This window comes from Perissodus microlepis, chromosome 10 (assembly GCF_051167445.1).
Source record: "Perissodus microlepis isolate ML-2025 ecotype Zambia chromosome 10, ASM5116744v1, whole genome shotgun sequence".
NCBI classification, from domain to species: Eukaryota; Metazoa; Chordata; class Actinopteri; order Cichliformes; family Cichlidae; genus Perissodus; species Perissodus microlepis.
The window spans coordinates 6712639-6784727 of record NC_140470.1 but is presented as its reverse complement, the minus strand read 5'-3'; the positions used below and the strand labels follow the sequence as shown (position 1 = coordinate 6784727).

Below are 72089 nucleotides of genomic sequence, written 5' to 3'. Positions count from 1 at the left end.
TTCTGACTATTACATGCATTTGAATGGAGTTCTCGCACGAAACAAAGTATAGGTTTTCATCTTGTGAATAACTCGAAAATCTTAGCTCAAACAGCTTTAAAACCTGTTATTTCGCCAAGACAGTGCTTTTCTGACTGTTACATGCATTTGAATGGAGTTCTCGCCAGAAAACAAAGTATAGGTTTTCATCTTGTGAATAACTCGAAAATCTTAGCTCAAACAGCTTTAAAACCTGTTTGCTCAACACGGGGATATAGAATTCTATAAGATAAAGCCATAAATACGTATATCTGAACCTTCTATCAAAAGTTACATGTAACTTCATGAAGTTGTACAAAAACACTTTATTTCGCCGAGACAGTGCGTTTCTGACTATTACATGCATTTGAATGGAGTTCTCGCACGAAACAAAGTATAGGTTTTCATCTTGTGAATAACTCGAAAATCTTAGCTCAAACAGCTTTAAAACCTGTTTGCTCAACACGGGGATATAGAATTCTATAAGATAAAGCCATAAATACGTATATGTGAGCCTTCTATCAAAAGTTACTTGTAACTTCATGAAGTTGTACAAAAACACTTTATTTCGCCGAGACAATGCGTTTCTGACTATTACATGCATTTGAATGGAGTTCTCGCACGAAACAAAGTATAGGTTTTCATCTTGTGAATAACTCGAAAATCTTAGCTCAAACAGCTTTAAAACCTGTTATTTCGCCAAGACAGTGCTTTTCTGACTGTTACATGCATTTGAATGGAGTTCTCGCCAGAAAACAAAGTATAGGTTTTCATCTTGTGAATAACTCGAAAATCTTAGCTCAAACAGCTTTAAAACCTGTTTGCTCAACACGGGGATATAGAATTCTATAAGATAAAGCCATAAATACGTATATCTGAACCTTCTATCAAAAGTTACATGTAACTTCATGAAGTTGTACAAAAACACTTTATTTCGCCGAGACAGTGCGTTTCTGACTATTACATGCATTTGAATGGAGTTCTCGCACGAAACAAAGTATAGGTTTTCATTTTGTGAATAACTCGAAAATCTTAGCTCAAACAGCTTTAAAACCTGTTTGCTCAACACGGGGATATAGAATTCTATAAGATAAAGCCATAAATACGTATATCTGAGGCTTCTATCAAAAGTTACAGCTAACTTCATGAAGTTGTACAAAAACACTTTATTTTGCCGAGACAGTGCGTTTCTGACTATTACATGCATTTGAATGGAGTTCTCGCACGAAACAAAGTATAGGTTTTCATCTTGTGAATAACTCGAAAATCTTAGCTCAAACAGCTTTAAAACCTGTTTGCTCAACACGGGGATATAGAATTCTATAAGATAAAGCCATAAATACGTATATCTGAGCCTTCTATCAAAAGTTACAGCTAACTTCATGAAGTTGTACAAAAAGGCTTTATTTCGCCGAGACAGTGCGTTTCTGACTATTACATGCATTTGAATGGAGTTCTCGCACGAAACAAAGTATAGGTTTTCATCTTGTGAATAACTCGAAAATCTTAGCTCAAACAGTTTTAAAACCTTTTTGCTCAACACGGGGATATAGAATTCTATAAGATAAAGCCATAAATACCTATATCTGAGCCTTCTATCAAAAGTTACATGTAACTTCATGAAGTTGTACAAAAACACTTTAATTCGCCGAGACAGTGCGTTTCTGACTATTACATGCATTTGAATGGAGTTCTCGAACGAAACAAAGTATAGGTTTTCATTTTGTGAATAACTCGAAAATCTTAGATCAAAGAGCTTTAAAACCTTTTTGCTCAACACGGGGATATAGAATTCTATAAGATAAAGCCATAAATACGTATATCTGAGCCTTCTATCAAAAGTTACATGTAACTTCATGAAGTTGTACAAAAAGGCTTTATTTCGCCGAGACAGTGCGTTTCTGACTATTACATGCATTTGAATGGAGTTCTCGCACGAAACAAAGTATAGGTTTTCATCTTGTGAATAACTCGAAAATCTTAGCTCAAACAGCTTTAAAACCTGTTTGCTCAACACGGGGATATAGAATTCTATAAGATAAAGCCATAAATACCTATATCTGAGCCTTCTATCAAAAGTTACATGTAACTTCATGAAGTTGTACAAAAACACTTTATTTCGCCGAGACAGTGCTTTTCTGACTATTACATGCATTTGAATGGAGTTCTCGCACGAAACAAAGTATAGGTTTTCATCTTGTGAATAAGTCGAAAATCTTAGCTCAAACAGCTTTAAAACCTGTTTGCTCAACACGGGGATATAGAATTCTATAAGATAAAGCCATAAATATGTATATCTGAGCCTTCTATCAAAAGTTACAGCTAACTTCATGAAGTTGTACAAAAAGGCTTTATTTCGCCGAGACAGTGCGTTTCTGACTATTACATGCATTTGAATGGAGTTCTCGCACGAAACAAAGTATAGGTTTTCATCTTGTGAATAACTCGAAAATCTTAGCTCAAACAGCTTTAAAACCTGTTTGCTCAACACGGGGATATAGAATTCTATAAGATAAAGCCATAAATACGTATATGTGAGCCTTCTATCAAAAGTTACATGTAACTTCATGAAGTTGTACAAAAACACTTTATTTCGCCGAGACAGTGCGTTTCTGACTATTACATGCATTTGAATGGAGTTCTCGCACGAAACAAAGTATAGGTTTTCATCTTGTGAATAACTCGAAAATCTTAGCTCAAACAGCTTTAAAACCTGTTTGCTCAACACGGGGATATAGAATTCTATAAGATAAAGCCATAAATACGTATATCTGAGCCTTCTATCAAAAGTTACATGTAACTTCATGAAGTTGTACAAAAAGGCTTTATTTCGCCGAGACAGTGCGTTTCTGACTATTACATGCATTTGAATGGAGTTCTCGCACGAAACAAAGTATAGGTTTTCATCTTGTGAATAACTCGAAAATCTTAGCTCAAACAGCTTTAAAACCTGTTTGCTCAACACGGGGATATAGAATTCTATAAGATAAAGCCATAAATACGTATATCTAAGCCTTCTATCAAAAGTTACAGCTAACTTCATGAAGTTGTACAAAAGCACTTTATTTCGCCAAGACAGTGCTTTTCTGACTGTTACATGCATTTGAATGGAGTTCTCGCACGAAACAAAGTATAGGTTTTCATTATGTGAATAACTTGAAAGTCTTAGCTCAAACAGCTTTAACACCGGTTTGCGCAACACGGGGATATGAAATTCTATAAGATAAAGCCATAAATATGTATATCTGAGCCTTCTATCAAAAGTTACATGTAACTTCATGAAGTTGTACAAAAAGGCTTTATTTCGCCGAGACAGTGTGTTTCTGACTATTACATGCATTTGAATGGAGTTCTCGCACGAAACAAAGTATAGGTTTTCATCTTGTGAATAACTCGAAAATCTTAGCTCAAACAGCTTTAAAACCTGTTTGCTCAACACGGGGATATAGACTTCTATAAGATAAAGCCATAAATACGTATATCTGAGGCTTCTATCAAAAGTTAAAGCTAACTTCATGAAGCTGTACAAAAACACTTTATTTCGCCGAGACAGTGCGTTTCTGACTATTACATGCATTTGAATGGAGTTCTCGCACGAAACAAAGTATAGGTTTTCATCTTGTGAATAACTTGAAAATCTTAGCTCAAAAAGCTTTAAAACCTGTTTGCGCAACACGGGGATATAGAATTCTATAAGATAAAGCCATAAATACGTATATCTGAGCCTTCTATCAAAAGTTACATGTAACTTCATGAAGTTGTACAAAAAGGCTTTATTTCGCCGAGACAGTGCGTTTCTGACTATTACATGCATTTGAATGGAGTTCTCGCACGAAACAAAGTATAGGTTTTCATTTTGTTAATAACTCGAAAATCTTAGCTCAAACAGCTTTAAAACCTGTTTGCTCAACACGGGGATATAGAATTCTATAAGATAAAGCCATAAATACGTATATCTGAGCCTTCTATCAAAAGTTACAGCTAACTTCATGAAGTTGTACAGAAAGGCTTTATTTCGCCGAGACAGTGCGTTTCTGACTATTACATGCACTTGAATGGAGTTCTCGCCAGAAAACAAAGTATAGGTTTTCATCTTGTTAATAACTCGAAAATCTTAGCTCAAACAGCTTTAAAACCTGTTTGCTCAACATGGGGATATAGAATTCTATAAGATAAAGCCATAAATACGTATATCTGAGCCTTCTATCAAAAGTTACATGTAACTTCATGAAGTTGTACAAAAAGGCTTTATTTCGCCAAGACAGTGCGTTTCTGACTATTACATGCATTTGAATGGAGTTCTCGCCAGAAAACAAAGTATAGGTTTTCATTATGTGAATAACTTGAAAATCTTAGCTCAAACAGCTTTGACACCTGTTTGCGCAACACGGGGATATAGAATTCTATAATATAAAGCCATAAATACATATATCTGAGCCTTCTATCAAAAGCTACATGTAACTTCATGAAGTTGTACAGAAAGGCTTTATTTCGCCGAGACAGTGCGTTTCTGACTATTACATGCATTTGAATGGAGTTCTCGCCAGAAAACAAAGTATAGGTTTTCATTATGTGAATAACTTGAAAATCTTAGCTCAAACAGCTTTAACACCTGTTTGCTCAACACGGGGATATAGAATTCAATAAGATAAAGCCATAAATACGCATATCTGAGCCTTCTATCAAAAGTTACATGTAACTTCATGAAGTTGTACAAAAACACTTTACTTCGCCGAGACAGTGCGTTTCTGACTATTACATGCATTTGAATGGAGTTCTCGCCAGAAAACAAAGTATAGGTTTTCATTATGTGAATAACTTGAAAATCTTAGCTCAAACAGCTTTAACACCTGTTTGCTCAACACGGGGATATAGAATTCTATAAGATAAAGCCATAAATACGTATATCTGAGCATTCTATCAAAAGTTAAAGCTAACTTCATGAAGTTGTACAGAAAGGCTTTATTTCGCCAAGACAGTGTGTTTCTGACTATTACATGCATTTGAATGGAGTTCTCGCCAGAAAACAAAGTATAGGTTTTCATTATGTGAATAACTCGAAAATCTTAGATCAAAGAGCTTTAAAACCTTTTTGCTCAACACGGGGATATAGAATTCTATAAGATAAAGCCATAAATACATATATCTGAGCCTTCTATCAAAAGTTACAGCTAACTTCATGAAGTTGTACAAAAACACTTTATTTCGCCGAGACAGTGCGTTTCTGACTATTACATGATTTGAATGGAGTTCTCGCACGAAACAAAGTATAGGTTTTCATCTTGTGAATAACTTGAAAATCTTAGCTCAAACAGCTTTAAAACCTGTTTGCTCAACACGGGGATATAGAATTCTATAAGATAAAGCCATAAATACGTATATGTGAGCCTTCTATCAAAAGTTACATGTAACTTCATGAAGTTGTACAAAAACACTTTATTTCGCCAAGACAGTGCTTTTCTGACTATTACATGCATTTGAATGGAGTTCTCGCACGAAACAAATTATAGGTTTTCATCTTGTGAATAACTCGAAAATCTTAGCTCAAACAGCTTTAAAACCTGTTTGCTCAACACGGGGATATAGAATTCTATAAGATAAAGCCATAAATACGTATATCTAAGCCTTCTATCAAAAGTTACAGCTAACTTCATGAAGTTGTACAAAAACACTTTATTTCGCCAAGACAGTGCTTTTCTGACTATTACATGCATTTGAATGGAGTTCTCGCACGAAACAAAGTATAGGTTTTCATCTTGTGAATAACTCGAAAATCTTAGCTCAAACAGCTTTAAAACCTGTTTGCTCAACACGGGGATATAGAATTCTATAAGATAAAGCCATAAATACGTATATGTGAGCCTTCTATCAAAAGTTACATGTAACTTCATGAAGTTGTACAAAAACACTTTATTTCGCCAAGACAGTGCTTTTCTGACTATTACATGCATTTGAATGGAGTTCTCGCACGAAACAAATTATAGGTTTTCATCTTGTGAATAACTCGAAAATCTTAGCTCAAACAGCTTTAAAACCTGTTTGCTCAACACGGGGATATAGAATTCTATAAGATAAAGCCATAAATACGTATATCTAAGCCTTCTATCAAAAGTTACAGCTAACTTCATGAAGTTGTACAAAAGCACTTTATTTCGCAAAGACAGTGCTTTTCTGACTGTTACATGCATTTGAATGGAGTTCTCGCACGAAACAAAGTATAGGTTTTCATCTTGTGAATAACTTGAAAGTCTTAGCTCAAACAGCTTTAACACCGATTTGCGCAACACGGGGATATAGAATTCTATAAGATAAAGCCATAAATATGTATATCTGAGCCTTCTATCAAAAGTTACATGTAACTTCATGAAGTTGTTCAAAAAGGCTTTATTTCGCCGAGACAGTGCGTTTCTGACTATTACATGCATTTGAATGGAGTTCTCGCACGAAACAAAGTATAGGTTTTCATCTTGTGAATAACTCGAAAATCTTAGCTCAAACAGCTTTAACACCGGTTTGCGCAACACGGGGATATAGAATTCTATAAGATAAAGCCATAAATATGTATATCTGAGCCTTCTATCAAAAGTTACATGTAACTTCATGAAGTTGTTCAAAAAGGCTTTATTTCGCCGAGACAGTGCGTTTCTGACTATTACATGCATTTGAATGGAGTTCTCGCACGAAACAAAGTATAGGTTTTCATCTTGTGAATAACTCGAAAATCTTAGCTCAAACAGCTTTAACACCGGTTTGCGCAACACGGGGATATAGAATTCTATAAGATAAAGCCATAAATATGTATATCTGAGCCTTCTATCAAAAGTTACATGTAACTTCATGAAGTTGTTCAAAAAGGCTTTATTTCGCCGAGACAGTGCGTTTCTGACTATTACATGCATTTGAATGGAGTTCTCGCACGAAACAAAGTATAGGTTTTCATCTTGTGAATAACTCGAAAATCTTAGCTCAAACAGCTTTAAAACCTGTTTGCTCAACACGGGGATATAGAATTCTATAAGATAAAGCCATAAATACGTATATGTGAGCCTTCTATCAAAAGTTACATGTAACTTCATGAAGTTGTACAAAAACACTTTATTTCGCCGAGACAGTGCGTTTCTGACTATTACATGCATTTGAATGGAGTTCTCGCACGAAACAAAGTATAGGTTTTCATCTTGTGAATAACTCGAAAATCTTAGCTCAAACAGCTTTAAAACCTGTTTGCTCAACACGGGGATATAGAATTCTATAAGATAAAGCCATAAATACGTATATGTGAGCCTTCTATCAAAAGTTACATGTAACTTCATGAAGTTGTACAAAAACACTTTATTTCGCCGAGACAGTGCGTTTCTGACTATTACATGCACTTGAATGGAGTTCTCGCCAGAAAACAAAGTATAGGTTTTCATCTTGTTAATAACTCGAAAATCTTAGCTCAAACAGCTTTACAACCTGTTTGCTCAACACGGGGATATTGAATTCTATAAGATAAAACCATAAATACGTATATGTGAGCCTTCTATCAAAAGTTACATGTAACTTCATGAAGTTGTACAAAAAGGCTTTATTTCGCCGAGACAGTGCGTTTCTGACTATTACATGCATTTGAATGGAGTTCTCGCACGAAACAAAGTATAGGTTTTCATCTTGTGAATAACTCAAAAATCTTAGCTCACAAAGCTTTAAAACCTGTTTGCTCAACACGGGGATATAGAATTCTATAAGATAAAGCCATAAATACGTATATCTGAGCCTTCTATCAAAAGTTACAGCTAACTTCATGAAGTTGTACAAAAACACTTTATTTCGTCGAGACAGTGCGTTTCTGACTATTACATGCATTTGAATGGAGTTCTCGCACGAAACAAAGTATAGGTTTTCATCTTGTGAATAACTCGAAAATCTTAGCTCAAACAGCTTTAAAACCTGTTTGCTCAACACGGGGATATAGAATTCTATAAGATAAAGCCATAAATACGTATATCTGAGCCTTCTATCAAAAGTTACATGTAACTTCATGAAGTTGTACAAAAACACTTTATTTCGCCGAGACAGTGCGTTTCTGACTATTACATGCATTTGAATGGAGTTCTCGCCAGAAAACAAAGTATAGGTTTTCATTATGTGAATAACTCGAAAATCTTAGTTCAAACAGCTTTAAAACCTGTTTGCTCAACACGGGGATATAGAATTCTATAAGATAAATCCATAAATACCTATATCTGAGCCTTCTATCAAAAGTTACATGTAACTTCATGAAGTTGTACAAAAAGGCTTTATTTCGCCGAGACAGTGCGTTTCTGACTGTTACATGCATTTGAATGGAGTTCTCGCACGAAACAAAGTATAGGTTTTCATCTTGTGAATAACTCGAAAATCTTAGCTCAAACAGCTTTAAAACCTGTTTGCTCAACACGGGGATATAGAATTCTATAAGATAAAGCCATAAATACGTATATCTGAGCCTTCTATCAAAAGTTACATGTAACTTCATGAAGTTGTACAAAAAGGCTTTATTTCGCCGAGACAGTGCGTTTCTGACTGTTACATGCATTTGAATGGAGTTCTCGCACGAAACAAAGTATAGGTTTTCATCTTGTGAATAACTCGAAAATCTTAGCTCAAACAGCTTTAAAACCTTTTTTGCTCAACACGGGGATATAGAATTCTATAAGATAAAGCCATAAATACGTATATCTGAGCCTTCTATCAAAAGTTACATGTAACTTCATGAAGTTGTACAAAAACACTTTATTTCGCCGAGACAGTGCGTTTCTGACTATTACATGCATTTGAATGGAGTTCTCGCCAGAAAACAAAGTATAGGTTTTCATCTTGTGAATAACTCGAAAATCTTAGCTCAAACAGCTTTACAACCTTTTTTGCTCAACACGGGGATATAGAATTCTATAAGATAAAGCCATAAATACGTATATCTGAGCCTTCTATCAAAAGTTACAGCTAACTTCATGAAGTTGTACAAAAACACTTTATTTCGCCAAGACAGTGCGTTTCTGACTATTACATGCATTTGAATGGAGTTCTCGCCAGAAAACAAAGTATAGGTTTTCATCTTGTGAATAACTCGAAAATCTTAGCTCAAACAGCTTTAAAACCTTTTTTGCTCAACACGGGGATATAGAATTCTATAAGATAAAGCCATAAATACGTATATCTGAGCCTTCTATCAAAAGTTACATGTAACTTCATGAAGTTGTACAAAAACACTTTATTTCGCCGAGACAGTGCGTTTCTGACTATTACATGCATTTGAATGGAGTTCTCGCCAGAAAACAAAGTATAGGTTTTCATCTTGTTAATAACTCGAAAATCTTAGCTCAAACAGCTTTACAACCTGTTTGGTCAACACGGGGATATTGAATTCTATAAGATAAAACCATAAATACGTATATGTGAGCCTTCTATCAAAAGTTACAGCTAACTTCATGAAGTTGTACAGAAAGGCTTTATTTCGCCGAGACAGTGCGTTTCTGACTATTACATGCATTTGAATGGAGTTCTCGCCAGAAAACAAAGTATAGGTTTTCATCTTGTTAATAACTCGAAAATCTTAGCTCAAACAGCTTTACAACGTGTTTGCTCAACACGGGGATATAGAATTCTATAAGATAAAGCCATAAATACGTATATCTGAGCATTCTATCAAAAGTTACATGTAACTTCATGAAGTTGTACAAAAAGGCTTTATTTCGCCGAGACAGTGCGTTTCTGACTATTACATGCATTTGAATGGAGTTCTCGCACGACACAAAGTATAGGTTTTCATCTTGTGAATAACTTGAAAATCTTAGCTCAAACAGCTTTAACACCTGTTTGCGCAACACGGGGATATAGAATTCTATAATATAAAGCCATAAATACATATATCTGAGCCTTCTATCAAAAGCTACATGTAACTTCATGAAGTTGTACAGAAAGGCTTTATTTCGCCGAGACAGTGCGTTTCTGACTATTACATGCACTTGAATGGAGTTCTCGCCAGAAAACAAAGTATAGGTTTTCATCTTGTTAATAACTCGAAAATCTTAGCTCAAACAGCTTTAAAACCTGTTTGCTCAACACGGGGATATAGAATTCTATAAGATAAAGCCATAAATACGTATATGTGAGCCTTCTATCAAAAGTTACATGTAACTTCATGAAGTTGTACAAAAACACTTTATTTCGCCGAGACAGTGCGTTTCTGACTATTACATGCACTTGAATGGAGTTCTCGCCAGAAAACAAAGTATAGGTTTTCATCTTGTTAATAACTCGAAAATCTTAGCTCAAACAGCTTTACAACCTGTTTGCTCAACACGGGGATATTGAATTCTATAAGATAAAACCATAAATACGTATATGTGAGCCTTCTATCAAAAGTTACATGTAACTTCATGAAGTTGTACAAAAAGGCTTTATTTCGCCGAGACAGTGCGTTTCTGACTATTACATGCATTTGAATGGAGTTCTCGCACGAAACAAAGTATAGGTTTTCATCTTGTGAATAACTCAAAAATCTTAGCTCACAAAGCTTTAAAACCTGTTTGCTCAACACGGGGATATAGAATTCTATAAGATAAAGCCATAAATACGTATATCTGAGGCTTCTATCAAAAGTTACAGCTAACTTCATGAAGTTGTACAAAAACACTTTATTTCGCCGAGACAGTGCGTTTCTGACTATTACATGCATTTGAATGGAGTTCTCGCACGAAACAAAGTATAGGTTTTCATCTTGTGAATAACTCGAAAATCTTAGCTCACAAAGCTTTAAAACCTGTTTGCTCAACACGGGGATATAGAATTCTATAAGATAAAGCCATAAATACGTATATCTGAGGCTTCTATCAAAAGTTACAGCTAACTTCATGAAGTTGTACAAAAACACTTTATTTCGCCGAGACAGTGCGTTTCTGACTATTACATGCATTTGAATGGAGTTCTCGCCAGAAAACAAAGTATAGGTTTTCATCTTGTGAATAACTCGAAAATCTTAGCTCAAACAGCTTTAAAACCTTTTTTGCTCAACACGGGGATATAGAATTCTATAAGATAAAGCCATAAATACGTATATCTGAGCCTTCTATCAAAAGTTACAGCTAACTTCATGAAGTTGTACAAAAACACTTTATTTCGTCGAGACAGTGCGTTTCTGACTATTACATGCATTTGAATGGAGTTCTCGCACGAAACAAAGTATAGGTTTTCATCTTGTGAATAACTCGAAAATCTTAGCTCAAACAGCTTTAAAACCTGTTTGCTCAACACGGGGATATAGAATTCTATAAGATAAAGCCATAAATACGTATATCTGAGCCTTCTATCAAAAGTTACATGTAACTTCATGAAGTTGTACAAAAACACTTTATTTCGCCGAGACAGTGCGTTTCTGACTATTACATGCATTTGAATGGAGTTCTCGCCAGAAAACAAAGTATAGGTTTTCATTATGTGAATAACTCGAAAATCTTAGTTCAAACAGCTTTAAAACCTGTTTGCTCAACACGGGGATATAGAATTCTATAAGATAAATCCATAAATACCTATATCTGAGCCTTCTATCAAAAGTTACATGTAACTTCATGAAGTTGTACAAAAAGGCTTTATTTCGCCGAGACAGTGCGTTTCTGACTGTTACATGCATTTGAATGGAGTTCTCGCACGAAACAAAGTATAGGTTTTCATCTTGTGAATAACTCGAAAATCTTAGCTCAAACAGCTTTAAAACCTGTTTGCTCAACACGGGGATATAGAATTCTATAAGATAAAGCCATAAATACGTATATCTGAGCCTTCTATCAAAAGTTACATGTAACTTCATGAAGTTGTACAAAAAGGCTTTATTTCGCCGAGACAGTGCGTTTCTGACTGTTACATGCATTTGAATGGAGTTCTCGCACGAAACAAAGTATAGGTTTTCATCTTGTGAATAACTCGAAAATCTTAGCTCAAACAGCTTTAAAACCTTTTTTGCTCAACACGGGGATATAGAATTCTATAAGATAAAGCCATAAATACGTATATCTGAGCCTTCTATCAAAAGTTACATGTAACTTCATGAAGTTGTACAAAAACACTTTATTTCGCCGAGACAGTGCGTTTCTGACTATTACATGCATTTGAATGGAGTTCTCGCCAGAAAACAAAGTATAGGTTTTCATCTTGTGAATAACTCGAAAATCTTAGCTCAAACAGCTTTACAACCTTTTTTGCTCAACACGGGGATATAGAATTCTATAAGATAAAGCCATAAATACGTATATCTGAGCCTTCTATCAAAAGTTACAGCTAACTTCATGAAGTTGTACAAAAACACTTTATTTCGCCAAGACAGTGCGTTTCTGACTATTACATGCATTTGAATGGAGTTCTCGCCAGAAAACAAAGTATAGGTTTTCATCTTGTGAATAACTCGAAAATCTTAGCTCAAACAGCTTTAAAACCTTTTTTGCTCAACACGGGGATATAGAATTCTATAAGATAAAGCCATAAATACGTATATCTGAGCCTTCTATCAAAAGTTACATGTAACTTCATGAAGTTGTACAAAAACACTTTATTTCGCCGAGACAGTGCGTTTCTGACTATTACATGCATTTGAATGGAGTTCTCGCCAGAAAACAAAGTATAGGTTTTCATCTTGTTAATAACTCGAAAATCTTAGCTCAAACAGCTTTACAACCTGTTTGGTCAACACGGGGATATTGAATTCTATAAGATAAAACCATAAATACGTATATGTGAGCCTTCTATCAAAAGTTACAGCTAACTTCATGAAGTTGTACAGAAAGGCTTTATTTCGCCGAGACAGTGCGTTTCTGACTATTACATGCATTTGAATGGAGTTCTCGCCAGAAAACAAAGTATAGGTTTTCATCTTGTTAATAACTCGAAAATCTTAGCTCAAACAGCTTTACAACGTGTTTGCTCAACACGGGGATATAGAATTCTATAAGATAAAGCCATAAATACGTATATCTGAGCATTCTATCAAAAGTTACATGTAACTTCATGAAGTTGTACAAAAAGGCTTTATTTCGCCGAGACAGTGCGTTTCTGACTATTACATGCATTTGAATGGAGTTCTCGCACGACACAAAGTATAGGTTTTCATCTTGTGAATAACTTGAAAATCTTAGCTCAAACAGCTTTAACACCTGTTTGCGCAACACGGGGATATAGAATTCTATAATATAAAGCCATAAATACATATATCTGAGCCTTCTATCAAAAGCTACATGTAACTTCATGAAGTTGTACAGAAAGGCTTTATTTCGCCGAGACAGTGCGTTTCTGACTATTACATGCACTTGAATGGAGTTCTCGCCAGAAAACAAAGTATAGGTTTTCATCTTGTTAATAACTCGAAAATCTTAGCTCAAACAGCTTTAAAACCTGTTTGCTCAACACGGGGATATAGAATTCTATAAGATAAAGCCATAAATACGTATATGTGAGCCTTCTATCAAAAGTTACATGTAACTTCATGAAGTTGTACAAAAACACTTTATTTCGCCGAGACAGTGCGTTTCTGACTATTACATGCACTTGAATGGAGTTCTCGCCAGAAAACAAAGTATAGGTTTTCATCTTGTTAATAACTCGAAAATCTTAGCTCAAACAGCTTTACAACCTGTTTGCTCAACACGGGGATATTGAATTCTATAAGATAAAACCATAAATACGTATATGTGAGCCTTCTATCAAAAGTTACATGTAACTTCATGAAGTTGTACAAAAAGGCTTTATTTCGCCGAGACAGTGCGTTTCTGACTATTACATGCATTTGAATGGAGTTCTCGCACGAAACAAAGTATAGGTTTTCATCTTGTGAATAACTCAAAAATCTTAGCTCACAAAGCTTTAAAACCTGTTTGCTCAACACGGGGATATAGAATTCTATAAGATAAAGCCATAAATACGTATATCTGAGGCTTCTATCAAAAGTTACAGCTAACTTCATGAAGTTGTACAAAAACACTTTATTTCGCCGAGACAGTGCGTTTCTGACTATTACATGCATTTGAATGGAGTTCTCGCACGAAACAAAGTATAGGTTTTCATCTTGTGAATAACTCGAAAATCTTAGCTCACAAAGCTTTAAAACCTGTTTGCTCAACACGGGGATATAGAATTCTATAAGATAAAGCCATAAATACGTATATCTGAGGCTTCTATCAAAAGTTACAGCTAACTTCATGAAGTTGTACAAAAACACTTTATTTCGCCGAGACAGTGCGTTTCTGACTATTACATGCATTTGAATGGAGTTCTCGCCAGAAAACAAAGTATAGGTTTTCATCTTGTGAATAACTCGAAAATCTTAGCTCAAACAGCTTTAAAACCTTTTTTGCTCAACACGGGGATATAGAATTCTATAAGATAAAGCCATAAATACGTATATCTGAGCCTTCTATCAAAAGTTACAGCTAACTTCATGAAGTTGTACAAAAACACTTTATTTCGCCAAGACAGTGCGTTTCTGACTATTACATGCATTTGAATGGAGTTCTCGCCAGAAAACAAAGTATAGGTTTTCATCTTGTGAATAACTCGAAAATCTTAGCTCAAACAGCTTTAAAACCTGTTTGCTCAACACGGGGATATAGAATTCTATAAGATAAAGCCATAAATACGTATATCTGAGCCTTCTATCAAAAGTTACATGTAACTTCATGAAGTTGTACAAAAACACTTTATTTCGCCGAGACAGTGCGTTTCTGACTATTACATGCATTTGAATGGAGTTCTCGCCAGAAAACAAAGTATAGGTTTTCATCTTGTTAATAACTCGAAAATCTTAGCTCAAACAGCTTTACAACCTGTTTGGTCAACACGGGGATATTGAATTCTATAAGATAAAACCATAAATACGTATATGTGAGCCTTCTATCAAAAGTTACAGCTAACTTCATGAAGTTGTACAGAAAGGCTTTATTTCGCCGAGACAGTGCGTTTCTGACTATTACATGCATTTGAATGGAGTTCTCGCCAGAAAACAAAGTATAGGTTTTCATCTTGTTAATAACTCGAAAATCTTAGCTCAAACAGCTTTACAACGTGTTTGCTCAACACGGGGATATAGAATTCTATAAGATAAAGCCATAAATACGTATATCTGAGCATTCTATCAAAAGTTACATGTAACTTCATGAAGTTGTACAAAAAGGCTTTATTTCGCCGAGACAGTGCGTTTCTGACTATTACATGCATTTGAATGGAGTTCTCGCACGACACAAAGTATAGGTTTTCATCTTGTGAATAACTTGAAAATCTTAGCTCAAACAGCTTTAACACCTGTTTGCGCAACACGGGGATATAGAATTCTATAATATAAAGCCATAAATACATATATCTGAGCCTTCTATCAAAAGCTACATGTAACTTCATGAAGTTGTACAGAAAGGCTTTATTTCGCCGAGACAGTGCGTTTCTGACTATTACATGCACTTGAATGGAGTTCTCGCCAGAAAACAAAGTATAGGTTTTCATCTTGTTAATAACTCGAAAATCTTAGCTCAAACAGCTTTAAAACCTGTTTGCTCAACACGGGGATATAGAATTCTATAAGATAAAGCCATAAATACGTATATCTGAGCCTTCTATCAAAAGTTACATGTAACTTCATGAAGTTGTACAAAAAGGCTTTATTTCGCCGAGACAGTGCGTTTCTGACTATTACATGCATTTGAATGGAGTTCTCGCCAGAAAACAAAGTATAGGTTTTCATTATGTGAATAACTTGAAAATCTTAGCTCAAACAGCTTTAACACCTGTTTGCTCAACACGGGGATATAGAATTCTATAAGATAAAGCCATAAATACGTATATCTTAGCATTCTATCAAAAGTTACAGCTAACTTCATGAAGTTGTACAGAAAGGCTTTATTTCGCCAAGACAGTGTGTTTCTGACTATTACATGCATTTGAATGGAGTTCTCGCACGAAACAAAGTATAGGTTTTCATCTTGTTAATAACTCGAAAATCTTAGCTCAAACAGCTTTACAACCTGTTTGCTCAACACGGGGATATTGAATTCTATAAGATAAAGCCATAAATACGTATATCTGAGCCTTCTATCAAAAGTTACAGCTAACTTCATGAAGTTGTACAAAAACACTTTATTTCGCCGAGACAGTGCGTTTCTGACTATTACATGCACTTGAATGGAGTTCTCGCCAGAAAACAAAGTATAGGTTTTCATCTTGTTAATAACTCGAAAATCTTAGCTCAAACAGCTTTAAAACCTGTTTGCTCAACACGGGGATATAGAATTCTATAAGATAAAGCCATAAATATGTATATCTGAGCCTTCTATCAAAAGTTACAGCTAACTTCATGAAGTTGTACAGAAAGGCTTTATTTCGCCGAGACAGTGTGTTTCTGACTATTACATGCATTTGAATGGAGTTCTCGCCAGAAAACAAAGTATAGGTTTTCATTATGTGAATAACTTGAAAATCTTAGCTCAAACAGCTTTAACACCTGTTTGCTCAAATCGGGGATATAGAATTCTATAAGATAAAGCCATAAATACGTATATCTGAGCCTTCTATCAAAAGTTACAGCTAACTTCATGAAGTTGTACAGAAAGGCTTTATTTCGCCGAGACAGTGTGTTTCTGACTATTACATGCATTTGAATGGAGTTCTCGCCAGAAAACAAAGTATAGGTTTTCATTTTGTGAATAACTCGAAAATCTTAGATCAAAGAGCTTTAAAACCTTTTTGCTCAACACGGGGATATAGAATTCTATAAGATAAAGCCATAAATACGTATATCTGAACCTTCTATCAAAAGTTACATGTAACTTCATGAAGTTGTACAAAAACACTTTATTTCGCCGAGACAGTGCGTTTCTGACTATTACATGCATTTGAATGGAGTTCTCGCACGACACAAAGTATAGGTTTTCATCTTGTGAATAACTTGAAAATCTTAGCTCAAACAGCTTTAACACCTGTTTGCGCAACACGGGGATATAGAATTCTATAGGATAAAGCCATAAATACGTATATCTGAGCCTTCTATCAAAAGTTACATGTAACTTCATGAAGTTGTACAAAAAGGCTTTATTTCGCCGAGACAGTGCGTTTCTGACTATTACATGCATTTGAATGGAGTTCTCGCTAGAAAACAAAGTTTAGGTTTTCATTATGTGAATAACTTGAAAATCTTAGCTCAAACAGCTTTAACACCTGTTTGCGCAACACGGGGATATAGAATTCTATAAGATAAAGCCATAAATACGTATATCTGAGCCTTCTATCAAAAGTTACAGCTAACTTCATGAAGTTGTACAGAAAGGCTTTATTTCGCCAAGACAGTGTGTTTCTGACTGTTACATGCATTTGAATGGAGTTCTCGCCAGAAAACAAAGTATAGGTTTTCATTTTGTGAATAACTCGAAAATCTTAGATCAAACAGCTTTAAAACCTTTTTGCTCAACACGGGGATATAGAATTCAATAAAATAAAGCCATAAATACGTATATCTGAGCCTTCTATCAAAAGTTACATGTAACTTCATGAAGTTGTACAAAAACACTTTATTTCGCCGAGACAGTGCGTTTCTGACTATTACATGCATTTGAATGGAGTTCTCGCCAGAAAACAAAGTATAGGTTTTCATCTTGTGAATAACTCGAAAATCTTAGCTCAAACAGCTTTAACACCTGTTTGCGCAACACGGGGATATTGAATTCTATAAGATAAAGTCATAAATACGTATATCTGAGCCTTCTATCAAAAGTTACAGCTAACTTCATGAAGTTGTACAGAAAGGCTTTATTTCGCCGAGACAGTGCGTTTCTGACTATTACATGCATTTGAATGGAGTTCTCGCCAGAAAACAAAGTATAGGTTTTCATTATGTGAATAACTTGAAAATCTTAGCTCAAACAGCTTTACAACCTGTTTGGTCAACACGGGGATATTGAATTCTATAAGATAAAACCATAAATACGTATATCTGAGCCTTCTATCAAAAGTTACAGCTAACTTCATGAAGTTGTACAGAAAGGCTTTATTTCGCCGAGACAGTGCGTTTCTGACTATTACATGCATTTGAATGGAGTTCTCGCCAGAAAACAAATTATAGGTTTTCATCTTGTTAATAACTCGAAAATCTTAGCTCAAACAGCTTTACAACCTGTTTGCTCAACACGGGGATATAGAATTCTATAAGATAAAGCCATAAATACGTATATCTGAGCCTTCTATCAAAAGTTACATGTAACTTCATGAAGTTGTACAAAAAGGCTTTATTTCGCCAAGACAGTGCGTTCCTGACTATTACATGCATTTGAATGGAGTTCTCGCCAGAAAACAAAGTATAGGTTTTCATTTTGTGAATAACTCGAAAATCTTAGATCAAAGAGCTTTAAAACCTTTTTGCTCAACACGGGGATATAGAATTCTATAAGATAAAGCCATAAATATGTATATCTGAGCCTTCTATCAAAAGTTACATGTAACTTCATGAAGTTGTACAAAAACACTTTATTTCGCCGAGACAGTGCGTTTCTGACTATTACATGCATTTGAATGGAGTTCTCGCACGACACAAAGTATAGGTTTTCATCTTGTGAGTAACTCGAAAATCTTAGCTCAAACAGCATTAACACCTGTTTGCTCAACACGGGGATATAGAATTCTATAAGATAAAGCCATAAATACGTATATCTGAGCCTTCTATCAAAAGTTACAGCTAACTTCATGAAGTTGTACAGAAAGGCTTTATTTCGCCAAGACAGTGTGTTTCTGACTATTACATGCATTTGAATGGAGTTCTCGCCAGAAAACAAAGTATAGGTTTTCATTTTGTGAATAACTCGAAAATCTTAGATCAAACAGCTTTAAAACCATTTTGCTCAACACGGGGATATAGAATTCAATAAAATAAAGCCATAAATACGTATATCTGAGCCTTCTATCAAAAGTTACATGTAACTTCATGAAGTTGTACAAAAACACTTTATTTCGCCGAGACAGTGCGTTTCTGACTATTACATGCATTTGAATGGAGTTCTCGCCAGAAAACAAAGTATAGGTTTTCATCTTGTGAATAACTCGAAAATCTTAGCTCAAACAGCTTTAACACCTGTTTGCGCAACACGGGGATATTGAATTCTATAAGATAAAGTCATAAATACGTATATCTGAGCCTTCTATCAAAAGTTACAGCTAACTTCATGAAGTTGTACAGAAAGGCTTTATTTCGCCGAGACAGTGCGTTTCTGACTATTACATGCATTTGAATGGAGTTCTCGCCAGAAAACAAAGTATAGGTTTTCATTATGTGAATAACTTGAAAATCTTAGCTCAAACAGCTTTACAACCTGTTTGGTCAACACGGGGATATTGAATTCTATAAGATAAAACCATAAATACGTATATCTGAGCCTTCTATCAAAAGTTACAGCTAACTTCATGAAGTTGTACAGAAAGGCTTTATTTCGCCGAGACAGTGCGTTTCTGACTATTACATGCATTTGAATGGAGTTCTCGCCAGAAAACAAATTATAGGTTTTCATCTTGTTAATAACTCGAAAATCTTAGCTCAAACAGCTTTACAACCTGTTTGCTCAACACGGGGATATAGAATTCTATAAGATAAAGCCATAAATACGTATATCTGAGCCTTCTATCAAAAGTTACATGTAACTTCATGAAGTTGTACAAAAAGGCTTTATTTCGCCAAGACAGTGCGTTCCTGACTATTACATGCATTTGAATGGAGTTCTCGCCAGAAAACAAAGTATAGGTTTTCATTTTGTGAATAACTCGAAAATCTTAGATCAAAGAGCTTTAAAACCTTTTTGCTCAACACGGGGATATTGAATTCTATAAGATAAAGCCATAAATACGTATATCTGAGCCTTCTATCAAAAGTTACATGTAACTTCATGAAGTTGTACAAAAACACTTTATTTCGCCGAGACAGTGCGTTTCTGACTATTACATGCATTTGAATGGAGTTCTCGCACGACACAAAGTATAGGTTTTCATCTTGTGAGTAACTCGAAAATCTTAGCTCAAACAGCATTAACACCTGTTTGCTCAACACGGGGATATAGAATTCTATAAGATAAAGCCATAAATACGTATATCTGAGCCTTCTATCAAAAGTTACAGCTAACTTCATGAAGTTGTACAGAAAGGCTTTATTTCGCCAAGACAGTGTGTTTCTGACTATTACATGCATTTGAATGGAGTTCTCGCCAGAAAACAAAGTATAGGTTTTCATTATGTGAATAACTCGAAAATCTTAGCTCAAACAGCTTTACAACCTGTTTGCTCAACACGGGGATATAGAATTCTATAAGATAAAGCCATAAATACGTATATCTGAGCCTTCTATCAAAAGTTACATGTAACTTCATGAAGTTGTACAAAAAGGCTTTATTTCGCCGAGACAGTGCGTTTCTGACTATTACATGCATTTGAATGGAGTTCTCGCACGAAACAAAGTATAGGTTTTCATCTTGGGAATAACTTGAAAATCTTAGCTCAAACAGCTTTAACACCTGTTTGCGCAACACGGGGATATAGAATTCTATAAGATAAAGCCATAAATACGTATATCTGAGCCTTCTATCAAAAGTTACATGTAACTTCATGAAGTTGTACAAAAACACTTTATTTCGCCGAGACAGTGCGTTTCTGACTATTACATGCATTTGAATGGAGTTCTCGCACGAAACAAAGTATAGGTTTTCATCTTGTGAATAACTCGAAAATCTTAGCTCAAACAGCTTTAACACCTGTTTGCTCAACACGGGGATATAGAATTCTATAAGATAAAGCCATAAATACGTATATCTGAGCCTTCTATCAAAAGTTACATGTAACTTCATGAAGTTGTACAAAAACACTTTATTTCGCCGAGACAGTGCTTTTCTGACTATTACATGCATTTGAATGGAGTTCTCGCACGAAACAAAGTATAGGTTTTCATCTTGTGAATAACTCGAAAATCTTAGCTCAAACAGCTTTAACACCTGTTTGCTCAACACGGGGATATAGAATTCTATAAGATAAAGCCATAAATACGTATATCTGAGCCTTCTATCAAAAGTTACATGTAACTTCATGAAGTTGTACAAAAAGGCTTTATGTCGCCGAGACAGTGCGTTTCTGACTATTACATGCATTTGAATGGAGTTCTCGCACGAGACAAAGTATAGGTTTTCATCTTGTGAAATCTTGAAAATCTTAGCTCAAACAGCTTTAACACCTGTTTGCTCAACACGGGGATATAGAATTCTATAAGATAAAGCCATAAATACGTATATCTGAGCATTCTATCAAAAGTTACAGCTAACTTCATGAAGTTGTACAGAAAGGCTTTATTTCGCCGAGACAGTGCGTTTCTGACTATTACATGCATTTGAATGGAGTTCTCGCACGAAACAAAGTATAGGTTTTCATCTTGGGAATAACTTGAAAATCTTAGCTCAAACAGCTTTAACACCTGTTTGCGCAACACGGGGATATAGAATTCTATAAGATAAAGCCATAAATACGTATATCTGAGCCTTCTATCAAAAGTTACATGTAACTTCATGAAGTTGTACAAAAAGGCTTTATTTCGCCGAGACAGTGCGTTTCTGACTATTACATGCATTTGAATGGAGTTCTCGCACGAAACAAAGTATAGGTTTTCATCTTGGGAATAACTTGAAAATCTTAGCTCAAACAGCTTTAACACCTGTTTGCGCAACACGGGGATATAGAATTCTATAAGATAAAGCCATAAATACGTATATCTGAGCCTTCTATCAAAAGTTACATGTAACTTCATGAAGTTGTACAAAAAGGCTTTATTTCGCCAAGACAGTGTGTTTCTGACTATTACATGCATTTGAATGGAGTTCTCGCCAGAAAACAAAGTATAGGTTTTCATTATGTGAATAACTTGAAAATCTTAGCTCAAACAGCTTTAACACCTGTTTGCTCAACACGGGGATATAGAATTCTATAAGATAAAGCCATAAATACGTATATCTGAGCCTTCTATCAAAAGTTACATGTAACTTCATGAAGTTGTACAAAAAGGCTTTATTTCGCCGAGACAGTGCGTTTCTGACTATTACATGCATTTGAATGGAGTTCTCGCACGACACAAAGTATAGGTTTTCATCTTGTGAATAACTTGAAAATCTTAGCTCAAACAGCTTTAACACCTGTTTGCTCAACACGGGGATATAGAATTCTATAAGATAAAGCCATAAATACGTATATCTGAGCATTCTATCAAAAGTTACAGCTAACTTCATGAAGTTGTACAGAAAGGCTTTATTTCGCCGAGACAGTGCGTTTCTGACTATTACATGCACTTGAATGGAGTTCTCGCCAGAAAACAAAGTATAGGTTTTCATCTTGTTAATAACTCGAAAATCTTAGCTCAAACAGCTTTACAACCTGTTTGCTCAACACGGGGATATAGAATTCTATAAGATAAAGCCATAAATACGTATATCTGAGCCTTCTATCAAAAGTTACATGTAACTTCATGAAGTTGTACAAAAAGGCTTTATTTCGCCGAGACAGTGCGTTTCTGACTATTACATGCATTTGAATGGAGTTCTCGCACGAAACAAAGTATAGGTTTTCATCTTGTGAATAACTTGAAAATCTTAGCTCAAACAGCTTTAAAACCTGTTTGCGCAACACGGGGATATAGAATTCTATAAGATAAAGCCATAAATACGTATATCTGAGCCTTCTATCAAAAGTTACAGCTAACTTCATGAAGTTGTACAGAAAGGCTTTATTTCGCCGAGACAGTGCGTTTCTGACTATTACATGCATTTGAATGGAGTTCTCGCCAGAAAACAAAGTATAGGTTTTCATTATGTGAATAACTTGAAAATCTTAGCTCAAACAGCTTTAACACCTGTTTGCGCAACACGGGGATATAGAATTCTATAAGATAAAGCCATAAATACGTATATCTGAGCATTCTATCAAAAGTTACAGCTAACTTCATGAAGTTGTACAGAAAGGCTTTATTTCGCCAAGACAGTGTGTTTCTGACTATTACATGCATTTGAATGGAGTTCTCGCCAGAAAACAAAGTATAGGTTTTCATTTTGTGAATAACTCGAAAATCTTAGCTCAAAGAGCTTTAACACCTGTTTGCTCAACACGGGGATATAGAATTCTATAAGATAAAGCCATAAATACGTATATCTGAGCCTTCTATCAAAAGTTACATGTAACTTCATGAAGTTGTACAAAAAGGCTTTATTTCGCCGAGACAGTGCGTTTCTGACTATTACATGCATTTGAATGGAGTTCTCGCACGAAACAAAGTATAGGTTTTCATCTTGTTAATAACTCGAAAATCTTAGCTCAAACAGCTTTACAACCTGTTTGCTCAACACGGGGATATTGAATTCTATAAGATAAAGTCATAAATACGTATATGTGAGCCTTCTATCAAAAGTTAAAGCTAACTTCATGAAGTTGTACAGAAAGGCTTTATTTCGCCGAGACAGTGCGTTTCTGACTATTACATGCACTTGAATGGAGTTCTCGCCAGAAAACAAAGTATAGGTTTTCATCTTGTTAATAACTCGAAAATCTTAGCTCAAACAGCTTTACAACCTGTTTTCGCAACACGGGGATATAGAATTCTATAAGATAAAGCCATAAATACGTATATCTGAGCCTTCTATCAAAAGTTACAGCTAACTTCATGAAGTTGTACAGAAAGGCTTTATTTCGACAAGACAGTGTGTTTCTGACTATTACATGCATTTGAATGGAGTTCTCGCACGAAACAAAGTATAGGTTTTCATCTTGTGAATAACTCGAAAATCTTAGCTCAAACAGCTTTAAAACCTGTTTGCTCAACACGGGGATATAGAATTCTATAAGATAAAGCCATAAATACGTATATCTGAACCTTCTATCAAAAGTTACATGTAACTTCATGAAGTTGTACAGAAAGGCTTTATTTCGCCGAGACAGTGCGTTTCTGACTATTACATGCATTTGAATGGAGTTCTCGCCAGAAAACAAAGTATAGGTTTTCATTATGTGAATAACTTGAAAATCTTAGCTCAAACAGCTTTAACACCTGTTTGCTCAACACGGGGATATAGAATTCTATAAGATAAAGCCATAAATACGTATATCTGAGTATTCTATCAAAAGTTACAGCTAACTTCATGAAGTTGTACAGAAAGGCTTTATTTCGCCAAGACAGTGTGTTTCTGACTATTACATGCATTTGAATGGAGTTCTCGCCAGAAAACAAAGTATAGGTTTTCATTTTGTGAATAACTCGAAAATCTTAGATCAAAGAGCTTTAACACCTGTTTGCTCAACACGGGGATATAGAATTCTATAAGATAAAGCCATAAATACGTATATCTGAGCCTTCTATCAAAAGTTACATGTAACTTCATGAAGTTGTACAAAAAGGCTTTATTTCGCCGAGACAGTGCGTTTCTGACTATTACATGCATTTGAATGGAGTTCTCGCCAGAAAACAAAGTATAGGTTTTCATCTTGTTAATAACTCGAAAATCTTAGATCAAAGAGCTTTAAAACCTGTTTGCTCAACACGGGGATATATAATTCTATAAGATAAAGCCATAAATACGTATATCTGAGCCTTCTATCAAAAGTTACAGCTAACTTCATGAAGTTGTACAGAAAGGCTTTATTTCGCCAAGACAGTGCGTTTCTGACTATTACATGCATTTGAATGGAGTTCTCGCCAGAAAACAAAGTATAGGTTTTCATCTTGTTAATAACTCGAAAATCTTAGATCAAAGAGCTTTAACACCTGTTTGCTCAACACGGGGATATATAATTCTATAAGATAAAGCCATAAATACGTATATCTGAGCCTTCTATCAAAAGTTACAGCTAACTTCATGAAGTTGTACAAAAACACTTTATTTCGCCGAGACAGTGCGTTTCTGACTATTACATGCATTTGAATGGAGTTCTCGCACGAAACAAAGTATAGGTTTTCATCTTGTGAATAACTCGAAAATCTTAGCTCAAACAGCTTTAAAACCTGTTTGCTCAACACGGGGATATATAATTCTATAAGATAAAGCCATAAATACGTATATCTGAGCCTTCTATCAAAAGTTACAGCTAACTTCATGAAGTTGTACAGAAAGGCTTTATTTCGCCAAGACAGTGCGTTTCTGACTATTACATGCATTTGAATGGAGTTCTCGCCAGAAAACAAAGTATAGGTTTTCATTTTGTGAATAACTCGAAAATCTTAGATCAAAGAGCTTTAACACCTGTTTGCGCAACACGGGGATATAGAATTCTATAAGATAAAGCCATAAATACGTATATCTGAGCCTTCTATCAAAATTACATGTAACTTCATGAAGTTGTACAAAAACACTTCATTTCGCCGAGACAGTGCGTTTCTGACTATTACGTGCATTTAAATGGAGTTCTCGCACGAAACAAAGTATAGGTTTTCATCTTGTGAATAACTCGAAAATCTTAGCTCAAACAGCTTTAACACCTGTTTGCGCAACACGGGGATATAGAATTCTATAAGATAAAGCCATAAATACGTATATCTGAGCCTTCTATCAAAAGTTACATGTAACTTCATGAAGTTGTACAAAAAGGCTTTATTTCGCCGAGACAGTGCGTTTCTGACTATTACATGCATTTGAATGGAGTTCTCGCACGAAACAAAGTATAGGTTTTCATTATGTGAATAACTTGAAAATCTTAGCTCAAACAGCTTTAACACCTGTTTGCGCAACACGGGGATATAGAATTCTATAAGATAAAGCCATAAATACGTATATCTGAGCCTTCTATCAAAAGTTACAGCTAACTTCATGAAGTTGTACAGAAAGGCTTTATTTCGCCGAGACAGTGCGTTTCTGACTATTACATGCATTTGAATGGAGTTCTCGCCAGAAAACAAAGTATAGGTTTTCATCTTGTTAATAACTCGAAAATCTTAGCTCAAACAGCTTTCAAACCTGTTTGCTCAACACGGGGATATAGAATTCTATAAGATAAAGCCATAAATACGTATATCTGAGCCTTCTATCAAAAGTTACATGTAACTTCATGAAGTTGTACAAAAACACTTTATTTCGCCGAGACAGTGCGTTTCTGACTATTACATGCATTTGAATGGAGTTCTCGCCAGAAAACAAAGTATAGGTTTTCATTTTGTGAATAACTCGAAAATCTTAGCTCAAACAGCTTTAAAACCTGTTTGCTCAACACGGGGATATAGAATTCTATAAGATAAAGCCATAAATACGTATATCTGAGCCTTCTATCAAAAGTTACAGCTAACTTCATGAAGTTGTACAAAAAGGCTTTATTTCGCCAAGACAGTGCGTTTCTGACTATTACATGCATTTGAATGGAGTTCTCGCACGAAACAAAGTATAGGTTTTCATCTTGTGAATAACTCGAAAATCTTAGCTCAAACAGCTTTAACACCTGTTTGCTCAACACGGGGATATAGAATTCTATAAGATAAAGCCATAAATACGTATATCTGAGCCTTCTATCAAAAGTTACATGTAACTTCATGAAGTTGTACAAAAACACTTTATTTCGCCGAGACAGTGCGTTTCTGACTATTACATGCATTTGAATGGAGTTCTCGCACGAAACAAAGTATAGGTTTTCATCTTGTGAATAACTCGAAAATCTTAGCTCAAACAGCTATACAACCTGTTTGCTGAACACGGGGATATTGAATTCTATAAGATAAAGCCATAAATACGTATATCTGAGCCTTCTATCAAAAGTTACAGCTAACTTCATGAAGTTGTACAGAAAGGCTTTATTTCGCCGAGACAGTGCGTTTCTGACTATTACATGCATTTGAATGGAGTTCTCGCCAGAAAACAAAGTATAGGTTTTCATTTTGTGAATAACTCGAAAATCTTAGATCAAAGAGCTTTCAAACCTGTTTGCTCAACACGGGAATATAGAATTCTATAAGATAAAGCCATAAATACGTATATCTGAGCCTTCTATCAAAAGTTACATGTAACTTCATGAAGTTGTACAAAAAGGCTTTATTTCGCCGAGACAGTGCGTTTCTGACTATTACATGCATTTGAATGGAGTTCTCGCCAGAAAACAAAGTATAGGTTTTCATTATTTGAATAACTTGAAAATCTTAGCTCAAACAGCTTTACAACCTGTTTGCTCAACACGGGGATATAGAATTCTATAAGATAAAGCCATAAATACGTATATGTGAGCCTTCTATCAAAAGTTACATGTAACTTCATGAAGTTGTACAAAAAGGCTTTATTTCGCCGAGACAGTGCGTTTCTGACTATTACATGCATTTGAATGGAGTTCTCGCACGAAACAAAGTATAGGTTTTCATCTTGTGAATAACTTGAAAATCTTAGCTCAAACAGCTTTAACACCTGTTTGCTCAACACGGGGATATAGAATTCTATAAGATAAAGCCATAAATACGTATATCTGAGCATTCTATCAAAAGTTACAGCTAACTTCATGAAGTTGTACAGAAAGGCTTTATTTCGCCGAGACAGTGCGTTTCTGACTATTACATGCACTTGAATGGAGTTCTCGCCAGAAAACAAAGTATAGGTTTTCATCTTGTTAATAACTCGAAAATCTTAGCTCAAACAGCTTTACAACCTGTTTGCTCAACACGGGGATATAGAATTCTATAAGATAAAGCCATAAATACGTATATCTGAGCCTTCTATCAAAAGTTACATGTAACTTCATGAAGTTGTACAGAAAGGCTTTATTTCGCCGAGACAGTGCGTTTCTGACTATTACATGCATTTGAATGGAGTTCTCGCCAGAAAACAAAGTATAGGTTTTCATTTTGTGAATAACTCGAAAATCTTAGCTCAAACAGCTTTCAAACCTCTTTGCGCAACACGGGGATATAGAATTCTATAAGATAAAGCCATAAATACGTATATCTGAGCCTTCTATCAAAAGTTACATGTAACTTCATGAAGCTGTACAAAAAGGCTTTATTTCGCCGAGACAGTGCGTTTCTGACTATTACATGCATTTGAATGGAGTTCTCGCCAGAAAACAAAGTTTAGGTTTTCATTTTGTGAATAACTCGAAAATCTTAGATCAAAGAGCTTTAACACCTGTTTGCGCAACACGGGGATATAGAATTCTATAAGATAAAGCCATAAATACGTATATCTGAGCCTTCTATCAAAAGTTACATGTAACTTCATGAAGTTGTACAAAAAGGCTTTATTTCGCCGAGACAGTGCGTTTCAAACTATTACATGCATTTGAATGGAGTTCTCGCACGAAACAAAGTATAGGTTTTCATCTTGTTAATAACTCGAAAATCTTAGCTCAAACATCTTTACAACCTGTTTGCTCAACACGGGGATATTGAATTCTATAAGATAAAGCCATAAATACGTATATCTGAGCCTTCTATCAAAAGTTACAGCTAACTTCATGAAGTTGTACAGAAAGGCTTTATTTCGCCGAGACAGTGCGTTTCTGACTATTACATGCATTTGAATGGAGTTCTCGCCAGAAAACAAAGTATAGGTTTTCATTTTGTGAATAACTCGAAAATCTTAGATCAAAGAGCTTTAACACCTGTTTGCTCAACACGGGAATATAGAATTCTATAAGATAAAGCCATAAATACGTATATCTGAGCCTTCTATCAAAAGTTACATGTAACTTCATGAAGTTGTACAAAAAGGCTTTATTTCGCCGAGACAGTGCGTTTCTGACTATTACATGCATTTGAATGGAGTTCTCGCCAGAAAACAAAGTATAGGTTTTCATTTTGTGAATAACTCGAAAATCTTAGATCAAAGAGCTTTAACACCTGTTTGCTCAACACGGGAATATAGAATTCTATAAGATAAAGCCATAAATACGTATATGTGAGCCTTCTATCAAAAGTTACATGTAACTTCATGAAGTTGTACAAAAACACTTTATTTCGCCGAGACAGTGCGTTTCTGACTATTACATGCATTTGAATGGAGTTCTCGCACGAAACAAAGTATAGGTTTTCATCTTGTTAATAACTCGAAAATCTTAGCTCAATCAGCTTTACAACCTGTTTGCTCAACACGGGGATATAGAATTCTATAAGATAAAGCCATAAATACGTATATCTGAGCCTTCTATCAAAAGTTACATGTAACTTCATGAAGTTGTACAAAAACACTTTATTTCGCCGAGACAGTGCGTTTCTGACTATTACATGCATTTGAATGGAGTTCTCGCACGAAACAAAGTATAGGTTTTCATCTTGTTAATAACTCGAAAATCTTAGCTCAATCAGCTTTACAACCTGTTTGCTCAACACGGGGATATTGAATTCTATAAGATAAAGCCATAAATACGTATATCTGAGCCTTCTATCAAAAGTTACAGCTAACTTCATGAAGTTGTACAAAAAGGCTTTATTTCGCCGAGACAGTGCGTTTCTGACTATTACATGCACTTGAATGGAGTTCTCGCCAGAAAACAAAGTATAGGTTTTCATCTTGTTAATAACTCGAAAATCTTAGCTCAAACAGCTTTACAACCTGTTTGCTCAACACGGGGATATAGAATTCTATAAGATAAAGCCATAAATACGTATATCTGAGCCTTCTATCAAAAGTTACAGCTAACTTCATGAAGTTGTACAAAAAGGCTTTATTTCGCCGAGACAGTGCGTTTCTGACTATTACATGCATTTGAATGGAGTTCTCGCACGAAACAAAGTATAGGTTTTCATCTTGTGAATAACTCGAAAATCTTAGCTCAAACAGCTTTAAAACCTGTTTGCTCAACACGGGGATATAGAATTCTATAAGATAAAGCCATAAATACGTATATCTGAGCCTTCTATCAAAAGTTACATGTAACTTCATGAAGTTGTACAAAAAGGCTTTATTTCGCCGAGACAGTGCGTTTCTGACTATTACATGCATTTGAATGGAGTTCTCGCACGAAACAAAGTATAGGTTTTCATCTTGTTAATAACTCGAAAATCTTAGCTCAATCAGCTTTACAACCTGTTTGCTCAACACGGGGATATTGAATTCTATAAGATAAAGCCATAAATACGTATATCTGAGCCTTCTATCAAAAGTTACAGCTAACTTCATGAAGTTGTACAAAAAGGCTTTATTTCGCCGAGACAGTGCGTTTCTGACTATTACATGCACTTGAATGGAGTTCTCGCCAGAAAACAAAGTATAGGTTTTCATCTTGTTAATAACTCGAAAATCTTAGCTCAAACAGCTTTACAACCTGTTTGCTCAACACGGGGATATAGAATTCTATAAGATAAAGCCATAAATACGTATATCTGAGCCTTCTATCAAAAGTTACAGCTAACTTCATGAAGTTGTACAAAAAGGCTTTATTTCGCCGAGACAGTGCGTTTCTGACTATTACATGCATTTGAATGGAGTTCTCGCACGAAACAAAGTATAGGTTTTCATCTTGTGAATAACTCGAAAATCTTAGCTCAAACAGCTTTAAAACCTGTTTGCTCAACACGGGGATATAGAATTCTATAAGATAAAGCCATAAATACGTATATCTGAGCCTTCTATCAAAAGTTACAGCTAACTTCATGAAGTGGTACAGAAAGGCTTTATTTCGCCAAGACAGTGAGTTTCTGACTATTACATGCATTTGAATGGAGTTCTCGCCAGAAAACAAAGAATAGGTTTTCATTTTGTGAATAACTCGAAAATCTTAGCTCAAACAGCTTTAACACCTGTTTGCTCAACACGGGGATATAGAATTCTATAAGATAAAGCCATAAATACGTATATCTGAGCCTTCTATCAAAAGTTACATGTAACTTCATGAAGTTGTACAAAAACACTTTATTTCGCCGAGACAGTGCGTTTCTGACTATTACATGCATTTGAATGGAGTTCTCGCACGAAACAAAGTATAGGTTTTCATCTTGTTAATAACTCGAAAATCTTAGCTCAATCAGCTTTACAACCTGTTTGCTCAACACGGGGATATTGAATTCTATAAGATAAAGCCATAAATACGTATATCTGAGCCTTCTATCAAAAGTTAAAGCTAACTTCATGAAGTTGTACAAAAAGGCTTTATTTCGCCGAGACAGTGCGTTTCTGACTATTACATGCACTTGAATGGAGTTCTCGCCAGAAAACAAAGTATAGGTTTTCATCTTGTTAATAACTCGAAAATCTTAGCTCAAACAGCTTTACAACCTGTTTGCTCAACACGGGGATATAGAATTCTATAAGATAAAGCCATAAATACGTATATCTGAGCCTTCTATCAAAAGTTACAGCTAACTTCATGAAGTTGTACAAAAAGGCTTTATTTCGCCGAGACAGTGCGTTTCTGACTATTACATGCATTTGAATGGAGTTCTCGCACGAAACAAAGTATAGGTTTTCATCTTGTGAATAACTCGAAAATCTTAGCTCAAACAGCTTTAAAACCTGTTTGCTCAACACGGGGATATAGAATTCTATAAGATAAAGCCATAAATACGTATATCTGAGCCTTCTATCAAAAGTTACAGCTAACTTCATGAAGTGGTACAGAAAGGCTTTATTTCGCCAAGACAGTGAGTTTCTGACTATTACATGCATTTGAATGGAGTTCTCGCCAGAAAACAAAGAATAGGTTTTCATTTTGTGAATAACTCGAAAATCTTAGCTCAAACAGCTTTACAACCTGTTTGCTCAACACGGGGATATAGAATTCTATAAGATAAAGCCATAAATACGTATATCTGAGCCTTCTATCAAAAGTTACAGCTAACTTCATGAAGTTGTACAAAAAGGCTTTATTTCGCCGAGACAGTGCGTTTCTGACTATTACATGCATTTGAATGGAGTTCTCGCACGAAACAAAGTATAGGTTTTCATCTTGTGAATAACTCGAAAATCTTAGCTCAAACAGCTTTAAAACCTGTTTGCTCAACACGGGGATATAGAATTCTATAAGATAAAGCCATAAATACGTATATCTGAGCCTTCTATCAAAAGTTACATGTAACTTCATGAAGTTGTACAAAAAGGCTTTATTTCGCCGAGACAGTGCGTTTCTGACTATTACATGCATTTGAATGGAGTTCTCGCACGAAACAAAGTATAGGTTTTCATCTTGTGAATAACTCGAAAATCTTAGCTCAAACAGCTTTAAAACCTGTTTGCTCAACACGGGGATATAGAATTCTATAAGATAAAGCCATAAATACGTATATCTGAGCCTTCTATCAAAAGTTACAGCTAACTTCATGAAGTGGTACAGAAAGGCTTTATTTCGCCAAGACAGTGAGTTTCTGACTATTACATGCATTTGAATGGAGTTCTCGCCAGAAAACAAAGAATAGGTTTTCATTTTGTGAATAACTCGAAAATCTTAGATCAAACAGCTTTAAAACCTGTTTGCTCAACACGGGGATATAGAATTCTATAAGATAAAGCCATAAATACGTATATCTGAGCCTTCTATCAAAAGTTACATGTAACTTCATGAAGTTGTACAAAAAGGCTTTATTTCGCCGAGACAGTGCGTTTCTGACTATTACATGCATTTGAATGGAGTTCTCGCACGAAACAAAGTATAGGTTTTCATCTTGTGAATAACTCGAAAATCTTAGCTCAAACAGCTTTAAAACCTGTTTGCTCAACACGGGGATATAGAATTCTATAAGATAAAGCCATAAATACGTATATCTGAGCCTTCTATCAAAAGTTACAGCTAACTTCATGAAGTGGTACAGAAAGGCTTTATTTCGCCAAGACAGTGAGTTTCTGACTATTACATGCATTTGAATGGAGTTCTCGCCAGAAAACAAAGAATAGGTTTTCATTTTGTGAATAACTCGAAAATCTTAGATCAAACAGCTTTAACACCTGTTTGCTCAACACGGGGATATAGAATTCTATAAGATAAAGCCATAAATACGTATATCTGAGCCTTCTATCAAAAGTTACATGTAACTTCATGAAGTTGTACAAAAAGGCTTTATTTCGCCGAGACAGTGCGTTTCTGACTATTACATGCATTTGAATGGAGTTCTCGCACGAAACAAAGTATAGGTTTTCATCTTGTGAATAACTCGAAAATCTTAGCTCAAACAGCTTTAAAACCTGTTTGCTCAACACGGGGATATAGAATTCTATAAGATAAAGCCATAAATACGTATGGGCCTTCTATCAAAAGTTACATGTAACTTCATGAAGTTGATGAAAAACACTTTATTTCGCCAAGACAGTGCGTTTCTTACTATTACATGCATTTGAATGGAGTTCTCGCACGAAACAAAGTATAGGTTTTCATCTTGTGAATAACTCGAAAATCTTAGCTCAAACAGCTTTAACACCTGTTTGCTCAACACGGGGATATAGAATTCTATAAGATAAAGCCATAAATACGTATATCTGAGCCTTCTATCAAAAGTTACATGTAACTTCATGAAGCTGTACAAAAACACTTTATTTCGCCAAGACAGTGCGTTTCTGACTATTACATGCATTTGAATGGAGTTCTCGCCAGAAAACAAAGTATAGGTTTTCATTATGTGAATAACTTGAAAATCTTAGCTCAAACAGCTTTAACACCTGTTTGCGCAACACGGGGATATAGAATTCTATAAGATAAAGCCATAAATACGTATATCTGAGCCTTCTATCAAAAGTTACATGTAACTTCATGAAGTTGTACAAAAAGGCTTTATTTCGCCGAGACAGTGCGTTTCTGACTATTACATGAATTGGATGGAGTTCTCGCCAGAAAACAAAGTATAGGTTTTCATTATTTGAATAACTTGAAAATCTTAGCTCAAACAGCTTTAAAACCTGTTTGCTCAACACGGGGATATAGAATTCTATAAGATAAAGCCATAAATACGTATATCTGAGCCTTCTATCAAAAGTTACAGCTAACTTCATGAAGTTGTACAAAAACACTTTATTTCGCCGAGACAGTGCGTTTCTGACTATTACATGCATTTGAATGGAGTTCTCGCACGAAACAAAGTATAGGTTTTCATCTTGTGAATAACTCGAAAATCTTAGATCAAAGAGCTTTAAAACCTGTTTGCTCAACACGGGGATATAGAATTCTATAAGATAAAGCCATAAATACGTATATCTGAGGCTTCTATCAAAAGTAACAGCTAACTTCATGAAGTTGTACAAAAACACTTTATTTCGCCGAGACAGTGCGTTTCTGACTATTACATGCATTTTAATGGAGTTCTCGCCAGAAAACAAAGTATAGGTTTCCATTTTGTGAATAACTCGAAAATCTTAGATCAAAGAGCTTTAAAACCTGTTTGCTCAACACGGGGATATAGAATTCTATAAGATAAAGCCATAAATACGTATATCTGAGCCTTCTATCAAAAGTTACAGCTAACTTCATGAAGTTGTACAAAAACACTTTATTTCGCCGAGACAGTGCGTTTCTGACTATTACATGCATTTGAATGGAGTTCTCGCACGAAACAAAGTATAGGTTTTCATCTTGTGAATAACTCGAAAATCTTAGATCAAACAGCTTTAAAACCTGTTTGCTCAACACGGGGATATAGAATTCTATAAGATAAAGCCATAAATACGTATATCTGAGGCTTCTATCAAAAGTAACAGCTAACTTCATGAAGTTGTACAAAACACTTTATTTCGCCGAGACAGTGCGTTTCTGACTATTACATGCATTTGAATGGAGTTCTCGCCAGAAAACAAAGTATAGGTTTTCATTTTGTGAATAACTCGAAAATCTTAGCTCAAACAGCTTTAAAACCTGTTTGCGCAACACGGGGATATAGAATTCTATAAGATAAAGCCATAAATACGTATATCTGAGCCTTCTATCAAAAGTTACGTGTAACTTCATGAAGTTGTACAAAAAGGCTTTATTTCGCCGAGACAGTGCGTTTCTGACTATTACATGCATTTGAATGGAGTTCTCGCACGAAACAAAGTATAGGTTTTCATCTTGTGAATAACTCGAAAATCTTAGCTCAAACAGCTTTAAAACCTGTTTGCGCAACACGGGGATGTAGAATTCTATAAGATAAAGCCATAAATACGTATATCTGAGCCTTCTATCAAAAGTTACGTGTAACTTCATGAAGCTGTACAAAAACACTTTATTTCGCCGAGACAGTGCGTTTCTGACTATTACATGCATTTGAATGGAGTTCTCGCACGAAACAAAGTATAGGTTTTCATCTTGTGAATAACTCGAAAATCTTAGCTCAAACAGCTTTAACACCTGTTTGCTCAACACGGGGATATAGAATTCTATAAGATAAAGCCATAAATACATATATCTGAGCCTTCTATCAAAAGTTACAGCTAACTTCATGAAGTTGTACAGAAAGGCTTTATTTCGCCGAGACAGTGCGTTTCTGACTATTACATGCATTTGAATGGAGTTCTCGCCAGAAAACAAAGTATAGGTTTTCATCTTGTGAATAACTCGAAAATCTTAGCTCAAACAGCTTTAACACCTGTTTGCTCAACACGGGGATATAGAATTCTATAAGATAAAGCCATAAATACATATATCTGAGCCTTCTATCAAAAGTTACAGCTAACTTCATGAAGTTGTACAGAAAGGCTTTATTTCGCCGAGACAGTGCGTTTCTGACTATTACATGCATTTGAATGGAGTTCTCGCCAGAAAACAAAGTATAGGTTTTCATTATGTGAATAACTTGAAAATCTTAGCTCAAACAGCTTTAAAACCTGTTTGCGCAACACGGGGATATAGAATTCTATAAGATAAAGCCATAAATACGTATATCTGAGCCTTCTATCAAAGGTTACATGTAACTTCATGAAGTTGTACAAAAAGGCTTTATTTCGCCGAGACAGTGCGTTTCTGACTATTACATGCATTTGAATGGAGTTCTCGCCAGAAAACAAAGTATAGGTTTTCATTATTTTAATAACTTGAAAATCTTAGATCAAACAGCTTTACAACCTGTTTGCTCAACACAGGGATATAGAATTCTATAAGATAAAGCCATAAATATGTGTGTCTGAGCTTTCTATCAAAAGTTACAGCTAACTTCATGAAGTTGTACAAAAAGGCTTTATTTCGCCGAGATAGTGCGTTTCTGACTATTACATGCACTTGAATGGAGTTCTCGCCAGAAAACAAAGTATAGGTTTTCATCTTGTTAATAACTCGAAAATCTTAGCTCACACAGCTGCCAAACCTACTTCCCCAGCACGGAGATGCTGAAATCTATAAGGAAAAGCCATATTTATGTGTGTCTGAGCCTTCTATCAAAAGTTACAGCAAACTTCATGAAGTTGTAAAAAAAGGCTTTATTTCGCCGAGACAGTGCGTTTCTGACTATTACATGCATTTGAATGGAGTTCTCGCACGAAACAAAGTATAGGTTTTCATCTTGTGAATAACTCGAAAATCTTAGCTCAAACAGCATTAACACCTGTTTGCTCAACACGGGGATATTAAATTCTATGAGATAAAACCATAAATACGTATATCTGAGCCTTCTATCAAAAGTTACATGTAACTTCATGAAGCTGTACAAAAACACTTTATTTCGCCAAGACAGTGCGTTTCTGACTATTACATGCATTTGAATGGAGTTCTCGCACGAAACAAAGTATAGGTTTTCATCTTGTGAATAACTCGAAAATCTTAGCTCAAACAGCTTTAACACCTGTTTGCTCAACACGGGGATATAGAATTCTATAAGATAAAGCCATAAATACATATATCTGAGCCTTCTATCAAAAGTTACATGTAACTTCATGAAGTTGTACAAAAAGGCTTTATTTCGCCGAGACAGTGCGTTTCTGACTATTACATGCATTTGAATGGAGTTCTCGCCAGAAAACAAAGTATAGGTTTTCATTATGTGAATAACTTGAAAATCTTAGCTCAAACAGCTTTAACACCTGTTTGCGCAACACGGGGATATAGAATTCTATAAGATAAAGCCATAAATACGTATATCTGAGCCTTCTATCAAAAGTTACATGTAACTTCATGAAGCTGTACAAAAAGGCTTTATTTCGCCGAGACAGTGCGTTTCTGACTATTACATGCATTTGAATGGAGTTCTCGCCAGAAAACAAAGTATAGGTTTTCATTATTTGAATAACTTGAAAATCTTAGCTCACACAGCTTTAAAACCTGTTTGCTCAACACGGGGATATAGAATTCTATAAGATAAAGCCATGAATATGTGTGTCTGAGCATTCTATCAAAAGTTACATGTAACTTCATGAAGTTGATGAAAAACACTTTATTTCGCCAAGACAGTGCGTTCTGACTATTACATGCATTTGAATGGAGTTCTCGCCAGAAAACAAAGTATAGGTTTTCATCTTCTGAATAACTCGAAAATCTTAGCTCACACAGCTTTAAAACCTGTCTGCTCAACACGGGGATATTGAATTCTATGAGATAAAACCATAAATATGTGTGTCTGAGCCTTCTATCAAAAGTTACGTGTAACTTCATGAAGCTGTACAAAAACACTTTATTTCGCCAAGACAGTGCGTTTCTGACTGTTACATGCATTTGAATGGAGTTCTCGCACGAAACAAAGTATAGGTTTTCATCTTGTGAATAACTCGAAAATCTTAGCTCAAAAAGCTTTAAAACCTGTTTGCTCAACACGGGGATATAGAATTCTATAAGATAAAGCCATAAATACGTATATCTGAGCCTTCTATCAAAAGTTACATGTAACTTCATGAAGTTGTACAAAAACACTTTATTTCGCCAAGACAGTGCGTTTCTGACTATTACATGCATTTGAATGGAGTTCTCGCACGAAACAAAGTATAGGTTTTCATCTTGTGAATAACTCGAAAATCTTAGCTCAAAAAGCTTTAAAACCTGTTTGCTCAACACGGGGATATAGAATTCTATAAGATAAAGCCATAAATATGTGTGTCTGAGCATTCTATCAAAAGTTACATGTAACTTCATGAAGTTGATGAAAAACACTTTATTTCGCCAAGACAGTGCGTTTCTGACTATTACATGCATTTGAATGGAGTTCTCGCCAGAAAACAAAGTATAGGTTTTCATCTTGTGAATAACTCGAAAATCTTAGCTCACACAGCTTTAAAACCTGTCTGCTCAACACGGGGATATTGAATTCTATGAGATAAAACCATAAATATGTGTGTCTGAGCCTTCTATCAAAAGTTACGTGTAACTTCATGAAGCTGTACAGAAAGGCTTTATTTCGCCAAGACAGTGCGTTTCTGACTATTACATGCATTTGAATGGCGTTCTCGCACGAAACAAAGTATAGGTTTTCATTATGTGAATAACTTGAAAATCTTAGCTCAAACAGCTTTAAAACCTGTTTGCGCAACACGGGGATATAGAATTCTATAAGATAAAGCCATAAATACGTATATCTGAGTCTTCTATCAAAAGTTACATGTAACTTCATGAAGTTGTACAAAAACACTTTATTTCGCCCGCCGAGACAGTGCGTTTCTGACTATTACATGCATTTGAATGGAGTTCTCGCACGAAACAAAGTATAGGTTTTCATTATTTGAATAACTTGAAAATCTTAGCTCAAACAGCTTTACAACCTGTTTGCGCAACACGGGGATATAGAATTCTATAAGATAAAGCCATAAATATGTGTGTCTGAGCATTCTATCAAAAGTTACATGTAACTTCATGAAGTTGTACAAAAACACTTTATTTCGCCCGCCGAGACAGTGCGTTTCTGACTATTACATGCATTTGAATGGAGTTCTCGCCAGAAAACAAAGTATAGGTTTTCATCTTGTGAATAACTCGAAAATCTTAGCTCAAACAGCTTTACAACCTGTTTGCTCAACACGGGGATATAGAATTCTATAAGATAAAGCCATGAATACGTATATCCGAGGCTTCTATCAAAAGTTACATGTAACTTCATGAAGTTGTACAAAAACACTTTATTTCGCCGAGACAGTGCGTTTCTGACTATTACATGCATTTGAATGGAGTTCTCGCACGAAACAAAGTATAGGTTTTCATCTTGTGAATAACTCGAAAATCTTAGCTCAAACAGCTTTAAAACCTGTTTGCTCAACACGGGGATATAGAATTCTATAAGATAAAGCCATAAATACGTATATCTGAGCCTTCTATCAAAAGTTACAGCTAACTTCATGAAGTTGATGAAAAACACTTTATTTCGCCAAGACAGTGCGTTCTGACTATTACATGCATTTGAATGGAGTTCTCGCCAGAAAACAAAGTATAGGTTTTCATCTTGTGAATAACTTGAAAATCTTAGCTCAGACAGCTGCAAGACCTGTTTGCCCAACACGGGATATTTAATTCTATAAGATAAAGCCAAAGGAGCTTGCAACGAAAAGCGTCTGGACTTCTTTAAGTTACTTGAAGACGTTTAACCTGTCATCTGAGAAGCTTCTTCAGTTCTAAGGTCAAATGGCAGAGAGTCCCGGATTTAAACCCAGTGGGAGTATCCCCCCAAAGAGGGACAAAAGGACCCCCTGATGATCCTCTAATCACATGAGCCAAGGTGTGAAAACGGGTGTGGGTCCCAATCAGCCAGGGTTTCGGGTGAGCTCATTGTGAAACCTGGCCCCACCTTATCATGCGATTTCCTGAGGTCAGATGGCCCAGGATGTGAGTGGGCGTTAAGGCATCTGGGGAGGGAACTCAAAACTGGATTATAGATGGCAGACAGTTTGTGTCGTAAACCACCGCCTCTGTTCAAAGATGGTCGCTTGCAGTGGAGATGGAGCTCTCGCACGAAACAAAGTACAAGTTTTCATTTTTGTGAATAACTTGGAAATCTTAGCTTAAACAGCTTGCAAAACCTGTTTGCCCAACACGGGTATATTGAATTCTACAAGAAAAAGCCATAAATATGTGTGTCTGAGTCTTCTATCAAAAGTTACAGCTAACTTCATGAAGTTTTACAAAAACACTTTATTTCACCCAGACAACGCGATTCCTTACTGTTACATGCATTTGAATCGAGTTCGTGTGCAACACATAGTATAGGTTTTCATTTTGTGAATAACTGGAAAATCTTAGCTCAAACAGCTGAAAACCCTGTTTGCCCAACACGGGGATGTTGAATTCTTTAAGATAAAGCCATAAATATGTGTCCTCTAGCATATCGAGACTCTCTCTCCACACCGTTACATATTCCATATGTATGGGGTACGACCTCCCATGGTCGTGGCGTGTGGATATTTCTTTAAGACACTCCGGCACGCCTGGCTACGCCCCACAGCTCACATATAAAACAGCTGTGCAGACGCGACACCGTTGATCGTTTTATCTTCATTCATGTGTGTGAGTGCTTTGCCTTGAGAGTGCTGCATGTCTATGTGTCCGTCAGGAGCGTGTTTCGGCATCCTCCATGGGCGCTGCCTTTCCCCCTTTCCCCGGTAGCCCCGGTATTCCCCTGGTATGCCCCGGTATTCCCCTAGTATCCCTTAGCTTGGTTCCCCTTAGCTGGCCCTTAGCTTTCCCCTCGTTTGGTCCCCCTTCCCCGGCTTATCGCCTTGAAAAATGGGCTTATGCGCCAGTCGGACGACGCTGTGCGGCTGCCGACTAGAGAGTAGCTCGGCTACAGTGAATCAAACACAGCAGGGACACAGCTTCAGCGTTCAAGCATACACTGTCGCCTGGGCACTGTGAATATCAACACTTCACCGAGTTCCTTTGATTCCTCAGAGGCATCTGATGAAAGACAAAACACTGCTCAGTAGACCATTTTAACACTTTATTACTCCTAGAAGGGAGATGCGTCCTGTATGACACGCTGCCGCGGATCTCAAAATGGTGGTGTGCCCCTAACAGTTTTATTACAGAAGCTCTCTCATTCTAGTCTAAACAACAGTGTCTCAGTAACTTTCCATTAGAGATGGTCCCCTCTTATCTACATTTTTCCCAGGCAAGCATGAGCGAGAGTCTGCAGCTTTCTACTCCCCAAGGACACATGGTCTAATGCCTTTATTTTCAGGGCTGTGCCCACTTAATACTACACTATATAACACTTATTAATAAATAAGCATAGCATTATTGAGGCCCTGAAAAATTATTTATTCCCAACACTCCCTCCTTCAATCTGATCAGATCAGATCGATACTACTAAAAGTCATTAAGCATCATCATGTTGTCTTCAGATCACCAACAGCCCTGTTAACCAACCTTACCAAAAATCCTAGGATAGAAGGCACACCCCCACAAATTACCCAAAGAGTAAAAATCAATAAGGAAACCCTAATGGACCCAATACACCCCTTTCATTGCCCAAGGACAGACGTCATCCACTCCTCCAACAGATCATTCTAAAATATTCATACATTTATTATTTTCTTAAATCATGTTCTGAATCATCCCAGGGCTCTAGTTACCGAACCATCTGGGGCCGTGTTGTTGGGAATGAAAGTGCAGAACATCTCTCCAGATATTGCACAACACCCCCTTTTTACCCACTAGGTATCAGTTCTATATGTTTACAATTAAACAACTAATCTTCCGGGACGGGCAATTCTCTGCGCTCTTCTCCTCTTCTTTCTTCAACGTCAGGGGTTACACTACCCTTCGGTTCGTTGCATAGTTCAGAGGATTTATTTTGCCCCTTGGCCGGGATCCATGTTTCTTTTGGGGTCACAGCCGTGTCCCCCTTTCTTGGCCAGACCATCCTTGGTCTGGTGCTTCTGGATTTCCGCCAACCCCTTCTGCTGTGGTTCCTGGGATCCTCTCGAGGTGACTAGCAGGAGCCCAAACGGCATGACCCTTGACCCCAATTGTATCTTGGCAGTCTCTAGCTGTATCTGCTGCGAAGGATCCTCATATCTCCGTGACCTCGTCTGGTGTCTGCTCCTTCCTCTGCAAAAGACAGAAAAGGAAAACACCTCTCTGCCTAGCCTCAATAATCTAATGTTATTGCTCTTCTAGTGATTCAAAGTTGGTTTAGAATATCATGTTCGGAACTCTCTGAACTAGAGAATTAGTCTAATTATTATCTATGTGTGTAAGCGTGTTTGCAGTTACCCCTCTACACTCTAAGTCATTTCCTAAAATATATCAGTCCGGACCGTCACGCCGAACGAAGCTTATGACCTTCAAAAGACTGAGTGCCAACTCTCATGAGCACATTTGCAATGTATGTATGAAAATGATTATAACCGCTTATTTTAGTAGAAGAAATCAAATCAAACATCAAAAAGAAATCAAACATCTTCCCTCCTTTCACAAAAAGCATGTGTTTCATTCAGCCTGCTGTCCCACAGTTTCCCCTCCAGTGTGATACTCAGCTTCTCATGTTCTCATGAGCACAGGCATTTTATCTTCTAAACACGATTCAGTTTATTTTAATCATTAAAGCTTAAAAGTCATAAAAGTCATAAAAATGATCATGAAAACCATTGTGTCATGTTAAACCTGGAATACCACCCTTTTTGGCACACTCCCATGTGTCAATTCACCGGAGCTAGAAATTAAAAGAAACCATTAGTAACATCATCTGTCACAAAACATCACAAATTCTCCTCTCGAGTATCGCTGCTCCAGCTCTGCCATCCTGTGCTAGAGAATAAAATCAATTTAATTATCATGTTAAACCTGTTGAACTCCTGGCTCTGCCTGCATCTGCAGAACTACCTAGAAACAAAATCTCTGTGTTAACTTTCCCTCACTGACCACAGCAGGGGAATTTATGTCCTGATTCAGCCAGGAAACCAGCTCACCTGATTCATCACTGAGCCCTGATAGTGTGGCACTGTGTCTTTTCCCTTAATGTTCCGGTTTTCAATCTGTTAATTAGAGTCCATTAACATGAAATAGACTGTGTCCACAACAAGTCAGTACAGCTGTGCCAATTATCAATCAATTACCAATCAATGACAAAATGATAGCTTTTATTTTCTGAATGCTTCAGTCAACCACTCACCCACACGATCTTCAATCCCAGAAAATTCCTTCTCTTCATTTTATAATGTTTGTTATTCTTCCATGTCCTGGTAACTGGACCATCCAGAGCTGTATCATTTTGAAATATACATACAACAAGCTGAACCACACCTTCATCACACCAACCCTTTTTCACCCTGAGGATGTCCAACGCCATCCTAGGCTGGACTGTCAAAGGTGACTTTAACACCGACTGTTCTGACAGTCCTGTTTATTGCATTCCCTGGTCATATTAGCCAATCTCTGCACATTTGAATAGACATAATCAGCATGGTCAACATTTTATTGAGTGTTATTTCAAGATATTATAGATTCTCACCCTCAATCCCTAAATTATGTTTATCCAGAACTCCACTCTGTCTCTAAAGTTTGGAGAATTTTATGCTTGGTGTCACAGTTTAGGAGTTTGACCATAAGTGACATTTATGACCTCTCCCACTTTTCGATGAAATTCCTCCCTCGAACATTTGCAATTACCCTCCTTTGGCGGGGAAAAACTGGTGGTGTGGTCAAGTGGGTGCTATAGGAAACAAAAGCTCAGGACAGAACGGTTATCAGTCATGTGCTTCATACAAAATTTGCATATATTTTGATTTCATATTGATACTCTGAATGTAATGGTAGATTTTAATTTGAATTTATCAAAACTAAACAAAACTTTACTTTACTCTTGTTCTTTTGCAGTACCACATCCTAGCATATGCCCCTGTCGGTTGTATTCTACTTTTAATAATTGACTATTTTAAGAGGGAACCTAAGTCACGTGGACCAGTGTTTGTTATTCCATAACTCTATTTTGAACCATTCCCCTGTTATTCATAAATATTGTTTTGGTTTTGGCTATTTTCCTCTATAAAATTTTATTGACTTTTTACAGTGGCCGGCTATGGTTAATAGTAACATAATTCAAGTCATAAGTGATATCAAAAGTTTTCTAAATTGTAGCATTTGACATTCCTAACAATATAAGGTGATACCGTAATCAAAACACACAACACTCTCATGTGAAGCTACAGTCTCCACCTCTGGTCTCTCTTGTCCTCCTGCTCCTGCAAAAAACAAAACAAAGTATCCACCCTTTTCTTACAGGCTGGGTGAATTGTTTGTTAACATTTAGTAATCCTAAAGTTGGTGCAGTCTTTGTCTCAGTATCAAGTTAGTCAATCCATCACAGTCCAGTCACACGCATTCATTCACACACATCCATACCAGATATTGCTGATAATGGAGTCTCACGCGCAACCTAGTCCAGTCTCCATCAACAGCAAGATGACGCCAGATTTTTAAAAGGAAAACAATTCTTTATGATTTTGGACTGAATTGACTCGCTGCAATCCTTTTAGACCATCTCATGTGATCAGTGTCCCATATAAGTGAATTTCTCCAAAGCCCATTATAATCATGGAGAAGCACACTTTGCGACTGTTTCCAGTAAAAATATTTCATAGCACTTTAAATTTCAATCTTCCAGGCCTGAGTTTAAGAGAGCTGATTGTTAAATCATGAGCTCACAAAATATCACCACCAGTGGATCACACCTCTCAGATTTCTTATCTCAGTGCACTGTAACAAAAGCAAAAACAAAAATAAACCACAAAATAATAATAAAATAACAAATACTTGGGCCAGTTCCAAACATGTCCAAGCATAAAACCGTCTCTCCCTCTCATAGAGGAAGAAAACAACCCAAACCTCACTGATAAAATCAACCTACTACTAAAAAAAAATGTCACGACCCGGCTCTGGAGGACTCAGGGGTGAGCAGTGGTTATTATTATTATTATTATTATTATTATTACTACTACTACTATTTGGGGTCTGTGTCCTCTACTGTTCTGTCCACGTTTGTATGTAGAGTGTGTGTGCGTGTGTCTGCTTCTCTCTCTCTCCCCCCCGGTCCTTGGGGCTGTTGACGGAAGCGCGCGTCGTGGGAGAGGCGTGTCCGGGCGACTGTCGTCATCGGGTGACCCTCTTCGCTTTTGCCGGCCCACCTGCAGCTGATTACCTGACCAGCTGGTGGTAATCATCCCTCCTGGCTAGGAAGAGGTTAAATACCTCTTGATTTATAGTACATCCTTTAGGAAACCCAGAATACTCTTGTGATCTTCTTGTGCTTCCGATGCTTTTTAATGAACCATTTACAGAAAGCTCAAACGATATCCCAGACATGATTATGAAAAACGGCTCTAAAGGCTTTTATTGTCCACATCGGAAACTCTTACATCACTCTGCTCTCCTTAGCCAAGCTATCAATATTTTTTTTCCCTTCTGCTATTCATCATTTTGTTTCATTGAGTTTTTTAGACACATGACACATGATTGTATAACCATAGGCAACAGTTTTATTGAAATATGGTCACAAATAGACCCGGAATTGGACGATGGATGTAGGGCAGGAAAATGACATGGTAGAAATGTCTCTCCTTTCTTATCCATCTTAACCTTCCTGTGAAAAATAAACATTCAAGACAGATATTAAGTGACGTGTGCAATAATGTCGCCGCGAGTCCAGGTTAAATACCTGGACTCGCGGCGACAGTCGACGTGGGATTATTACTCCTGACCGGTATAGTCTATGCTAGGCGTGTGGTCTTGGTAGTCGGCTAGCGTGTGTGGCTAATTGTGGATTGTCCTTCTTCCTCCAGGAAAGTCGAGCGAAGAAGCGAGTTGGGGAGCACACACACTAAGGGAGCTACAGCACGGGACGCACTGGGAGCAAGGGATGAGCACCATTGGCAAATTGCATCTCTGAGTTAATTGTTGGACTTACCTGTATATTCACTGTAAATAAAGTGCATTGTGGCATCGCAGAGTCCTGGAAGTTCAGTTTTACGCCAGCGTCGGAAATGCGTCTGTGTATGCGTCTGTGTATATACACTTTAGCTTAGGTCTGCCCTTTGCCGTTTTAATACTCCATTTTAAAAGAAAAATGCTTTTTGTTTCAGGGTAAGAATGTTTTGTCCATATTGTGGCCATAACGTGGGAGAAGTTGTCAAGTTCTGCGGTTCATGTGGCAAACATATTGAGTTTTTGGCGTTTGTCGACAACAGTAAGTATTTCACAAATAACATATTAAAAAAGGTTGCCTCAACCAGTTCACAAAGCTGCCATTTGGCTGTTTACAGTTTATTTACATTTGAATGCAGTCCTTATTTACTATATTATTTTTATGTTATATAAATTGCATACACGTTATTTTGCAATCATTTAAACCAGTAAGGTATATATCTGTGAAGATTCTTAGTCGTCCAGGTTAGGGTTATAGTTGTAGACTTTATTTGTCTTGAATTTACTGAGGCCCAAAGAAGCAACATATTAATTTAGTTTAATAATGAGACAATACATTGGTTTTAAAATGTCATTGTTATTTAAAACTGCACATTTCTTGTCTGATGATCTATTTTACCATTTCCCATCTTATTTTTTTTCTGTTTATAAGGATCAATTCAAGAAAACATTTCCATCGAAGACCTCATTCAGAAATATTTCAGAGACGGTTACTCCTATAATGAAACTTTGGACATTTTGGCCTCAAAACATAAACAGAAGATCAGTCTGACCACACTTAAATGTAGATTAAGAAGTTTATCACTGTCCCGCAAAAAACATTACTCAACTCAGGCCTTGATTCGTGCTGCAATAATAGAAGAGCTGAAGGGACCTGGTCAACATTATGGATACCGTTCAATGTGGCAGACACTGCGTCAGAAACACCATCTTTCTGTGAAAAGGCATGATGTCATGGTGATGATGGCAGAGCTCGACCCATCTGGAGTCCAAAAGCGCTCAAGGAAAAAGTTTGTATGAAGAGTTTACAATTCACCTGGACCAAACCACACTTGGCATGTTGACGGATATGACAAATTAAAGCCATATGGTTTGACTATCAGTGGTTGTATTGATGGCTATTCGCGGAAGGTATTATGGTTGGTTTGCGGAGCAAATAACAGCAACCCCAGAAGTCATAGCTCAACACTACGTTCAGTGTGCTTCAGAGTTTGGAGTCATACCAGTGCGACTTCGCACAGACTGCGGCACTGAAAATGGGACGATGGCAGCAATGCATTGTGCCTTGCGGTCATCTCATCAGGATTTTTTTGCAGGAGCTGCCAGTCATATGTATGGATCTTCAATAACAAATCAAAGAATTGAAAGCTGGTGGTCGTACTTCAGAAAACAGCGGTAGGTTTTAAAATTTTTCAAGAAACAACTATATTAAGCAGATAAAAGTGTGGCTGTAATATATAGTCTGTGATGCAGAAGCCTTGATGTGTATTACACCACCTTTCCTTTATAGCTTCAATGTGTAGCCATTATGTTACATACAAGTATAAGATAGAAAATATAAACTGTAATAGTCAATAAAGAAAGTGAGATGAATAGAAATCCAAAATGCACGCACTTTACATCAACTCAAGAAACAATTTCATAAACGTAAGAAATAGTGAGGCTTTGAAGGCTGGTGATTTGTGAACTGATGGTATGTTTTTGTCTCTTTTAGAACACAGTTCTGGATGGACCTTTTGAGTGACATGAAGGAAATGCACCTCTTTAATGGTAGTCATGAACACATGTGCTTGGTGCGCTTCATTTTCATGGCTGTGCTTCAGAGGGATCTGGATGAATGCAAAAGAAAGTGGAACACGCACCTGATCCGTCCAGTTAGCCAGTCACGCTGTCCATCTGGTAAACCGGATGTGATGTATTACCTGCCTCATAGGTTTGTATCACTCTTGTCAATTAAAAATGTGAAAAATCAAAATTCTGTAATTTAAGTAGAAATGACAAAAATGACATTTTTTTTAGCACCTTTTTAATCTATAAATGGTAAATGTCCTGTATTTGTACAGTGCTTTTCTAGTCCCTAAGGACCCCAAAGCGCTTTACACAACCAGTCATCCACCCATTCACACACTGGTGATGGCAAGCTACATTGTAGCCACAGCCACCCTGGGGCGCACTGATCTATGCACTTGATCATATAGTCTTCTTTTACTGTATGGTCATAAAAAACAGACACCACAGTGTTTGTACCACCAAAAATTTGGACTAAATAGGTCTACTTTTTTCACATGTTGATTCCAGTGCTAAAATTTATGTAAAGCTGTTTTATATTATCTCCTTAAATACATGACAAAAATCTGCCAATGTTTCCAGCAACTCGATTGTTCAAGACAGGTAGTTACAGGAACTCTGACCACCTTCTATTCTATTCAATGCCATAATACAGCCAATGGTCTTAAGTAAAAGCATATGTTCACTTTAAGCATAGTTTTCCCCCCCCCCCCCTACAGAGACAAGGATGTTGTAGCGTTTTCTTAGTATTTTAATAGTAAAAATTTTCCTTGTACAAACTTTTAGGTTTGGTGGACGCGACTGCGGCCTTGCAGTTGGACATCAAGAGCTGAGCCAGTTCAGGATGAGTTCAACTCCCGATTTCTGTGGAGACCCTCACCTACAGGAATATTTTGAAGGACTAAACAGTGGCTTCAGTTCATCACAGACATTGGAATCTTGTGTGGAGAATTACATCAGACTAAAAAGACTTGCTGGGTTGTAATGCCAAGGTTCCCACACATCCCAGAACTGTGGATTCCACTTTGTGGTTATAATAATGCACCACCTGCACTTTTGTTAAGGCTAAAAAAAATGTTTTTTGCTTCAAGTAGAACACAATTATAGTTCATCAGTTTATAGTCACTTAAAAAAATAGCCTTTGTGTTTTTCCAAATAAGAATATCAGTTGTGACAGTGAGATCAAATAAATTATTTCTCCTAACAGATGATATTGTGAAGACTCTCTTAACCTCCACCTTAAATGCAAGACACGTGTTGGTATTATTAGCTTTATTAATACAGGTTGATATAAAATAAAGGAGTAAAAACACTCTAATTTAAGTAATAAGATTTATTGTTAACCTTAACAAGGCAAATTACACTTTGCACTGACATACAAATTGTGTAAAATGTACAATATCTATGAATATATCTATTCTAAATGCTGAATAGTAGTAAAGGGAATTCTTTCTAAAGCTAAGGGTACTAAAAGTAATCATTTCAAATCACAGACATTTACTTTAGCATTGTAACTAAAACAAAGGCCTTGGCCCAACAGATATCTAGCCAAACAAACCTTTTTGTATAATAACAAAAACACAGTTGAAATGAAGACTATATTACAGTGTGAGGATCAAACTGTAAGTCGATCAATACAGACCAAAACCAGGAGAGTTTAATATTCCAAAGTCCATATCATCCTGGAACTGCTTATATGACTGAGCCATTGGTATCACAATGGTGTTTGCACATGTTTTCCCAATTGGGAAACGTGATGCATCACCAAACAGCAATCTTGGTCTTGGTTCCATTCCAGCTGGTGGAATGCTGTTTAGGCCCGTGGCAAACATCAGTATGTCTTGTAGGGAGACTGCTGTTTTGGTATCTAGAATTAAATAGAATGTAGCTAAAGATAAATCTTTATTTTCTAAAAATTTCAAAGACAAAGCAGAATATCAGAAACTTGGATCCTCAAATGTTCCAAAGTATTATGTTTTTACTTTTTTTTCCAAGATTAATAGCACAAACACCCATACCAGTTCAATATAAAAAAATATAAAACAGCAGCTCTGTGGTGACTTACTATTGCAGTACAATTTTTCCATTTTAAACAGAAACTGTAAAGGTGATAATTTGACTCTGTTAGTATTGTTTAGGTCATGCTAGGTAGCTCCCCAATAGCCACTGCTGGCAGCACATTCATCCCCCAAGGGATGAGTTAAATCCCCCCCCCAAAAAAAACAAAAAAACAAATTGTAACAAGAATGTGTAGGAGATTCAACTGCTAAAAGACAAAAAAAGTGCTTCTGTTCTATAGCAGAAATATCACCTGACAGTTTAAACTTAAAAAAATATATCATAAAAGTAATATTCATGAAAGAGCTGCTTTATTGGTTTGCACTGATCGTAGTAATTTGTTTGCAGTACAAGTTTTGTATTATACAAACCTTCAGCGTCTATCAGATAGTCTCGCCAGAATCCAAGCACCCTGGTTTCTTCCTGCCGTCTTGAACTGCCAGGTTCGCTCAGGACCACTGCAAACATGTCCTCTAAAAAAATCAGATGTCAGCGTCTCTGGTCTTGAGCAAATGAAGGGTTGGAACAACAAAGGATGCTGCTGCAGGGCATGGATTACACCAAGTGTTGCGAGGCCATCCTTAAATCTATAAGGGGAAAATTGTCATCAGCACTACAATAAAAACATGAAAAACACTTTTTGAATGTTTTATTTTAATTATTCCAAAAGCACAATGAATTTTACATACTTTATTGATCCTAGGGGGAAATTAGATCTCAGCATTTAACCCATCACCCTTGGGGTGAGCAGTGAGTTAGTGCTGGCTGTCTTACTCAAGGACACACCTGGTGTGTGGGCTCTCATCGAACGTGCTACCTTCTGAATCCCAGTCTGATGTTTTATCCATTGCTCCACCATGCCACCTTCCGAATTTATATTTTACCATCTGCATTTCTATTCATCAGCAAGTGAATGTTGCAAACTGGAGCTTACGTTACTTCAGCCACAATGTTGCAAATGCATTTTCAGTCAGTACAGTACGGTTTATTCTCAATAAAATCAATAATGTAAAAGATCAAACCACCTACAAACATCAAATTTGCACTGCATTTTGTTAAAGTACCTGCCTAAACATGGTCACCGGCTGAACTTGTGTTTGCAGCTTTGTCCAGTTTTATGCGGGGACTGATAAGTAACAAGAATTCTAATAGAATAAGTGTTTAGAAGTTTGAAATTTGATCTCTGTCCTCGCAGCTTCACATGATTTTTTCCATACTGAGTAAAGCACATGCATGATAACTCAAAAACTTTTTGCAAACATTAGGCTCCAAGTATAATTAACCATGGAAACAATAAGTAAAAAGGGAAGATGCAAAACTGTAAAATTAAGCAAAAACATATTATTCGAAAAAAAATTTGGTCAAAAGAATAGGCGGCTTCTGTAGCTGTGGTCTGTTATCAATTCAGTATAGTGTTGCTTATGGTTTAAAAAACAATTTTGTTAAAAAACTATTATTAAAATAGTGTAGCTACATTGCCCCATTATTTAGTATCAGTCCAAATACTTACAAATATGTTACCTTTGGATTGAGAAGTGGTTGCGGTATATGATGTACCACTTAAGGTAGTCCTTAATAATGTTGCCTTTACCATCTAAAGAGTCCGGAAATCCATAGCAGCCAGCTGTCTGCAATAAGCTGCAATGCATTTCAATGCACCCATGGAGTTCCTTCAGCGTTGCAGCATTGGATATCTAGTGTTTACATAAGAAAAAAAAGAAAATTGCAGTATCACAAGGTTGTTGTGCATGACGTTCACATCAAAATTATTTTAAATATAATTACTAGTGCACTTCAATGTTTGGTCTATATTTTAAAGCATGTTATTCTGGTATTGTTTTCTACTCCTCTACTTAAAGTCAAACATTTATCTTTGTTCATAATTAACAAACATCGGTACACTTAGCATGCTGATTAAACTAACTACTTTGGAGCACAGTGTTACAGTCCAATGTGCAATTAACACATCAAGCTTTGTGATAACAAAAGAAATTGTAGTTTTAAAATAGAATATTTAAATCAACATACTTCCAACAGAAAAGCTTTTGTAGCTTCATCAGTTACATCTTCAATCGTGACCTCCACCACATCAGACTTTGTTGTCCCAATCAGATGCTGGTAGAGTGTCTTGGAGAGGAAGGCAGGCCCTGGACCACCATGTACCAATGATGTGGCAATCATTCTGCCAGCAAGGAAATATTCATCCTCTCTTGCAGCTGGTAATGGATTTATTTATTTAGTTATGCTAAAATAAGGCTTTAAATTATATGCCTTTTTATTTTAATAAACAATTAATCATCCAAGCTTAACTTCAGAATGTATTAATTTAATTTTATAATCAGATGGTATAAATTTCTCACCAGCGCTGTCAAATGTAAGAAATTTGCTGTCCTCAGGTCCATCAAAGATTCGTCGTGATCTAAGGCATTTCATTAATAATGTCAAAAATTCACGTTTAGGACCACCATTATCCATTCCATCTTCACGCTGTCCTGCATCATCGCTGAACTTCACAAGTATATCATCAGTTGGGTTGTAAGACACACGTCTAAAGCCCCGAGCTGCTCCATCCCAAACATTTGCCCTGTTTATATTAAATCTGCTGACAGATGTTTTTATTGTCTTAGACGCCAGCTCTTCAAGTACTTCTGCAGCAGTCAGGCCATTTGTACTAGAACATAAAAAAATTATTAAATATCACATAAAATGAGGATGTTATTACTCACTTTTAGCATATTTACATTCTCACATTTAAATGTATACTTACCTTTGTGTTTCACTCTCATCCTTTTCGATGAGAACTTCTTTGTCTGAGTCACTATCAATTACAATCGGTGCATAAACACTTGTGTATGTGCTGCAATGAAAAACATTTAGTGGGCAAAGTAGAACATTTCTTAAAATCTAAAGTTAACTAAGATTTTATTGGTCTAGTGTCTCAATACACAAATTTCTGTGTCCAAAACATACCTGTAGCAGGGACCTTGAGTCTAAATATCAAAAATATATGAACAGTTAATATAATTTATGTTTGTAGCCTGTATGATAATTATTAATGACATTTTTCAGAGTCTTACTTCAGAAGAAGTTTGCAAGTTTGACCCCCTGTAAAGAATTTAAATAATTTCAGAATTTACAATATAATGCATAATAAGGTATTTTGGCTCCTCTCTATTCACGGTCGCCGCACTGTATCCTCCACAATACAAAACTTGTTGAAGGTGCTGTTTCCAGCGTGCTGTGATTATCTGGAAAATCCCATACCTACATAAGATTAACAGCACTTTTTAAAACTTTAAACTTTTCTTGATTATATTGGTGTATACAAACACAGACACACACACACACACACACACACAAAACACCGGTAAAAAAAAAAAGACTAACCACAGTGTCCGACAGTGGGCTTTCTACTACTTTTACTTGAACTTCATTGTCCTCTTCAGATTCACACTCTGTGTTGCAATCTGCAAATATTCAATGATTCAAAACATACAGTCTAATTTAAATATATGTATGTATTGAAAGCTATGTCTAACAATTAGCAAACATATAGAACACTTTGGCTATGCAGCACAAATTAAATATATTTAAAATCTGTGGCAAAATCATGTCACTCTCTGATTAACATTTTTTTGAAAAATCTTGAATTATTTTTAATATCTAAAATTTATGATTGTCACTGCATTATCAGAATCACTTACCAGTATTTAAGAAGTCATCATATCATATCAAAGAGTAACTCTCTACATTTGTAAAAATGTAGAGAGTTATTCTTTGATAGGCCTTCCCTATGGCATCCTTGTATTTTTGGATGGTGAAAGGGGTGTTGGTTCCAGGAATTGTGCTAACTTCCCTTGCATCAGGGTATAGCAGTACATAGGGTCCATCGGCCATGTCCTGGTTAAAGTCCTTGTGTTTTTTCACGCTGGCAGACAAGATTTGCTCAGTTGACCAGTGAGAATGAACATCAACCGGAAGTGACTTTCCTCGAACAGGTCTTATACCATCACTGGTCCTTGTCATGATGCCAATCTGTATCTAGAAATGAGATTAACAATAACATGTTTTTACATCTTTGCTCCTACATGGTCTTCCCTGTCTTCCATTTTATTTCTGATCTGTAGTTGTGCTCCAGCTGTGCTGTGACTCAAAAGACAACATTAGCGACTAAATATAGTTTTAACAGGGGGCATATATTATTGAAGGAATGTTGACCAAAGGCTGACAATTAAGAAATTCAGATCAGGTTAAAAATTGTAAGCCCTGTATCAGTGGTGAACTACAATCCCCAAGAGCGGCAACTAGATCGTTTCTAGTTTCTTCAACGTTCCCTGAGCAACACTAATGTCCAAGGTTGTGATTAGCTGAACACACCATATACAGGTAATGAACAGCAATCAGCCTCAAAGTAAATTAAACAGAGATAGTACGGGGGGGTCCATAGCTGTAGAGGACATAGTTGGCCACCCTTATACAGTTCCTTTCATATGCATATGGAAATTTACAGTGATGCCTTGGCAGTGCTACAGGTAATTTGGATTTTGTATTAGCAACAAAAGTGGTCAACTTCCACGTTCAAGTTTATGACATACCTTCACTGGTTTCTGTTCCTTCTGTTCCTGGTGTTTCTTTGAAAAAAAAATGCCTTTCTTTCCCTTTCTTTCACATCCCTAAATTTTATAAATGACTCCACTAATGATTTCCCAGCTATAAACAGAAAAAAAATAAGTTATCATTTTAGGGAAGGGACAGTTAAGAAGATTTATTTAATACAAATATGTTTTTTACCCTGTGTAGACTGTATAGTTGTGCCAGTCAGGATGCTGGAACTGGTAGATGGAAGAGCTGCTGCCTCTTCACCAAGGGCAGGATTTCTCGACACAGTGCTGGTGATGTCCTTTAAAAACTTCATGTTTTTACCACATAGACTACAAAAGGCAGGACTGTCTGCCAAGAGGTGTCCACAGAAGGGACAGTACATCTGTAAAAATGACCCCATCAAATGTTTTACAAAATTAAGATTCACTACAACCCACAGAAAATACAAGTATTTCACATCTTACATTAAGACTCCTGAATGCACAGACATATATGCGCAACTCCCAAAAACATTACACTTAGATTTTTATAACCTCTCTTGCAAATACTTGTTTGACTATGAGAATGTTTTTCAATCAATTACTCAGAGCAAAATATTAAAATAAGATTACATATTTTATCTTAACTTTCATTATATATATGTATATAAACTGCACAGCATGCTACTTTTGATGTTTAGCAAAGGACAGAAATCGCTAAAACATTACGTTTTCATACTTTTATCCATTTTTTTAAACCAGTTCTCTATGAGCAAAGCATAAACCAAGCGTTCATAGTAATAAAAAAAAAACAATCAAACTAACAACAGTTTGCACATTACCTTTATTATGAGGCGTGGTTGGTCTATCGTTGCTGGTGTTTTCCGCTGGTATCCATCTCCGTGTGTTTGCAACAAACTTGCCGTTTATTTTGCAAATCGAGCTCAACACTGCCCCTAGCGTCCTGGAGCACTTCCGTTGTACTTTGGAGTTTGCATGTGTTTTGGAGTTTGCATGTGTTTTGGATTTTGCATGTGCTTTGTATTTTGCATGTGTTTTGTATTTTGCATGTGCTTTGGATTTTGCATGTGTTTTGGATTTTGCATGTGTTTTGGAGTTTGCATGTGCTTTGGATTTTGCATGTGCTTTGGATTTTGCATGTGTTTTGGATTTTGCATGTGTTTTGGAGTTTGCATGTGCTTTGGATTTTGCATGTGTTTTGGATTTTGCATGTGCTTTGGATTTTGCATGTGTTTTGGAGTTTGCATGTGTTTTGGATTTTGCATGTGTTTTGGATTTTGCATGTGTTTTGGAGTTTGTACGTGCTTTGTCTCTAGGGGCCACCGTACAATATGGTGTCGGAATGAGAACCTCAGGTGCCGTAGCATGCAGAGTTGCATTCACTGCTCCTGGCTTTAATTAGTTTCTGATACTTTCTTGGTCTGAACTCAGACTTAAGTGTCACTCCGTGACTAGCCAATTGCGAGCTCTGTTACAATCGTCCACAAATCTGTCCAGGTCTTTCCACCTGCTGTTACTAGACCTATCAAGGGGAAATGCAACTTCTTTTGTTTCTCCAGGAATTAAATCTCACGTGCAAGAAACTCCACTCTCTCACCATACACAGACATTGTTTTCAGAAGCAGAGAATTATAGACCTTGTTTCTTAAATGTACATATGTGCCCTCTGGATGACATAAAATGCGTTCTATGTAATCGATGGCTTTTTGTAACAAATTCTGTGTGTGTGATGTGTGTAGCATTTTGCGTATCAGCATAAGCATTTGTTAGCAAAGCATTCTTCATTGCATCAGCGTGTGTGTGTGCATCATTCTTCATTGCATCAGCGTGTGCATGTGTATTTTGTGTGTGGATCACTTCTCAGTGAAACAACGTTTAGATGCAGATGTGCCATTTCTCACTCAATCAACGAGTGCATAGGTGTTCATGTGTGTGTATCACTTCATGCTGAGTCAGTGTGTGTGTAGATGTGTGTGTGTTCATCACTTTCCTGTTCTGTTGTTTTGGGTAAATCATGGCCTGAAGCGTGCCCTGGGGTCCTGCCCTCCTCCTTTTTAGTCTGAGTCTTTTGACCTCAGTTGCTCCTTCTGTCACTGTCTGTCACCCTTTTCTCTGCTGCCCGATCATCCATGTTGGTCCGTCACCGCCCTGTACAGTGTTAGTGCAGAGTTATCAAGGTCAGCATTCTTTTGCTCTGCCTCACTTTTCATCCGGTCTTAATGGGTGTCTCGTCACAGCTCTGTCAGGTGAAGTTGTCTGGGAATTTCACTGTGTAGTGAAACGGGCCTTGGGTTAGCACCCTCCTTCTCCGCTGCATGAAATCCCTTTCCTGCAGCACCGTTGACATTTTCAGGTTGTTGTTGTGGGTCCAGCTGTTGCAGCGTTTGGTCAGGGTCACGTCAAAGGTGGTAGAGGTGAGAGCAGGAGTCCAGGTCAGCCTCAGCTTTCAGGGCAAACAGAGTGTACGAACAGGAAAATTATGTGCTGTTTGCTGTGTTACACGGAGAGGGGAGAAACACTGGGCCGGGCCCTTAGCCGTCTCTCCTCCTTGTTTTTTTTTTTAATAATATAATCAACTCATAGCTCAGCAAGATGGCAGGAGAACAGAGATGCATATTTAAAATATTACCATATAACCACAAAATAGAATTTTCTTCATACAGTAATCACTTCAGCAGAAAACATCTTACAATTCTACTATCTTAACCACTAAATTTATCGTTTCATCAATGGCGAGTCATTCCAGTCTCTTTCTTTTTTAGAGTTAAGCTTTTGTCCTGGAATCCGGAGAGTTTGTTTGTCAGTAGTGGATAAACTCAGCATTTAACAACAAGTGTGTGTTAAGTTTCCCTGCTTTAATATTGCTGAAAAGTATTGACATGTTCATAAGTGTAAGCTGATTTTCATTGCATGCGTGGGTAGTAGGCAGTTCAATGTATGCGTATGGCATGGAGTTGTGGATTCAAACTTTCATGTCTCTCTGTTTGGGAGTGTGTGTGTGTTCTTTTTATTTTATTTTTTTTATTGTGATAGTCTGGACAGGACTCTCAACCTCCACAAGTCCATCAGCCTTACCTTTCAACTCAATTTCAATGCACTTTTGTCTTCAGGGTGAGATTGACCGTCCTCGAAGCTTCTACATGGAGGTGGAGATGTGAAATTTTCAGCCAAAACATGGCCTAATTGTTGTTCCAATTATGTTAATCTATCATTTTGCTCCAGCCGATGTGCTTGTGGAGGACCAGGTCCGTGGTCACCTGTATTAACACACTAAGAGATTTATTTAAAATCATATTTTGGTTATTTGACACTCTCATTTCTCTGATTTTTAAAACACATTTCCCCTTGTTGCCAATTTAAATAATCCCGTGCCTTCTTTTCCCAATTCTACTTTAGCTTTTATGCATAATTCATAATAATTTACCCCTTTTATTTTTTTTCCTCTTGACTCTCTGTTTCAGGCACTTTCCCCCTGCAGTCACACAGACTGACTCCAGACTGACAGAAGAAGGAGGGGCAATTAGCCCAACTCAGAGGGGAGGAGCTGAGTGTGGGGTGGACCCAGGGAGGAGCTAGGAGAGTCTGTGTGACTGCAGGGGGAAATTCTGTCAGTCTGCTTCACTCCGCTCTGGGAGACACTCAGCACACCATACAGAGCCCGTGTCTTGCTCTGCAAAACCCAAACACGCGTTTTTAGACGCAAATTCAACAAGTCAACCCCAAATTTAACCCTGACGGTCTAGAGGCACTATAGCCTGCGAACATAGCCCAGGATCTAGATTATCAACCAAACGAACGCAGCCCCATTACAAAATAAAGACTATCGAATGACTATACACACTCACAATCTAAAACCACTGTAGCGGGAATCCGAATCCCTGACTTGGAATCGAACCGGCTAAGGAACTTGGGTCCACACGCATACAGTGTAATAAACTGTGGTGAATTTAGCCACTCAATTTCAATCGAGACACGAGATGCAACCTCTCGCGCTTCACATACACACACACACACAGCCCAGAAGCGCTGCTGCAGAGACTTCGCTCACGCCCCTCCGCGGCCCATCTGTCCAGCGGAGTATGTGGGGTAGCCTATTCTCATACAAACTTCAACTGTGATGAGGATCCCACACCTCGATTTAGCTATTCAGGGGTCCTCAACTCCCCAAGGTCGCCACCCTAGCTCCCGTCCTACGGGTCTCGCTTCGCGTCCAAAGCAAGTGGAGCAAGCCACGCCTGAAGATAATTACTCTCTTACTTTCAGCCATCATCCGCAACAGCCAATTCCTTTACTCTGCTTATTACACCCCAATTTAGTTGCTCTAAAGCACTGGGACGGATCACACACCGCCTCTTTGTCTACTGCCGCAAATTGACACTGAGAATTCAATCAACTTGGCGAACAGACAATTTAGATAAGCTCCAATATCTCCAATATGCACACTTTGATTTAACTGCTAGTGCTTACCTTCCTTTTGAAATGACCGGGACTCTGTTCGCTTTGCTGGAAAAGACAGATCACCCAATCTGTCTTTCTTAGCCTCCTATTGGAATCCTGGACGAGCCCCCAATTGTAAATATCAACACTTCACCGAGTTCTGTTGATTCCTCAGAGGCATCTGATGGAAGACAAAACACTGCTTGGTAGACCATTTTAACACTTTATTACTCCTAGAAGGGAGATGCGTCCTGCATGACACGCTGCCGCGGATCTCAAAATGGTGGTGTGCCCCTAACAGTTTTATTACAGAAGCTCTCTCATTCTAGTTTAAACAACAGTGTCTCAGTAACTTTCCATTAGAGATGGTCCCCTCTTATCTACATTTTTCCCAGGCAAGCATGAGCGAGAGTCTGCAGCTTTCTACTCCCCAAGGACACATGGTCTAATGCCCTTATTTTCAGGGCTGTGTCCACTTAATACTACACTATATAACTTTATAACACTTATAAATAAATAAGCATAGCATTATCGAGGCACTGAAAAATTATTTATTCCCAACAGCACTGTGCAGCTCGGCTGCCATGTATGTGAACACAGTGGGAATACGGTTTCAGCGTTCCCAGCATTTGCTTGTCGGCCTGCTTAACACTGTGGGGTATAAACAGTTGAAGGGGGACTTAGGCAACGGCTCGTGCCAGCTAAGCGTTAGCCGGCTGGTGAGTAGCATTCCAGCCGGTTAGCCAGTGGAGGTTGATTATCGTGAGGTGAATGTTGAAGAAGTTCCATCCCCTCTGGCTACCCCGGAAACAGGTGACCCAGACATGGGTTCACCCGTCCAGGCCCCTCCCACAGCATTCCCTCCCATGGCAGCTTCCTCTGTGATGGCTTGGCCAGCGGTTGACAGTTCTCTGGCCTGCGGGCTGGCTCTCTGTCTGGCAGATTGCCCAAATGTTGCAAGTGTACATGGCCAGCAGGGCTCCCCCAGATAGCAAGGAAACATTGAAATAATGTTGAGTCAATATCAGGCGATGTCATTGAATCAACGTTGAAGTGTGACGTTGACCTAACGTCACTCTTGCACCCTTTTTTAATGTTGAAACAACGTCAGGTTTTGATGTTGAATCAATGTTGAAACCTGACATTGATTCAACGTTATATTTTCTAATACTGTTAACATTGAAACAATGTCAGATTCTGATATTGAAACACTGTTGAGCTACACTGTAAGAAATGTACATAAAAATTACAGTAAATAACTGCGAAATGGCAACGGTAAATTACCATTAAATCCAAAAAAGTAGATAATTGTAATATTTATGTTGAATCACTGTAAATTGAAAAATGGTAAGTTGCTTTAATTTTTGCACTGCTAAAATGTTTAAAGTACATTAATGTACAGTAATATGGCCCATTGTCTTTGAAAACAACAAGAAAAATTTGTAATTATTTACAATTAATCACCCTATAACTTACGTAATAATTCTGTATGTATAACAGTCTTTTCTGCTATTATCATTTGAATTTACAATCTACAACTGTATATTAATCACCAAAAACATACCGTACTTTTAACTGTACCAAAATGTCAAAACAGTGTTAGAATTATTGTGAAAACTACGGTAAAAAATAAATAAATTAAGGCGATCCAGATGCTTAATAAAACAGTATATCTTAGTAGTAATTATGGTCAGTTACTGCAAATAAAAAATATGTATATACTTTTTAGTTCTACAGTATCACCTAGTATAAAACACAAGTATTCACAATGAAAACTAAAATTCTGGCATAATTAATGGCAAAAGGACATCTTCTACAGTGGCCCCTAGAGACAAAGCACATGCAAACTCCAAAACACGTACAAACTCCAAAACAGGTACAAACTCCTAAGCACGTATAAATTCCGAAGCACGGACAAACTGCAAAATATGTGCTTTGGAATTTGTACGTGCTTTGCAGTTTGTACGTGCTTCAGAATTTGTATGTGCTTCGGAGTTTGTACGTGCTTTGGAGTTTGTACATGCTTTGCAGTTTGTACGTGCTTCAGAATTTGTACGTGCTTCGGAATTTATACCTGCTTCGGAGTTTGTACGTGTTTTGGAGTTTATACGTGCTTCTCCAAACTCCAAAACGCACGCACAAACTCTAAAGCACGTACAAACTTGAAAACACATTTAAACTCCAAAACGCATGTATAAATTCCAAAATACCTACAAACTCCAAAGCACGTACAGACTCTAAAACACGTACAAATTCCAAACCACGTACAAACTCAAAAACACGTACAAACTCCTAAAAGCACGTACAAACTCCAAAACATCTACAAACTCAAAAGCATGTACAAATTCCAAAACACGTACACACTCCAAAGTATGTGCTTTGGAATTTGTACGTGCTTCTCCAAACTCCAAAACGCACGCATAAACTCCAAAGCACGTACAAACTTGAAAACACATTTAAACTCCAAAAAGCACGTACAAACTCCAAAACGCACAAATTCCAAAACGCACGTATAAATTCCAAAATACCTACAAATTCCAAAGCACATACAAATTCCGAAGCACGTACAGACCCTAAAACACATTTTAGTTCCAAACCACGTACAAACTCAAAAAGCACGTACAAACTCAAAAACACGTACAAACTCAAAAACACGTACACACTCCAAAGTACGTGCTTTGGAATTTGTACGTGCTTTGCAGTTTGTACGTGCTTCAGAATTGGTACATGCTTCGGCGTTTGTACGTGTTGTTGAGTTTGTACGTGCTTTGGAATTTGTACATGCTTTTGAATTTGTGTGTGCTTTGGAATTTGTTCGTGCTTTTTGGAGTTTGTGTTTTGGAGTTTGTACATGCTTTGCAGTTTATACGTGCTTTTTGGAGTTTGTACGTGCTTTGTCTGTAGGGGCCACCATAAATCTTCTATTGTAGGACCAATTACACTAAAAATACCATAATTAATAGTTTCACAGTGATGTACATGTACATTTATAGCTTAAAAATGTGTATCAATAACCGAAACATATCATTTTTACAGCGCTAAGATGTACATTTCTACAGATAAAAATTATCTTTATCTATCCTGATTCTGTCACCAATAAACTTTGTGTAATATAACGATTAGTAACAGAAATGTATAAGAGGTTTCAAAATTAATAATTGTTTTGGAAAAATCTTTTGCCAATGCTCTCTGTATTTTGATATATTGTTGATGAGAACATTCACACCATTTGATGTGGTATGGGTATTTTATATATTTTTGTGATATAAGTCAATGGAGTGTTTTTTAACACAATTCAGAAAACAACATTCAGATTTAGAATCTCAGGAATACATCAGTTAACTTGGTTTGATCATCAAACATAATTTTTCTTAACAGTTCATTGCTTACTCCTCTCTTCCACCATTCATGTCCATCTGTTTATGACCACTGTGTACCCATCTTCTGATGACTACTTTCAGCAGGATGTTGCACCATATCACAAAACTGTGATCATGTCAAACTGAGTTCTTAAACATCACAATGAGTTCACTAAACTCCATCAGCCTCCACATTCACCAGATCCCAAACCAAGGGCACCTTTGGGATGTGGTGGAACAGGAGATTTAAATCATGGATTTGCCACTGTTCAATCTGTGGCAACTGCTTCTTTAGAGTATAATTTAAAGATAATTAAATGTAATTATAATTACATTTACAGAGATACAGTACATTTCAATAGTAATAATAATGGTCCATAGTGCATTAACTTGTTAACGTTGAATCAAGTCAGTGGTGGGCTTAACTGCAAGGAATAGATTAATAACAAAATAAAGATCCTTGTTTTAGAAAAAGTAAGTGACTGAAAAGTATTTGAGTGTGATACCACCTGCTAAACTTAATTAATAAAAATGAAATACCATAAAAATAACGAAATAATGTTAACATAATGGGTTTAGTTTGTAAGGTCAAGAGCAAGAATGCATTATAAAAGCTCTAACAATCACTGTCTTTGAAAAGTCAAATTTATATGTACATTTTGGAAACAATGTCACATGACTGAACCGTTATACCTATTGAAAAAAAAAAATCAGATGAGGAGGGTATTATTGTTGTCTCAGACAGATTGCTGTGTCTGACTGTGAGTTACTGCAACGGCAGAGGGCAGTAATACTACTTGGAAGCGTGTAATCTGCCAAACCAACAAAGAACAAGATGGCGCCACTTCTAACCTTCCAGACTGGATTCAGCTCAGCAAGAGAGCGCCAAGAGCAACCGTCGCAGAACTGTCAACTTTCTGTTTCATTGTAAGTGTACCATTAAACATGAAATTCAACTTTAACCATAGTTCGCATGGCCAGTCTTCTTGTTGCGTCGCAAGCATTCCTCAGTCACAGGCTTTGCCTTAAGTCGTATTTAGTTTTCTGGAAAGTTCGTGCTAATGCAGCATGTTTAAGATTTTAGCTAGCTTTACTGCGAAACACACACCAGTTTAATTGACGAGAAACAGCTAAAGACAATGCCACGTTGTGATTTTTGTGGCAAGTCCGTGAGGACACTGAAGGGTTATGTACTTCATTGCAAACTTCATCGAAATGAGCCGCGATGTACATTTAAATGTTTTGGAGCCGACTGCAGGCAGACATTTGTCCGGTATGGGGCTTTCAAGGCGCATTTTTATCGAAAGCACATTTCTCCCACTTCTGTTACCGACAAGATTACGCTTAGGCACTTTTAAATGCGCAGTGGCATTGTGTGAACGTCAGTTTACAGACTCAAAAGTTCTAATAGCTCACTTGAAGGACCACATTGAGGAAGGACGTGAGGTTACTTGTCCACTAAGAGGGTGCACACGTGTTTTCACAGTCAAATCTTCATTTACCGCCCACATGTCACGGAAACATAAAAACTTTGCAGATGGAGGCATCAGTGATTGGTACAGGGATTGTGCACCTCAGTCATGTCCCACTGTTGAAGCAGAATTACTTAATTGTGGACCTGACATCTCTGAAGCAGGCACAGAGACAGTCCCAATTGAGGTTGATTCTGAATTATCTGAAGATTTTAGAGATCTTTTCCTCAGAATGTAAGTTTATTCTACTTGAAATTGCAAGGACAGTTTCTGCTACCTGCTTCTACCATTCAGACCATTGTAGAGGAAATACAAAACATACATGAATTGGGTCAGTCATATACATTGGATAACCTCAATACACTCCTAAAAAACTAACACAACATTGTCTGACGAGAGTATTGCCAAGCTCTGTGAGGTGGTCAAGGGATCCGATCTGTTTTCCGCATGTCATAAAGGGCCAATGAGGACAACATACTCCAGAGTACAGTCCTTCAAAGAAATGTTTAACTATGTGGAGCACAAGAAAAATTTTTTAGGACAAAGCGAGAATAGGACTGATCAGTTTGCATACTATGTACCTCTAAGAGAGACTTTGAAATGTTTGTTAAACTCTGATTTGTGGCAGAAATGTGTAACAGGTGAGCAGTCAGCTGACTCTTCATCAGATGTACTGTGTGACATTAGTGATGGTAGGATATTCAAAAGCAATAATTTTTTTGATGCAAATCCATCATGTCTCAAACTACTGCTATACCAAGACGCCTTTGAAGTTGTTAATCCTTTAGGCTCTGCAAAGACAAAACATAAAGTATTAGCTGTTTATGTGTCTGTTGCTAATTTGCCACTTCATGTTCGGTCTGACACAGACCACATGTTTCTTGTGTTATTATGTCGACACAAAGACTTCAGAGAGTTTGGACATGCAAATGTGTTCTCTGAATTACTAACAGATTTGAAGGAACTTGAGGAAAATGGCATAGTGACATCAGATAAAACTGTAGTCAAAGGAACCTTGTTTTGCATTGCTGGAAATAATTTGGGCTCACATTGCATTGGTGGCTTCTGTGAAAACTTTAGTCGTACACATCATTTCTGTAGGTACTGTCTAATGACACGAACTGATTTTCAGAGTGGCGACCCAAATCAGTGTGGTGCAGAACGCACCAAAGAAACATACAACTCTGCTGTTGAACGCCTCAAGACTGAAGGTATGCCATATGTGGAAGGAGTAAAGTTTGAGTCAGTTTTCAACTGTTTAAAATATTTTCACATCTGTCAGCCAGGTTTGCCACCTTGTTCAGGACATGACATTTTTGAGGGCATTTTGTCATATGACGTTGCGTTGTTTCTTAAATATTTTGTGAAGAAAAAACTATGGTTCACTTACTCCGTTCTGAATCGGCGCATTAAACAGTTTAAATACTCAGACACTGATGCCTCTTCAAAGCCATGTGAGGTTAGTCCTCAAACAGCTAAACTCTCAGGACAGGCAATACAAAACTGGAACTTTTTAAGGCTGTTGCCTCTCCTAATTGGTGACAGAGTGGAAGATGAAACAGATGATGTGTGGCAGTTGCTCCTTCAACTGAAAGATATTGTGGACTTGGTTTGTGCTCAGAAAATTTCTGTATCTCAGGTTGCATATCTTGATATTCTTATTCAAGAATATTTGAAGTCAAGGAAAGTTCTATTCCCAGAAAGTAACTTGAAACCAAAGCATCACTACTTGCGGCATTACCCAGCACTGATTCTGAAATTTGGGCCATTAATTAGACTATGGACAATCCAATTTGAACGCAAGCACAGCTATTTCAAAAGATGTGCTCGAAACTTGAAGAACTTCAAAAACCTCTGCCTTACACTTTCTGAACGGCATCAGTTATTGCAAGCGTATCTTTCAGCAGGATCAATGTGCCAGACGGCCTTGCAAGTTAAAGGTGGCACTCCGTTTTACCCAGCACTATATAGTAAAGCCATTCAAGATGCTGTCAGACCATTTGGATTTACAGAGAAGAACACAAAGGTCACAGTTGAAATGGTGTATAAGGGAAAAACATACAAGAAAGGACATTTCCTTGTCACAGGCAACACTGACTTACTGGAGTTTGGTGAGGTAGTGCTCATTTTAATAAAAGATGACACTGCTCATTTCCTAGTATCAGTCCACATAACAGAGTTCCTTCCTAACTCTGTTAGGAAAGACACTGAAAAGATGTTGTGTCTGAACATCAACGCCTTGGCTGATTTCTATCCATTGACATCATACATGAAGGATGGATGCCAATTAATACCGTTGAAACATAGTGTTTTGTCAGACTGATTGCTTCCATAGCCTGATATTTTGATATTTTCATTGCTTTGTTTACTTTCTCATATACAGAAATGGGTGATATGGACTAAAGCAGCATACGTAATGCCATTACAAAGGTTTTGCCCGACCTTGCACCTTCAGTTCTTGATATTGTTGTGGAGACACTGCAGTCATTCGGTGTAGAAACCACTGAAGATTTTGACTTCGTCCAGGAGAGTGATTTGATGTCCGTTCTTAGACCGATTCAAGCAAGAAAACTGGTGTCTGTGTGGGAAAAAAAAAAACTGTAAATAGATTTCAATTACCTTTATTGTGTATCTTTCAATCATACATTTTGCCCATTTATTTATTTTTGTTTGTTTGTTTGTTTGTTTGTTTGTTTCACAGCACAAAGTACTGAAATTCACATGCAGTCATCATTATCCTCTTCTACCTCACCAACAAGCTCCTCAGTCTCTCTCTCACCTTCACCTAGCTGAGTCCTTGCTGTTTTAGACTGGGTTGACCGCTTCCAGATTCCATGGGATAAGTTTCCAGAAGCTTTGCTGCAGTGTTTGGAGAGAGGGAAGAGGCCAGCGCCAAAGTTGAGAAGAGAAATGATCCATATTGTTGCTTCTGAAATGATAAAAGCAAGCGCATCTCCGAGTAAGCAAGCTTCAACTGAAGTAGCCAAAAAACTGATTGCCAAGTATCCACAGTCACTGCAAGATGTCATAGAAGGCGATGTGGTGGGAACAGGGTATCACTCACTGGTTAAGCAGTTACAAGCAAGAATAGAAAATGTTAAGCGGTCTTCAACACCCAGGATAAAGAAGCACAAGGAGTGTTCAGATGATTCGTTAACAGATGAAGTCCCAGCTGAAAAAAAGGCTGCTGTTCAGGACACATATGGTTGCATCAAGTGGGACATGAAATTCATGCCAGTGACTGAGACGACAGAAAGTCAGAAGGAGAAAAAATAAAAAATGAAGAGGCTTCATCGTGAGACCAATGTCAGCCTAGATGAGGTGGAAAATCTCATGAAGTGTACTTACTACTCTCAACGCAAGGATATAAACAATGGAGAAGAACTGCAAACCCTGTTGGAGGAATGGGCTTTCTTGTTCCAGGAGGTTGGAATGGCAGTCCATTTCTACGAGCTCACTGGGGTTTCACTGAAGGAGACTTTCCTTAACAGTCTGGAGAAAAAGGGAAAACGACTGCTCGACTTCATGCGAAACACTTGTGCTGATAAGAGCAAAAGGGTTTTGCAGGCTGTCACAAAACTACAAATACTTAGAGGACAGTTGCAAGGCTGCTCAGAGGATGTTAAGGACATGGTCTTTCTTCTCCTGTCCTATTTTGATGAGAAAGAGGAGAATCTATTCCATCATGCTGAACAAACATGTCTGGGACACGAGATTCAAATGGAAAGCCTGCCAGTAACTCCATGTATCATTGTGTGCGGTAAGTTGATATTCAGTTATCTTACTTCTTATTCTTTACATTTAAGTAAAGCTATTTGGATTTGTTTTAGAGATTTACAGTTTTAGACTACTTTAAAAAATGTTTGTCAATTTTTTTGTAAAATAATGACCGATGATGAGTTAAGTATTTCTTTCATTTATGTTCTTTGCAGGATCTTCTTGCTATTCTTCAACCCGATTCATGCTAGCTGTAGACCGTAAAGTTGTAAATGACAACATTCCCACCTTCATTTCTGCCATCTGCTTGATGTTCGGAAGTTACTACTGCCTCAATATTCACTATCCTGTGTACCTTTGCTCAACACTTGAGTTTCTTCAGAGGTAAAAAAAAAACCTCACACACACACACAAAAAAAATCATTGCTTATGAAGTGATTGATAGTTGAATTTGTCCTTAAACAGATGCTGTTTCAACATCAATCCAGAAAAGGGAACAAAAGTGGAAACAAAGAAGAACAAAAAGCAACTGTCTGTGAACCCAAGAGTTCTCACTCTTATTGCAGATCTTTCAGACCACGAGTGGCGAGAGACATGTTAAAAATGGACTTGTACAATGTTGTTAAGTCTCAGCTCTCACATCACTGACTGTGTGACATCTTTATTCTAATGTAGCAGTTAGCCACTGGTTTTAAAGGTTTTTCTCCTGTTCTTGTTTCTGAAATCAGTTCTCTGTTTTTATAAGAACAGTCTTTTAATTTTATTCTGATTTGTATCAATTACATTTCAGATGTTTAAATTTGTGGACATTTTTCCCTTGAAGTTTAAAACACAACTAACATACTGAATATTTGGAGAAATTAATGGATCTTGAAGCATTGACAACAATTCTTACATTTTAGGTTCAGTAAACTTGAAATAGGTCAATGTTTAATTTTGTTGAATGTATATTATTCACGGACAAGGTCAATTTTTTGTAATTTTTGTAATTATCATTTTTGTTTTTTGACACTGTTATGAACAAATTTATTAATCTGAGCAATAAATAGGAGGTTAACAAAAGAGTAGAAATTTATGTGCATTGTGGTACACATGAGTCCTAGCACTTTTTCTTCAGAAAACTGAGCAGGTCTGGTTTTTCTGACAGCAGACAGGCCCTTTTTTGGCATATGGTGTCCGCCAGCAGTTGAAAGGCAGAGTTGTGTGGGAAAGAGCAGCATGACTTAGTGACTTTGTCGCTACAATTAGTGACTTTTTCTGGTGTTATTGGAGACTTTTGGAGTGTCTGACATGAAGACATTCTTCTACTTCTACTTCGTCTCTAATTTTCTCTCCAAGCAGTGGAGCTTCTGTGGGCTCCTCTCCCATCCCAGAGAGCTCACAGGCGGTCAGTACTCATGCTGTAGTTGGAGCGGATGTTTACCTCACTGCATCCAGTACCAACCTAAAGAGGTATCTTTATGTCCACATTGCAATGCATCATAGTCATTGTATAATCATTATGCAATGAATAGTGTCAGCTGTATTAAATGTGAGACTGTAAATTTTCTTGATTGAATGTACACGTTTATTTTTTAAATGGCCAGTTTGCTTTATTGTGCTTTGTATTTGCTTTCAGGGTGCAAGGAAAGAACGCCAGAACATCAGAGACTGGTTTCCATGTTGAAAGCCCTCTACTATCAAGTCTGGATAAAAAGAAACATTGTCAGACACCACCGCAAGTATCAAGTGTTATAAATTTTATTTGACTGTTTATTAAGTACTTTTTTGTTTTTGGTGCTATTAAGTTTAATATTAATTAGGTTAATGCCTTTGTAGTCATTAATTTGATTATTTAATATTAACAGTTTAATGTACTCATCATTTCTATTGGTCTTTATTAATGTTTCTATCAAAATATAACAAAAAGTGAAAGTACAGGTTATGCCAATCAGCAGTCTTATGTTTATTACCTCAGTTGTGGGACCTTAATTTTTTTAGGCAGTGTTCTGGCTGCAACAGCTGCACGTAATTTAATGTAAATCTGAACTTTTGAATTAAAAAAGGATTGTATTATACAGCTGTTCTGTGCTTTTTCAATAGATTTTAACATTTATTTCAATGGTAATTATTGTGAAAAAAGCAGCAGTTCATTGTGAATTTTACATTTGTCAACAAAGTATACCGTTATGTATTCTGCATTATCACTATATTTTTCACGGTGAAATTCTGGCAACCACAGCTGCCAGTAATTTACCGTAATATTGAACTTTTTAATATTATACCGTATTATTTCCACTGTATTTAACAATGCAAGACTGTAATCAGGTTAATGGAATTTCTGTTGTTTCCACTTGAATCAACCATGAACAATTTTACAATAAATTTTTTAATTAATAGTTATTTACTGTGAATTTTATGGTTACAAGAATTGTATACCGTTTTGTGTTCTACATTTAAAATCAATTTTTTACGGTGAAATTCTGGCAACCACAGCTGCCAGTAATTTACCGTAATAATAAAATTTTTAATATCATACTGTATTATTTTATACAGTTTCATTATATTTAACAAAGTAAGACTGTAATCAGGTTAACGGAATGCCTGTTGTTTTCACATGAATTACCCATAAACAATTTTACAATTTACAGTTATTTACTGTGAAAAAATAATAATTATTTACTGTGAAATTTATGGTTACCAAAATAGTATACCGTTTTGTGTTCTACATTTAAAATTTATTTTTCACGGTGAAATTCTGGCAACCACAGCTGCCAGTAATTCACTGTAAATTCTACAATTTTTTTTTTTACAGTGTATGGTGTTGATTTTTCCCCTCTTTCGCACAGTTGCTTTTTTTTAAAACAACAGTTAAATCATGACTGGAAATCTACCTTTCTTTATAGGTATTTTAACCAATACTAAACTCCTGCATGTTTCCATCAATACTTAAACCACCTAAACACATAATTGTACTTATTCCTCAAATTGGGCACCCTTTATAAAAAAAAAAACCAAATGTCTCACAATGTATCATGTCAACTGTTGGGTCTGTGTTTCCACAAGCCCTGCTAATTCTAGAGACTTATTCATCATGAAGAAAACAAGACAGTCAGTCGATCGATCGATTATTTGCGCAAGGGAGGCCTCGTCTGTGTCCACCACAAAAATGACCTCCAGATCTGACCTCCTCCTGCTACCTTTTATTGAGAGACAGTTCACACAAAACACGTCAGAACAAAGCCACGCCCACATGGTCCTAAGACAAGGCATTTGTATGTATATGTGTGAACTTCTGTAAGAGTGTGTGTGTGTGTGTGTGTGTGTGTGTGTGTGTGATCCTGATGATCAAAGGGTAAAAGCACAGGAGGAACATCCTTGGTCATAAAGAGGGTAGTCTCCCCCACACCCTAGATGGTTCACCCTAGATAACACAGTGAAGCCATACAAAGGGGAGGAATTTTCCCCACATCAAACAGACCTTCACAAGGGTGTTCCTGTGATAAAAAACACTACCGCCCCCCTCCCAGAATCTTAAGAATCTGGGGAGGTGAGGACAGAAATAATTCCTTAAAACTATGTACAAATGGTAAGCATACAAATAACAAACATTTAATAATTCAACTTAACATTTCCCTCCTGTTATGTTATTTTTATGCTCCAAATTATTCCTATGCAATACATTCTCAGCCATGCACCTCTTGCCTAACATTCTCAGCGCAGGCGTCATTTATACACAGGCTTCTGTCATGTCAGTAATTTCAGTCATTTCATATTGTTGTAAAAGTACATAATTACCAAATGTATTAGGAATCATTTTAGTTAGCATTGATCTTATACAAGGTAAAATGCATCCTATACATAAGCAAATCAGTATCAACAATACAAAAACAGGAATGAATATTTTCAAAAGAAGATGCCACCAAGGACCAGACATTAACCAACCTATCCAGCCTTGTGGCGGATCTACTCCTGTCGTGCAATTCATTATGTATTTCTGCAAGTAAACAACTGAATGTCAAAAGTCAAACAAGAAGAATCATCATTCTCAAAAATCATATGTCACTACAATCCAACTGTATACAGACATAGACATTTAAACGCATCAGTTGACTTTATTGTTTGTCCATGTGGCTCTCAGCTAACTTCAAAGCTGCAGCCTGGTCAACACCCTTCTTTATGACTCCTATCAACCCCCCAAATCTTCTCACTGTAGGCATCCTGTGGGGGTTAGAGTCAACTGGTGAATTATCTGCATTTACAACTCTTCTCCTGTCCTGTTGTCATCACAGAAAACGATTTGTAAAGGAAATTGGATCAAGGTGTTTTGATCTTCTTGGCTCAAAACCTCAAGTTCATGATGTAAATGTAGACAAAAGGCTTCTCTGTTTACATCCTTCTTGCAGAAGACACAAGAATAGGTGATGTTGCACAAATTCCATGGTAAATCTCCAACTTGGACTAATCCATTGTCCTTCATACACACAGGCAATTGGCCTGTTTCCAGTTCGTTTAACTGTTCAATGTCCTGCAGCAAGTCAGATACTTTGAGTCAGACTAGCAGGTCTGTCTTACCAGAGCAGTTCACCTTCCCAGCTACTGGTGAATCAACCTTCCATTCAGGTTCAGAGCAGTTGAAAAGTTAGCAGTGTTCCTGGATGTGTTGCTAAAGCAACCAAACACACTGTCTCGCTCTCAGTGATGCTATATGGCCACAGTGCAGAAGAATGTGTAGCCAGTGGCATCACAAGCATAACCATTGGTCTCGTTCTTTATGTGAGCGGTTGTGTTCTTAAACTGCCACCAGTAGTTGTTGAAAACCCATGCGGGTACTGGGTGTGGTTTGCTCTGTTCCAGTGCGCTCCCTGTCATCCCACTCTGGGTCCACAGGCTCAAGAAGATGCACAGCACATTCCCAGCCATTCTGATGA

The 72089-nt window shown here is 36.9% G+C and overlaps 2 protein-coding genes and 1 pseudogene across 2 annotated transcripts; 2 read left to right on the top strand and 1 right to left on the bottom strand.

The window, feature by feature from the left end:
- Positions 1–45522: 45522 nt before the first annotated feature.
- On the top strand, positions 45523–48840 carry LOC146378699 (uncharacterized). Its single transcript, XM_084941323.1, has 4 exons — positions 45523–46009; positions 46400–47142; positions 47462–47680; positions 48322–48840. The coding sequence occupies exons 2-4, from the start codon at positions 46862–46864 to the stop codon at positions 48518–48520; spliced, it is 699 nt and encodes a 232-aa protein (XP_084797449.1). The 5' UTR covers positions 45523–46009; positions 46400–46861; the 3' UTR covers positions 48521–48840.
- A 326-nt stretch (positions 48841–49166) lies between these two features.
- Positions 49167–54508, bottom strand: LOC146378698 (G2/M phase-specific E3 ubiquitin-protein ligase-like; annotated as a pseudogene).
- An 11938-nt stretch (positions 54509–66446) lies between these two features.
- On the top strand, positions 66447–67780 carry LOC146378697 (uncharacterized). The gene is made up of 3 exons (XM_084941627.1): positions 66447–67222; positions 67395–67563; positions 67645–67780. Exons 1-3 carry the CDS (start codon positions 66742–66744, stop codon positions 67778–67780), a joined length of 786 nt encoding a protein of 261 aa, XP_084797753.1. The 5' UTR covers positions 66447–66741.
- Positions 67781–72089: the final 4309 nt, after the last annotated feature.

What these genes read in the sequence shown, in the direction of transcription:
- LOC146378699 (XM_084941323.1), top strand. Translation starts at nt 46,862, where the DNA reads ATGGCTATTCGCGGAAGGTATTATGGTTGGTTTGCGGAGCAAATAACA. An exon ending in TCGTACTTCAGAAAACAGCG is followed by an intron (nt 47,143 to 47,461) that starts GTAGGTTTTAAA and finishes TGTCTCTTTTAG; the next exon opens with AACACAGTTCTGGATGGACC. An exon ending in ATGTATTACCTGCCTCATAG is followed by an intron (nt 47,681 to 48,321) that starts GTTTGTATCACT and finishes ACAAACTTTTAG; the next exon opens with GTTTGGTGGACGCGACTGCG.
- LOC146378697 (XM_084941627.1), top strand. Translation starts at nt 66,742, where the DNA reads ATGAAGAGGCTTCATCGTGAGACCAATGTCAGCCTAGATGAGGTGGAA. An exon ending in TCCATGTATCATTGTGTGCG is followed by an intron (nt 67,223 to 67,394) that starts GTAAGTTGATAT and finishes TGTTCTTTGCAG; the next exon opens with GATCTTCTTGCTATTCTTCA. An exon ending in ACACTTGAGTTTCTTCAGAG is followed by an intron (nt 67,564 to 67,644) that starts GTAAAAAAAAAA and finishes GTCCTTAAACAG; the next exon opens with ATGCTGTTTCAACATCAATC.